This window comes from Papio anubis, chromosome 4, assembly GCF_008728515.1.
Source record: "Papio anubis isolate 15944 chromosome 4, Panubis1.0, whole genome shotgun sequence".
NCBI classification, from domain to species: domain Eukaryota; kingdom Metazoa; phylum Chordata; class Mammalia; order Primates; family Cercopithecidae; genus Papio; species Papio anubis.
The window spans coordinates 17904001-17974269 of NC_044979.1; the positions used below are offsets into that span (position 1 = coordinate 17904001).

Below are 70269 nucleotides of genomic sequence, written 5' to 3' on the forward strand. Positions count from 1 at the left end.
TTTTCATGTATTCCTTGGTTTGAGGACATGTCTCCTGTAAGGGAGAGGAAAGGGAGATGCTTCCTGTTTGAACTGCAGTGAATTCACGGTTCCTGTTTCACCACTCCAAACCTTATGGCAACTCACACACACACTCCTCTTTTCTGTTGCTGCCGAAGGTTCGGGTTTAGTCCACTTCAGTTCCACTCAAGCATTGAAAAGGTTCTCATGGAGTCTGGGGCGTGCCCAGTGAAAAAATGGGGACTTTTTAATTGTCCACAGACCTCTCTATACCTGCTTTGCAAAAATTACAATGGAGTAACTATTTTTAAAGCTTATTTTTCAATTCATAAAAAAAAAGATTTATTTTCAGTCAAATGGATGATGTCTCCCTCTTTTCCCCTATTCTCAATGTTCGCTGGAATCTTTTAGTATTTTTTAATTCTCCCCATACCCACTTCCTGATCCTTTGGTTCTCTTTCCTGCTCAGGTCCCTTCATTTGTACTTCGGAGTTTTTCTCATGTAAATTTGTATAACAGAAAATATTGTTCAGTTTGGATAGAAAGCATGGAGAATAAAAAAAGATAGCTGAAATTCAGATTGAAGAAATTTATTTCTGTGTAAAGTTATTTAAAAACTCTGTATTATATAAAAGGCAAAAAAAGTTCTATGTACTTGATGTGAATATGCGAATCCTGCTATAATAAAGATTGACTGCATGGAGAAGTCTTCATCAAGACTATTTTTCTAACACGATTACATTCAGTAACAAAAGTAGTCAGCAGTGTTAACAGTTTTTCTAGACAATGGAGAGACGGAGAAATGTACGTTTTGTTTCATACATAATGTTGGTTACTGTTTAGTGGGTAGAAGTTAAAGTAAGTTGTCAGGATTCATGCATGGTACTTTATAGATGCTATACAACTTGTAGTGGCAACAGTCTTGTCAGGTGTTGGTGATGACCCTTCAGTATTTCAGATGTTGTAACCTGATGTATCTTTAGTTCGAATGACTGCTCTCCTCCATGTGATTCAGTTGGAGTATGTGCTCTACTTTAGTAATGTTTAAAGTTTATCTGCAGAAACTCACCTTAGAATTGTATTTTTTCAAACTTTTGACACAGCTTACATTTTCTATAGCAACACAGCACATGCACGCTAACATTTACTTGAAACTATGCACTCACGTTTTCTACTTCATTTTTTTAATGCTGGTTACCTCAGTGAGTTGATTATGTGCATTTGATTTCATGACCCTCCCCCAAATAAAATTCACTGAAGTCTGAAAAACACCTAGAGTATCTTCAGACAAAATATATCAAATTACTGGGCAAAGTTTCCAGAAAAGAAGTAAACAGTTTTAAAACTCACCTGTGGCCAGGCGCGGTGGCTCACGCCTGTAATCCCAGCACTTTGGGAGGCCGAGACGGGCGGATCACAAGGTCAGGAGATCGAGACCATCCTGGCTAACACGGTGAAACCCCGTCTCTACTAAAAAATACAAAAAACTAGCCGGGCGCGGTGGTGGGCGCCTGTAGTCCCAGCTACTCGGGAGGCTGAGGCAGGAGAATGGCGGGAACCCGGGAGGCAGAGCTTGCAGTGAGCTGAGATCCGGTCACAGCACTCCAGCCTGGGCGACAGAGCGAGACTCTGTCTCAAAAAAAAAAAAAAAAAAAAAAAAAAAAATTAGACCAGGCACGGTGGCTCATGCCTGTAATCCCAGCACTTTGGGAGGCTGAGGCGGGTGGATAACCTGAGGTCAGGAGTTCGAGACCAGCCTGACCAACATGGAGAAACCCCGTCTCTACTAAAAATACAGAATTATCCGGGCATGGTGGCGCATGCCTGTAATTCCAGCTACTCAGGAGGCTGAGGCAGGAGAATCACTTGAACCCGGGAGGCGGAGGTTGTGGTGAGCCAACCGAAATCATGCCATTGCACTCCAGCCTGGGCAACAAGAGCAAAACTCCATCTCAAAAAAAAAAAAAAGAAAAAAAGAAGCCGGGCATGGTGGCCAGCACCTGTAATCCCAGCTACTCGGGAGGCTGAGGCAGGAGAATCGCTTGAACCTGGGAGGTGGAGGTTGCAGTGAGCCGAGATCACGCCGTTGCACTCCAGCCTGGGCAACAGAGCAAGACTCCATCTCAAAAAAAAAAAAAAGAAAAAAACCACTTCACCTGCAATCCTTATGTCTGAGAATAATATGAAGGAACAGAAAAGCCTCAAGTGGGTTTGTGCCTGAGAAATCTGGTTTCACCCCTCCTCCCAAACAATAAAATGCTATCAAGACTTAAAAGGTTAAGGCAGGAGGATTGCTTGAGCCCAGGAGTTTGAGGCAAGCCAGGGCAATATAACAAGATGCCCACGCTAAAAACAAAAATAAATGTCAAGACTTAATTCCCTATGAACTGCAGTTTTCTCATCTGAAAACTAATTCTATAATATAAACATCATAGAAATTCATTTTCTAAACCTTCATGCGTGATTACAACAGAGTAGTTGTGGCTTTAAGAACATATTATACCATATATATGAGGTTTTCCTTAAAATTTAGCCCAGAACTATGGACACTTTGGTTATTAAAAAGTTGTATTTTAAAGAACTCTACTACACTAGCTCTTCTGAAATTTTGTTTTATCAGGGGCTGTGACGATCGGACCTACTGTCTTTTAAGAGAGTTTTATAGTTCTCTTACACTCAAAATGTTAGGGCAAAAAGTGTTCTTAAAGAACACTGAGTTGGGTTCAGTGGCTCACACCTACAATCCCAGCACTTTGGGAGGCTAAAGTGGGAGGATCACTTGAGGCCAGGAGTTCCAGACCAGCCTGGCCAAAAAAAAATTTTAATTAGCTGGGCATGGTGGCACGCACCTGTGATCCCAGCTGAGGTGGAAGAAGACTGAGCCTGGGAGGTCAAGGCTGCAGTGAGTTGTGATAGCACCACTGCACTCCAGCCTGGGCGGCAGAGCAAGATCCTGTCTCAGAGGGAAAAAAAAAAAAAACTGGTCCAACTCCTCTCATATCAGTTGCTGAATATGCAGCACTGAACGATAAGACTCTGCTAGGCTTATGTAGCCAAGACCCGAGATCTGTAGCATGCATTTTATGTAGGTATATATTACATAGATATAATTTTGTATATTATATCTCGTTATAAGCCATCTCGTTACAATGGCTGTAACGAGATTTGGATAGAAATGAGTGTTGACTCCATGACAGTGAGTTCGTAGCCAGAAATGGATGTTGTGTTAGGCATGCTCCACTTGTCCCTACTGTTGTCATCACCAATCTGGGAAGACACTGCTAGTGTAAACCAAAGGCACCTGCTGAAGCAGGTCCACACACCACCTCAGGGAGCTCCCATTTCCCTGACACTGCACGGTGGTGTCCTGCCATTGCTCCTGGTGAAATGGTTGCAGCAGGTGACAGGGTCAACCTCTTCTATAAAATAGTTCTAGGGGCAATTGGAACCAAGATGACTTGTGTATCTTCCTGTAACATGCATGTAACAGCTGTTCCTTCTGTAACACCTCTCGTCTCAGGCGTTATTAGACAGCTAATTGTGGTCCTTTACATTAAAGCTTCCCTAGGAAACTAACAAAGTTACAAAGGTGAGTGCTAAATTTAACACTTGACCTCCGTTGCCATTTTAGGCCATACCCTAAAACTTACTTTGAATGTACTCGTAGCTGCCCATCAGGAAGAGGAACAGATACCGTAAATGTGTTTGTTTTGCTTCGGCAAATTTTTGACAGAGGGGAGGGGTGGCACTGCCTCTGCTGGAGTATGTTTACAATCTGGCCTATCTGGGAGTTTTTCTATAAAAATCAAACTGGGATTCCAGGGTCACTACACTTAGCTTAGGTCCGATGGTCTAGAAATAACAGCTGATTCCATGTAGAGGGTATTTCATTCAGGCCAGGCCTAGTTCTAAGAGCTTTACTTAACTCATTTAACCTTTTTAATCCATTCTACAAATTAGGACATTAAGGTACAGATCAAAGTTAATTTGCCCAAACTCACAGCAAGCAAATGGTAGAACTCCTAGTCAGATCCAGCAAGTCGGACTCCAACAGCCTGAGTTCTGGAAGCATTACGCCAGCTTTTCAAATGTCAGATTGAGACAACGTAGTAGGCTGTAAAATCAGTTAGGAGGTGGCCGGGCGCGGTGGCTCAAGCCTGTAATCCCAGCACTTTGGGAGGCTGAGATGGGAGGATCACGAGGTCAGGAGATCGAGACCATACTGGCTAATATGGTGAAACCCCGTCTCTACTAAAAAATACAAAAAACTAGCCGGGCGAAGTGGCGGGCGCCTGTAGTCCCAGCTACTCAGGAGGCTGAGGCAGGAGAATGGCGTAAACCCGGGAGGTGGAGCTTGCAGTGAGCTGAGATCAGGCCACTGCACCCCAGCCTGGGCGACAGAGCGAGACTCCGTCTCGGGGGGAAAAAAAAAAAAAAATCAGTTAGGAGGTCTCAACTGGCCATTCTTTCTTTAGTATGTAGAATAAAATGAAAATAGTGTGCCTAACAGATAAATACTGTTTTGTGAACTTTTGGTTTAATATGTGTGTACACAAGCCTATTTATATGCTAGGTAACATGAAATTAATTCTTAAACTGTGATCAAAAAGGCTGATCCCATGCTGTGTTGACTCAGATCATCTGACTCCGCCTAGAACAAGACGGCAGGATCTGAATCTCAGGTATGAGCTTGGCAAAGCACCTAACCCATCTATAGCTCAACGTCTTCACCTATAAAGTGGAAATAGTAACATGAGGATTTGATAAACTTAAGTGCTAACAACAGTGCCTGACCCATAGTAAATTCTCACTATTATTTCCTGTAACTGTATATTGCCATCAATCAAATGTACTTAAAATCCTTCTGGGACTCCCACGTATCTTCCCATATGCTACACAGCGGGTGGAGGTCCGTTCCTTTGAGAAGGCTTGGAACAATTCCCTGCATGGCCCACATGTGGAAAAGAAGATTCCAATATGGCCTCCTTATTCTTTAAACAGAAGAATGCTCTTTTTAGAGTTATCTTTTTTTTTTTTTTTTTTTTTGAGACGGAGTCTCGCTCTGTAGCCCAGGCTGGAGTGCAGTGGCCGGATCTCAGCTCACTGCAAGCTCCGCCTCCCGGGTTCACGCCATTCTCCGGCCTCAGCCTCCCGAGTAGCTGGGACTACAGGCGCCCGCCATCTCGCCCGGCTATTTTTTTTATTTCTTAGTAGAGACGGGGTTTCACTGTGTTCGCCAGGATGGTCTCGATCTCCTGACCTCGTGATCCGCCCATCTCGGCCTCCCAAAGTGCTGGGATTACAGGCTTGAGCCACCGCGCCCGGCCTTAGAGTTATCTTTTTAAGCCAAGCAACTGATTTCTAAGGAATGGGGCTAATGAGATTATCCTACTTGAGTTCACTGTTGTAGATTATATTCTTTCCAAAAAAAACTTTATTGATATTGGGGAGTGAGCACGTCATGAGGGGTGGGGTGGGGATGAGTGGAAGACAAGAAAAAATGAAACCTAAAAAGTACAAAGAGATCGGATCGTTTTCAAAGTAAAGACCTTAAACATGGCTTCATCAGCTCTGGCAGCTCACACACAGGTGAGTAAAGACAAAACCGGGGAAGTGTCCCCAGCACCCCTTGCAACAGGGACAGACTGCTGAAGCTGTCAGCAGGGGAGGGTGCAACTGTTCCACTTGCTTCAGCTTTTCCTGCCACGGTGCCTGCTCTGTGACATCCAAAGAGAACCAAAGTGGGACTGGAAACCCAGCTACTAGGAAAGCGTATCATACCACACCCCAGCTTAAAAAGCCTGCCAGAGGCTGCTTGCTGCATTCAACCCAAAATCTAAACCTGTGACCCCGATCTGCTCACGAGATCTCGTCCCATCCTCTCACCAGCTGGAGGTGCCCTGGACTTTGTTCCTTAAACACAGGAGTGACTGTGGTCCCATGCGAGACCGTGATTCCCGCTGTTCCTTTCTCCCAGAACACTCTTCACCCTCGTACAACTGACTCCTACTTGTTCCATTTTCAGCTCAAATGCCTTCCCTGACCAGTCAGAAGTTCAAGTTGCCTTCTTCACCCATCTCTAGCACCTCACCCAGTGCCATTTCCTCTACAGCACTTAGTAAATCTCACTTGGTTAGTGACTATCCATCTACCCTTTCTAAAATCTTAAGTTCTCTGAGAACAGAACCTTTTCTTCTTTAGTGCCAGATTCTCAATGCCTGGGTAGTCAAAAACCTAAACTGTAAAAAAGGGAGTCCACGCATGGTGGCTCACACCTGTAATCTCAGCACTTTGGGAAGCCAAGGCAGGAAGATCACTTGAGGCCTCGAGTTCAAGCAACATAGACTCTCTGTCAACACACACACACATTAGCCACGTGTGGTGGCACACACTTGTAGTCCCAGCTACTGGGGAAGCTGAGGCAGATCAGTTGGGCCCAGAGGTCTGAGGCTGCAGTGAGCTAGGATCGCACCACTCCACTCCAGCTGGGGCGACCGAGACAGACCCTGTCTCTACAAAATAGATAGATAGATACAGATTTAGATCTGTGGGTAGAGGAGAATTCTGTCCAGTCTCAGAGAGTCGGAAAGTGCTTTGCAGCAAATTTTAGAAAAAGCAAAAACTCCTGCTTCACCCTTGTCTCCCGTTCCTCTGGCCCTAAATACTCCTAGTTAGAAGTATGCCTTAAGAATTGCACAATGGCCCCTCAACACAACTGCCCAGTCCACAGGAGCTACTTCATAAATCGACTGCATTGACCTCTAACCTCTGTCCACTCAGAGCAAGAATCCACTGCAATGGACAAAGGACAAGAGTTTTCACAGGAACTGCTGACACACAGCAAAGACACCAGCTGAGGCGGCAGCGGCACAGCGCTGCAGATAAGGGTGAGCTCTGGAGTCCTCACCTTGCTGCCTACCAGCGTGTGATACTAAGCAAGTAACTTCATCTCTGAGCCTTGCAGTCTTTATCGAGAAATGGAGCTAATGCCTATCTATGTCAATGGGGTGCCCAAGAGGATCAGCTGAAAGGCACTAAACCACTTAGCACAGGAGGTGGAAAAAATAATAATCCATAATGGGTAGTTGCCATTATCAGAAAGATCCAGGCCAGGCGAGGTGGCTCACACTTGTAATCCCAGCACTTTGGGAGGCCAAGGCAGGTCAATCACCTGAGGTCAGGAGTTTGACACCAGCCTGACCAGTATGGTGAAACCCCATCTCTACTAAAAATACAAAAATTAGGTCGGGCACGGTGGCTCACACCTGTAGTCCCAGCACTTTGGGAGGCCAAGGCGGGCAGATCACTTGAGCTCAGGAGTTCAAGACCAGCCTGGCTAACTCGGTGAAACCCCATCTCTACTAAAAATACCAAAAAATTAGCCGGGCGTGGTGGCGGGCGCCTGTAGTCCCAGCTACTCAGGAGGCTGAGGCAGGAGAATGGAGTGAACCCAGGAGGTGGAGGCTGCAGTGAGCCGAGATCGCACCACTGAACTCCAGCGTGACAGAGTGAGACTTGTCCCCCGCCCCACTCCCACCAACCCACCTCCCCAAAAAGAAAGATCCATAACTCCATTCTCATTCTTGACCAAGCCACTTTAATTTTTAACTTTAAATATGAAGTCGATAATCCTCGAAATTCTCACCTGGCTCCTGCAGGAAAACAAAAGTAGAAAGTTTTAAGTACTTTTATATTCACTAATTCAAATCCATAATTCATTTATTCAATTATTCAAGTCTTTATTGAGCACTGATCATGTGACAGCCTTGTCGAGGAGAGAAGCAAAATCACCCTTCCTCGCTCAAGGGTTTACAGTTCAGTCATTAAAACAAACTTGTTGGCCAGGCACAGTGGCTCACGCCTGTAATCCCAACTCACTGGGAGGCTGAGGCAGGTGGATCACTTGAGTCCAGGAGTTTGAGATCAGCCTGGACAACATGGCAAAACCTCATCTCTACAAAATATGCACAAATTAGCCAAGAGTGGTAGTCCCAGCTACTGAGAAGGCTGAGGCGGGAGAATCACTTGAGCTCAGGAGGTTGAGGTTACAGTGAGCCATGATCACACCGCTGCACTCTAGCCTGGATGACAGAATGAGACCCCATCTCAAAATAAAATAAAAAAATTAAATAAAATAAATAAAATAAAAATAAAATAAATTTTAAAAATAAATATAAGTAAAATAAAAGCATGTTAAATAAGAACATCTTAACCCCTAGGGGCTTATGGGGAAAGGGAAGCTTCTTAGTACCTCCCTTTTTAAAGAAAAACTCTTGACTTCCTGACCTGGAAAAAGAAAAAGCCATAACCCTTTACTGTTTAAAGAGTTAATTTTCATATAGTTCTATATAGTAATATTCCCATATGCTGGATCTATTTAAATGTTGAGAGCAGGACACTGTAGTTTTGCAGCTACATACTGTAGGCTCCATCTGTCTTGTTCACCACTGTAGGCCTGTGCTTGGCACAGAATTGGTCTTAATATATCTTTGATCAGTGGATAGATAAATGAAACCCTAAAATTATAACCTAACTTAGGAAAAAAAATTTTTTTTTTTTTTTTTTTTTTTTTTTGAGACGGAGTCTCGCGCTGTCGCCCAGGCTGGAGTGCAGTGGCGCGATCTCGGCTCACTGCAAGCTCCGCCTCCCGGGTTCACGCCATTCTCCTGCCTCAGCCTCCTGAGTAGCTGGGACTACAGGCGCCCACCACCGCGCCCGGCTAATTTTTTGTATTTTTAGTAGAGACGGGGTTTCACTGTGGTCTCGATCTCCTGACCTTGTGATCCGCCCGCCTCGGCCTCCCAAAGTGCTGGGATTACAGGCGTGAGCCACCGCGCCCGGCAAAAAATTTTTTTTATTATACAATGGGCCAGGTGTGGTGGCACACGCCTGTAATCCCAGCACTTCGGGAGGCTGAGGCAAGAGAATCATCTGAGTCCAGGAGTTGGAGACCAGCCTGGGCAACATAGTGACACCCTGGTCTCTACGAAATAAAAAACGTAAATAAAATAAAACATACAATGAAAAGAAGAGACCAAAGCAAATGTGAAAACTTAAGACAGAAATCAGATACATGGCCAGGCACAGTGGCTCACACCTGTAATCCCAGCACTTTGGGAGTCTGAGGCGGGCAGATCACTTGAGGTCAGGAGTTCGAGACCAGCCTGGCCAACGTGGCAAAACCCCGTCTCTACTAAAAATACAAAAATTAGCTGGGTGTGGTGACATGTGCCTGTAATCCCAGCTAATCACTTGAACATGGAAGGCAGAGGTTGCAGTGAGCCAAGATCATGCCACTGCACTACAGCCTGGGCGACAGAGCAACTCTGTCTCCAAAAAAAAAAAAAGCAGATACAGGACTTGGTTAATTCAGCTTCATGCTGTTAGAATATGCAGTTTTTTCAAGTCCATCATAGGCATAAAGTAAAAACTAATGTTTATGAAAAAAGGTAAATATGACATAAAGAAATTTGGAGCACACCCACTTGTACAGAGTGAGTCTGAGTCTACATCTTCAGTCTTCATCATCAGGAGGGATACCTAGTTCTTCATCTGTCCACTGGAAAGGATCAGGATACGGAAAGTGACCCTGGTGACAAACCATTTAAAAGAAAGAAAAGTCAAGAATTTACATTCCATGCAACTAATTAAATTGTTAAATAAATCTTGGAAAGAAAAAAAAACCAATATGGCTCAGCCGCTGACCACAGGAACAAATTCTACTTCAATTATTCGATGGCCCACCTGTTCTTTAGTTTGTTCATTATATGGGCTCTGGCCTGAATTTTAAAAGCCTCCCCATTTGGAGGTACCAGCCTAAGCCAATGGTACGTGTTTGTGATGGAGGGAGGATGGGGAAAGTGGACTCAACAGGTTTCAAAGGTTCCTGACATCCTGGCAGTCCTGGCAAAATATGTTTCCACCTCTCCTAACATTACTGCTGTGAAATGGAGAAGCCTCAGGAGAAGCCTCAGGTGGGCTTCCTCATCTTCAATCCTGATCTAAGGGCTTATCTGGCTGCATCATCATCATCTCAGACCTAACAGCTATATACACTATACCCACTCTGGACAACTGACCGACAGTGAGGCAGGGGCACCTCAAATATTAAATGTGCTGCCAGTTCACAGACACCCAGGCAGCTCCTTACTGAAGGACAACGGCACAGAGAAGTTCTAAGAGAAATGGGATATGAAGCCACCTGATGCTTCTAAAACTTACATACTGCTTAAGATTTTTTTCCTATCCTGGAAACAAACCCAAATTTACTAAAATTCAAAGTATTCTGGATCAACAAGCACAGATTTCAATGTCTTAAAGGTGTAATTTCCTAAAGAACAATCTGCAAATGTGGTAAAACCTCAGTTGAGGCTAACAATATGTTAGAAAATCACTAAAACTAAATTCCCTTCTCAAGACAAATTCACTCATATCCATCCCACCCAAACCTGGCTGCCCTGCGCCTCTGGACAGACTAGAAGACACTCGTCACTTAACGGAATGTAAGTGTGAAACCTAACCTACCAATGAACCGCTAGTTCAGAAGCTAAAAGAATTCATTTCTGGCCGGGCACGGTGGCTCACCCCTGTGATCCCAACACTTTGGGAGGCCGAGGCAGGTGGATCACTTGAGGTCAGGAGTTTGAGAGCAGCCTGGCCAACATGGTGAAACCCTGTCTCTACTAATAACAAAAAAAAATTAGCCGGTGTGGTGGTACACACCTATAGTCCCAGCTACTCAAGGGACTGAGGTACCAGAGTCACTTGAACCCCGGAGGCAGAGGTTGCAGCGAGCCGAGATCGCGCCACTGCACTCCAGCCTGGTGACAGAGTTAAACTGTCTCAAAAAAAGTTAGCTTCTAGTCTCCCTAGGATGGCCACCTAACAGAAACCTTAAGAAACCGACCACCTAAATATACATCCTCGTGTAAAAAAAGGTGAGAAGATAACGTTTCATTAAATAACAGGATTCTCACATATACATATGGACAACGTGGTGGCAAAGGGCTATGTCCAGACAGAAAAATGGTCTACAACAGAAAAATACACCAGTTAAGCTATTAATACATCCTCCCTCCCCCTACCCAAAAAACGACAAGAGCGCTTCTCCTGCACTTACCAGCACGTCTTCTGAGTCATGCCAAAAGCGCCAGAGGATCCAGAACCACATGAGTCCACTGTATAACTCGCCCTGGAACACCTGGGATCTGGTCAGCTGGGGGAACTGTCTATACCGGGGCTCGATGTGCACACCCCCACCGGCACTGCAAGACAGAACAACAAGGCTGACAGCGTGCCCGTTCTCAAAGCATTACGTCATCCAGAACTCCTCCGAGTGACATCCTGGAACCAAAGCTAATGTTTCTCCTCGCCACTGAAATACACACACTTCACAATCCCTTGAAATACTCATTTTTTACTAAGCTTGCTTCATGTGTAGCAGCAAAAACTGACCAAAACTGACAAGAGGCTCATTTTGGTTTTCAATTAGTGAAGATTCATTATTTTGCACTAGAATTTGAATGTGTTGATTCTGGGGTGCCAGCTCCAAAGGTTTTAGTTAAGAGACTGTGAACTTGTCAGTAGGTCACTAACTTACTCAGAAAAATAAATTAATTTTGTTTAGCTATCTATCTGAGAGGCAAATTATGTCCTCTGCCTATTACAATCTTTATTAAAAGGCAACCATATGGGAAAGAGGACTCGCAAATCCTATTAAATATGCTAATGGCTCTGAACAAAGAACTTTAAACAGTAAGTCTGAAGACGTGTTTCTTTTTACTTCATTTAGACTTTTGACAAGTTGCAGCACAGAGTCCATAAGAGTTATAGTCAATGTATTCAGTTGGAGTATAAATACTATACGTTGCATCTAATTTAAATTATTTGCACCTACTGGGGCTATTCCTAAAACCTATTCAGCAGCCATACACACGCTAATACACAAAAGTGGATAAAAAAATTTTTAAAGAATTCCTATATAAAATATGTTTACCAATTTCATCTAGGTAGGAATCAGTTTATCAACCATATTCTCTTTTGTGCAGCACAGAAATTAATACCTGTACAAAAAGTGCATTAAAATGTCTTGTCTTCCTAATGCACATATTCGTGAATAGTAACATGGCAGTGGTTCTTGATACACGTTAGCTAGGACTGTTTGTTTTGTTTGTTTGAGAGAGTCTCACTCTGTCGCCCAGGCTGGAGTACAGTGGAACAATCTTGGCTCACTGCAACCTCCACCTCCCCGGTTCAAGCAATCCTCCTGCCTCAGCCTCCCACGTAGCTGGGACTACAGGTGTACGCCACCATGCCCAGCTAATTTTAGTATTTTTTTAGTAGAGACGGGGTTTTACCATGTTGGCCAGACTGGTCTCGAACTCCTGACCTCAGGTGATCCACCCACCTTGGCCTCCCGAAGTGCTGGGATTACAAGCGTGAGCCACGCTCCCGGCTGTTTTGTTTTTTTAAAGATAGGCTCTGTCGCCCAGGCTAGAGTGCAGTGGCGTGACCTTAGCTCAAGCGATCCTTCTGCTGACTGAGCACCTCCTGGGCTCAAGCAGTCCTCCTGCCTCAGCCTCCCTCCCAAGTAGCTGGGACTACATACAAGTGTACACCCCCAGACCTGGCTAACTTTTATATTTTCTGTAGAGACAGGGTTTCCCTATGTTGCCAGGCTAGTAGACTGTTTTTATCCTCTCCCACTCTAAAAGATAACTGGCAGTTATCGAGTGTTTACCATGTGCCAGATACCACACTAAGCATTTTATAAGTTTTAACTCACTTAATTTTCATAACCTTACAATACGGCCTGTAATTATTAATGATTTACCAATGAGGTGCTATGTGATAGCAACGCCCAAGCTCTTGCCCACGAACACACACCATTAACAATTTTCTCCTTTTATTAATCAAAGACATAACTTTTAACTAGAATTCCAACCAGCATAAAACCAACATTACACCACATTGAAATGATAAATTCCACTTTTTTTCTAAATAGTCATCCAAAATTTAACACTTTTGTTTGGAAGCCTCTATTTAGAGTATTGATAACTAGTTATGAATAAGGTGATGTTTATTTTTTGCAGATGTGTATATATATGTACTTTTTAAGTATCATGTTTAAAAAGGTCCTACCAAATATCGCCACTTTACAACTTGAATGACATAGCATACTGTTTCCATATGTCCTCATATACCAATATTATTTATTCAGGATCTGTGTATATAGATATTACATTATGTAAATAAACCATGCAGGATCATTCAATGTAGTGTAACATGAGCCTTTTTTTTTTTTTTGAGACAGAGTCGCGCTCTGCCTCCCAGTTCAACCAATTATCTATCCTGCGTCAGCCTCCCAAGTAGCTGGGATTACAGGCATGTGCCACTATGCCCAGCTAATTTTTGTATTTTTAATAGAGACAGGGATTCCTTATGTTGGCCAGGCTAATCTCGAACTCCTGACCTCAGGCCAACAAGATCCTTATTCTTTGATAGCTTTTTGATACAATCTAGGTATAAGTGCCTAGCAGTAAAACTGATTAAAACAAGATTTGAAGGCCGGGCCTGGTGGCTCATGCCTGAAATCCCAGCACTTTGGGATGCCAAGGCAGGTGGATCACCTGAGGTTAGGCGTTCAAGACCAGCCTGACCAACATGGAGAAACCCCATCTCTACTAAAAATACAAAATTAGCCGGGCGTGGTGGTACACGCCTGTAATCCCAGCTACTCGGGAGGCTGAAGCAGGAGAATCACCTGAACCTGGGAGGCGGAGATTGCAGTGAGCCGAGATCATGCCATTGCACTCCAGCCTGGGCAACAAGGGCAAAACTCAGTCTCAAAAAAAAAGACTTGAGTAATGCCGATGCCAGCATTATAGTTCAAACCCATCTTAGCAGCTCCCCACGCTTCGTTATTGCTAGAGTGACATGTTGTTTTAATTATAACCTGAAGTAGGGACTACAAGATGGAAACCTTCTGGAACAAAGATTTGAAAGACTGCAATTATACCACAGGAACAATGACAACAGTTGCCATGATTAAGGAATGTAAAGACTCAACACCAACTTCACGATGTTATGTTCCAAACCAGGTTGTGAACTGCACTGTGGCAAACTAGATACCCTGAACAACCCTCCAAATTAAACAACTACGCTTCTAGATGAGATTTTTAAGATTTTTACAAACATCACTGACCAGGCACAAAAGGAAGGAATCCACCAAGGGCAAAATCCAAGTAAAAACAAGGCCTGGAAGCTAAGCAATCACTGACGCTGCCTTCACCGGGAGCCCTTGAACCTCCCCCAGCATAGCTACATGAGGTGTGGGGACAAGAGACGCAGCCTGGAGCCCACCCAAGGTGGGAGGGCTAATGACGAGATCGCTGAATAAAGCTCAGGCCCCATATGGTAAAAGGGTGAAGAAGAAATAAACCTTCCATGGACAAGGGAACACGAATTTGTTCTCAGAAGCCAGTCCTCAGGTAGATTTGCACCCAAATTCACACTACCTGCGTTGGGCCTGTGTAGACCAAAAACCCCAAGCCAAGAATTTAATGTGAGCTTGAATTGGGGCAGCGCCCTCAAGAAACTAAGAGAAGCAAGATCTCAAAGAAGTTCCAGGGAAAACAAGTTCAAGATCAAAAACCATAAGGGAGTAAGACACTATGTGCAAGTCCTGTAAGAAGGAAAGAGAACAGAGAAGAAACAACATCCAAGGAAATAATGGCTGTTCCAACTTCGAATGTTTGAGTGTCAAGTTTAAAAACAAAAATGCACCGTAACTGTTAGTTACATTTTTATTTTTATTTTTTTGAGATGGGGTCTCACTCTGTCACCCAAACTGGAGTGCAGTGGCGCGATCTCGGCTCACTGCAACCTCCGCCTCCTGGGCTCAAGCAATTCTCCTGCCTCAGCCTCCCCAGTAGCTGGAATTACAGGCGCGCACCATCATGCCCAGCTGATTTTTGTGTTTTTAGTAGAGATGGGGTTTCACCGTGTTGGCCAGGCTGGTCTGGAACTCCTGACCTCAGGTGATCTGCCTGCCTCAGCCTCCCCAAAGTGCTGGGATTACAGGTGTGAGCCACCGCGCTTGGCCAAAGTTACATTTTTAAAATATAAATCAGACCACATTACTTTCCTGCTTTAAAACTCCAATGGCTCCCTGTGATTCTTAGAATAAAATCCCGAGTCCTCCAAAGCCCTCTCTAATCTGACCCCACACTTGTCCCTGTGACCTGGTCTCTCCCACTCTTCGCCTGCGCTCCACTCCAGCCTGGCCTCCTGCCAACCCTGCGGGCTCCGGCCTCTCCACCTGATGCCTCCTCTGCCCTCTTATGTCCACCGGGCTCTTCCCTTGAGGTCTCTGCATGGTTGACTTCTCATCCCTCAGGTCCCGCTTCAAATCACACTCCCAGGCATCCCCACGCCATCCCCAAATACAATATCCCTTCTCCTCCCACACCACGCACTCTCCACATTAATCCCCAGCTGTATTCCTCTCTTCGTAATCCTTGACAGCACCTAAAAAACGTCCTTCTTTTCTACTTGTGTCTCTCCTGTCCAGAAGGTGCGCTTCATTCTCTCTCATGTATTCTGCTATATCCTCAGCACCTACACAGGAGCGGGCATAGAGAAGACGCTCCATAAACACGTACGCACTTAATTATCACACCCTCTGAAATCAGCGTGTGCTACGAACAAGCCAATACCTCAGGGAGGAGCAGCATCCCCCCATCTCCTCACGCAGGACCAAGGGCCGTCGCTCGTGGCTCTCCATCACTCTCTTTGCCCAAGTCTCAGAGGACTTTGCCTTCTGCCCACCCGACACCTGCCTCAGCTCCAGATTCTTAATCCATGTGGGACTTCATGCAAGTCACTCCTTTCATTTCCTGGGCCTCAGTTCCTTAATAACAACAACAGTTAAAGAATACTTGTATGGTCCTTAGCAGGCACCAGCAATTGCTTTAAACACTTTAGTGAGGCCAGGCGCAGTGGCTCACGCCTGTATTCCCAACACTTTGGGAGGCCGAGGCTGGAGGATCACCTGAGCCCAGGAGTTACAGGCTGCAGTGAGCTGGGATCGCGCCACTGCACTCCAGCCTGCGCAACAGAGTTAGACTCCATCTCTTGAAACACACACACACGGGCCGGGCGCGGTGGCTCAAGCTTGTAATCCCAGCACTTTGGGAGGCCAAGACGGGCGGATCACGAGGTCGGGAGATCGAGACCATCCTGGCTAACACGGTGAAACCCCGTCTCTACTAAAAAATAAAAAAAAAATTAAAAAATAAAAAAAAAATAAAAAAAAAACTAGCCGGGCGAGGTGGCGGGCGCCTGTAGTCCCAGCTACTCCGGAGGCTGAGGCAGGAGAATGGCGTAAACCCGGGAGGCGGAGCTTGCAGTGAGCTGAGATCCGGCCACAGCACTCCAGCCTGGGCGACAGAGCCAGACTCCGTCTCAAAAAAAAAAAATAAATAAATAAATAAAATAAAAAAAATAAATAAAAAAATGAAACACACACACACACAAAACAAAACACGCTTCAGACAACAGTAACTCATTTAGTTCCTTGCAAATGGACGCTAAATGGGTGAGAAAACTGAGGCATTAAGAGAATAAGAAACTCTTCCAAGGTTCCGCTGCTGGAGTGTGGCAGAGGTGGGATTTGAACCCAGCCACTGTGGGGCCAGAATCCCGCTTGGAATCACGACCCCACACTGCCTCTTGGTAAAGCGTAGCTGATGATCTAAGGGATCTGGAATCATCCATTACTCTTTTCCAGCCCTGCTCTTATGGAATCTCCGCACACCACTAACTGGGCTTCGGCAGCTGCTCCCGGCCTCGACCCCCGGCCCTCAGCCCTCCGGTCAGCGTCTCCGGACACCTCGCGGGCGGCTCTGCCCGTCACTCTCCTAAACGCCGCAGCTGCCCCAGCGTGGGCTTCCGGCTTTCTTTCCTCTCACCCGACGGCGCTCTCTCTGGGCGGTCGCCTCCACTCCCTGCAGTCGGAGTGATTTTTCAGCATTAAAAAGCCGCCACGTGACGTCTCTGATAAAAGGCTGCCGAACCGACTCTACCCTAAATTCCGCAGCCAGGTACCAGGACCCTGGACCGCGCCCTTCCTAGGCCTCACCGCCGCCACCCTGCGCCTCGCTCCAGCAGCGTCCACAAACGCCGCGCAGGCTGCTTCCTCCGCCTGGACCGCCCGCGCCGGCGCCCATTCGCTCAGCCGGCTCCGCATTCACGCGTGCGTCTCCCGAGGGCAGGCAGCCCCTACGACCAGGACAGCCCCGCACACGGTGTCCCATCTGCCCAACGAAGTCTCTCCCTGTCTCCCTCCGCCCAGCGGGGTCCCTCTCCCCGAGCCGCGGCGTCAGGGGACGGGAGGACTACATGTCCCAGCATGCCTCGGGACGCGGCCTCTCCAGGCGCCCCAGTCAAGGTGAGAGCGTCCCAGGGACCCGCCCTGTCCGCTACAGGCCGGCGAGGCCCCCATCCCCTGCCGGACACTCACTGACGGACTCCACCATCTCCAGCAGTCCGTGCGCGGCCGCTTCTGAAAAGGCGGCCTCCAACGCGAGCGAAAGACGGCAACCGAGTCAGGGCGGACATGCTCGCCTGCGTCCGCCCCGCAGTCCCCAGCCGCCTCCCCCTCGCCTACTTCACTTCCCCGGCGCCCCGCCTTCCGTGACGTCACGGAGTCGCCCATCTCCAGGAGTGGGGGAGGCGGCAGTTGCTCCCGACTGGGCTCTTTAGCTGCTGCAGGAAGCGTCTCTCCTGAGAGCAAAGCCGACGCATAGCTTCTGGTTGCTGAGCTGCCCCTTGCCTCCTGAAACAGCTTGTTGGTTGCCCCTCTGATCCTGTAGGGCTCTCCCCCTGTTCTCCTGCCCCTCCTAAAACTGAGTGGTGTATAATTTTTTTTTTGAGACAAGGCCTTCCTCTGTCGCCCAGGCTGGAATGCAATGACACCATCTCGGCTCACTGCAACCTCTGCCTCCCAAGCTCAAGCGATTCTCTTGCCTCAGCTTCCCGAGTAGCTGGGATTACAGGCGCGCGCCACTGCGCCAGGATAATTTTTGTATTTTTAGTAGAGATGCGTTTTCACTATGTTTGCCAGGCTGGTCTCGAACTCCTGAGCTTAGGTGGTCTGCCCGCCTCGGCCTCCCAAAGTGCTGGGGTTACAGGCGTCAGCCACCGCTCCCGGCATGAACGGTGTATAAATTAGAGGAGAGCATCCGCTGTTTTCTGGATGAAAGTTGATTTTCCAGTCGACATGGAATAGTGTGGCTATTTTTGTCGAATTATTTGCATACTCATTTGTTTTCCAGATATTCGCTAAGAACTCTAAGGGCAAATATCCCTTTCTGCGTTTTGCAGACCGAATCGTGGCCCTCTTCTGGTTATCAGATGAACACCCTATTTGAACGGATGTATTTCAGAAAGTGAGGGAAGGGATGCCAAGCCCTACCACCAAGCACTCAGCTTCTAAATGCAAATAAGATTCCCATTCAAATTTTAACTAACTGTGAGGACAGACTCTAGGTGACCTCACATACAGCATCTAAGCCCAAATCAAGAAGCTACTCTGGAGTTAGAAGTAGAAAACAAAGAGATGAGGAAAAAAGGTTGTTCACAAAATTTTATGTTGACTTAATTCCCTACTCTGAAAGGTTCACTTGATTTCCCCCTCCCTATAGGTTTTGTTGAGACGGAGTCTCACTCTGTCGCCCAGGCTGGAGTTCAGTAGTGCGATCTGGGCTCACTGCGACCTCCGCCTCCCAGGTCCAAGCGATTCTCCTGCCTCAGCCTCCCGATTAGCTGGGGCTACAGGCACGCACCACCACGCCCGGCTGATTTTTGTATTTTTAGTAGAGACAGGGTTTCACCATGTTGGCCAGGCTGGTCTCAAACTCCTGACCTCAGGTAACCTGCCTGCCTCAACCTCCCAAAGTGCTGGATAACAGGCATAAGCCACTGCAGTGGCCCATGTGCCCCTTTTCTATTGCTGCTGTAACAGCTCCTAGGAACTGAGGCCCTGGGCCCCACACCCCCCAAGCTCACCTGGCATCAGATCCACCCCAGTGAAGCCTGGAGATGCAGCTGCCTTAGGAGAGACCCTGAGCCAGAGGACCCAGCCTACCTGCACCCAGATTTCTGACCCACAGAAACTGGGAGACAATAAATGCTGTTGTTTTAAGCCACTATATTTTGGGATGGTTCGTACACAGCAATAGATAATACAGGCCACAAATGGCTTGATTCGATCCACTGGCTTTAAGGCTGTGTTGGCATAGGCTGGGGGAGGAGACTGCTGTCTTTTTGTCCCTCTCCTGCCTCCACACTGTACCTGAATGGGCACTGGCACAAGGGGCTGTGTGACCAGCTGGTGTGCTCTCCCCCAGCCATCTGGAGCTATCCCAACCCCTCTCTGCCTGCCTTGAACGCCCCCTCAAGACCTGGGAAGGAAAAAATAACATCACCTCCCTAGAAAAAAACTGCACCAAAGGAATCTCTGTCCACCTAAACCATACTGCTCCCTGAAAGACAGGAATGAGGAACTTTATCCTGGAGAAGGAAAGAATGGAAGAAACTAGTCCTGTGGTCAGAGTAGGACTTTTGGGGAGCACAAGGGCTTGACTCCATTCGCTGCCTAGTGGTCTCTAAGACGAGCAATATAATCTATGAAGGTGCGGGGATAAAATGTGATTTTACCTAAAAAAAAAAAAAAAGAGAGATATTAAGCTTTACAAATATCCCCCCTCCAGGCTGACCCCCAGGCCCCTCCTAGTCTGCCAGCCGGCCACATCAGCTCAGCTCTGAGAAGAAAGCCCGTGGTTGGGCCTGGCGGAGAGGGGCAGGCAGTGGTCACTGCAGGTATGCCCCAGGCACTGCCATGGAGAAGAGGACATACTGGTTATATTAACTCTGTTCCTATTCACCAAAATTAATGCCTGCAAGTGGACAGGTGCAGACACTGTGGCAGAGAAACTGTAGTTCCAGACTAGAGTGTGAACCCGGGGCCATGTTAAGGAAGTAGCCAAGCTGTTCTGCTCATGTGCCCAGTATGTCAGCCACTTTCATCAGTTTTGTTTTACCTCATAATAAAAGTTAGCAAGGAGTTGGCAAAATCTATTAAAAATTACCAACAAGATAATTTGAAGTACAATGAAATCTGCCCTAAGTGTATATTTATGCTGGCAGGTAGCACCTGCAGGAAATTTATACATAAATTGTGTGTGTTTGTGTGTGTGTGCGCGCGCACGCACACACACACACACTAAGGAGCAATAGGACTTGATGGCATTTTCTAACCTAAATATCAAAGTCTGGGAACTACCAGCAGGACCCACCTGACCAGGGAGTACAGCGGGTCAAGAAAAGAGAAAAACAGGAAAACAAAATAAATTTATTCGTCCTCCTACACAGAACATTTTCCCTGAAGGAGAGTGTCCCTGGCACCTGGCCCAGCTTCCACAATGGAATGGATAGGCCCCTTCCCTCCTTTTACTCCCTAATTGGCCCAAAGCTTTTGAACAGACCCTCAAACCAAGCGGAGGAAGCCATGATGTGCCTTCTACCACTGGAGGGTCACATTTGAAATTGGTGTCCCAATTTTAAACATCCCAGCTGCCATAGGAGAGGCTCTTGGAAGTGGCCTCCAGCTCTTGACAAAGGCCCACACAGGCCACTGCCCCATCACGGAGGGCACACTGGGCCTGTGAGGAGGAAGGGCTTCGCTGCCTCCAGGATGTCCAGTTTGGGGTCCAGCGAGCGGCCAAGCCCCTCCAACACCATGATGGCAAATACAATGGAGGCAAAGTTGCTCTCAAGCTTTACCTGGAACAGAAAAACAGAACAGTTCATCTCGGAACCTACTGATACAGGGACGTGTGTCCTGGATAATCACCTTGCTATCCACTCTCAGCCCCCCTCAGACCTGCCCACGGGATGTTTACCATCTACCTGACATTCTGTTCTCTACCGCATCATCTCCCCAACCATCTCATCTACTCGCCCAGCCTCCCATCTACTGGACACACTAAGGAAAAATGTAGGGGTGCAGAATATACTTTTCTAGGTTTGTGTCCATTTGTGCGTATGAATGAATGACCAAATAAATCTTTCACACACATCCCAGACACTATACATTTAAATACAAGTCATTCTTCAAAACCTATGGTAACCTGTATGTATGTATGTATGTATGTATTTTATAGACAGGGTCTCACTGTCACCTAGGCTGGAGTGCACTGGCAAGATCACAGCTCACTGCAGCCTTAAGCCCCTGGACTTAAGGGATCCTTCTGCCTCAGCCTCCTGAGACTGGGACTCTTTTGTAAACAGAGGGTCTTGCAATGTTGACGAGGCTGATCTCGAACTCCTGGCCCCAAGGAATCCTCCCACCTTGGCCGCTCCAAGTGCTGAGATTAGAGGCAGGAGCCACGTCAGCTGGTCTACAATAGCCTTTTTAAGAGACAACACACAGGCTAAGCGCGGTGGCTCATGCCTGTGATCCCAGCACTTTGGGAGGCCAAGGTGAGTGGATCATGAGGTCAGGAGATCGACACCATCCTGGCTAACACAGTGAAACCCTGTCTCTACTAAAAATACAAAAAAATTAGCCGGGCATGGTGGCGGGCACCTGTGGTCCCAGCGACTCGGGAAGCTGAGGCAGGAGAATGGCGTGAACCCAGGAGGTGGAGCTTGCAGTGAGCCGAGATTGCACCACTGCACTCCAGTCTGGGCAAGAGAGTGAAACTGCATCTCAAAAAAATAAAAAACAAATAAGAGACAATACACAATTGACTGCTCAAACAGGGTACAGCTATCCCTTCAGAGCCAGATTAGTAGTAATAGCAATTGACATGGATTATTCAACTGTTCTTCAAAAGTATCATCATTATCCCCATTCTATAGAGAAAGCAGCTGTGGCTCAGAGAGGTTCAATGACTTGCTCAAGGCCACTGAGTGAGGAGGAATAGAGCCAGATTTAAACCTAGAAGAACAGGAATCTGCTTTTTAAGTGGACAGAAGGTCAGGAAATGGAAGGTTGAATCATGGGAAATATTCTTTGTTAGAAATTTAAAAGTATTTGTCTCCATTAAGGGCTGAAAGGTTGTCAGGGGTTGGGCTGATCCAGAAGCAGCAGCATGTGGAGCCCAGGAGCAGCTTGTGGAGTTCCAGCCTGGCGGACTGGCCACACAGGCTCTGGTCCGGCTGGGAACCCAGGGCTCCAACATCTCTGGGAATGCTTTCATTCTGAAGCTGGGTGGTGGGTTCTTGGTGTGGATTGGATTCCTTTACCTCTATGTTACTGTCAAATACTTTATTTTTAAAAATTAAGTGCTACCTGAATAGATATTTCTTCTAAGGAAGATATATTATATAAATGGCCAACTGGCATATGAAAAGATGTTCAACATCATGAATCAGTAGAGAAATGCAATCAAGGCCGGGCGCGGTGGCTCACGCCTGTAATCCCAGCACTTTGGGAGGCCAAGGCGGGTGGATCACAAGGTCAGGAGATCGAGACCATGGTGAAACCCCGTCTCTACTAAAAATAGAAAAAATTAGCCGGGCGCAGCGGCGGGCGCCTGTAGTCCCAGCTACTCGAGAGGCTGAGGCAGGAGAATGGCGTGAACCCGGGAGGCGGAGCTTGCAGTGAGCCGAGATTGCGCCACTGCACTCCAGCCTGGGCAACAGAGCAAGACTCCGTCTCAAAAAAAAAAAAAAAAAAGAGAAATGCAATCAAAACCACAATGAGACATCACCTCACACCCATTAGGATGGCCACGAAAAACAAAACAAAATGACAACTGTTGGTGAGGATGAGAGAAACGACCCCTTCTGTACTGTTGGTGGGCATATAAAATGGTACAGCTCCTATGGAAGTTCCTCAAAAACTAAAAACATACCATAGGATCCAGAAAACCCATTTTGGGGTATATGTTTAAAAATTGGAAAGCCAGAATACAATTTATAGACCTTACTGGCTACATTAAACATTTTTAAAACTTTTCTAAAATTTGAAAGTAGGATCTTGGAAAGGTATTTACACATTCATGTTCACTGCAGCGTTATTCACTACAACCGAGCAGTGGAAACAACCCAGTGAACATCAACAGAGTAACAGGCCGGGCGCGGGGGCTCACACCTGTCATCCCAGCACTTCGGGAGGCCGAGGCAGGCGCATCACCTGAGGTCAGGAGTTCGAGACCAGCCTGGCCAACATGGCAAAGCCCCATCTCTACTAAAAATACAAAAATTAGCTGGGCATGGTGGCGGGTGCCTGTAATCCCAGTTACTTGGGAGGCTGAGGCACGAGAATCGCTTGAACCCAGGAAGCAGAGGTTGCAGTGAGCCAAGATTGCACCACTGCACTCCAGCCTGGGCGAAAGAGTGAGACTCTGTCTCAAAAGGAAATCCTGTCACATGTTACAACATGGATGAAACCTGGGGACACTATACTGAGTAAAACAAGCCAATCACAAAAGGACAATATACTGTATAATTCCGCTTATATGAAATATCTAGAGTAGCCAAAATCATGGAAACATAAAACAGCATGGTGGTTCCCAGGGCTGGGTGGAGAGGGGAATGGGGAGCTAGTCAATTTGCACAATGCTATACTATGCATCTGGAGAGGGTTGGGGGGTAAATTTTCTGTGTTTTTCATCACAATGAAAAATTTGTAAATGTTTTCAAACTTAAGTGCCTAGTGAAGTGCTTAGAATGCAGTAGCTGCCCTAGACCCTCTGTCTGCTCTTCCATCCTAGGAACAGCAGCAACAAACACTCAAGGCCCCTCACCCACCATGCCCCAAACTATGTGGGGAGCAGATGTTCAGAGTGAGCCACGGAGGCAGGAGGACCCAGCAGCAGGCGGGGGCTCAGCCCATGTGGCCACAGGTGAGCTGCTCGGCCTCTCAGCTTTGGTGCCTGCCTCTTGGAACACTGAGGGGATAAACTGGATACTAATAGATGTCATATAGCTAAGGGCGGTACCACAGGGCAAGCAGAGGGGGCCACAGCACAGCCCTGTAAGTACAATCACCATGGCCTCTGCGGGCTGAGAACTGCTGGCACAGGTCAGCGCTGCTGGGCGAAGGGGCTGACGTGAGCCTTTCCGCCTGCTCCAGGCCCCGTGCTCTCAGCTCCCAAGAGTGCACATCCATTCCTGTTCCTCCCTGAGCCACTCGCTAGCAATGGTTGAGGCTCTCCCCTAAGACTAAGGCAACACTTAAGCTGTTTTTACGACGGAACTTTGCCAAAGTTTTAGAAAGCATAAAAAAGTTTTTCACCAAAAACTAAAAACAAACAAAAAACCCCACCAACAAAGCCAGCCCAAGCTCTGGAGTTAGAGAGACAGGGGTCCAGACTGTGGCTTCACCATGCACAGGACATGGATAGTTACTTAACCTCTGTCCTCCGTCTCCTGGTGGGGACAAAACCGTGGGGCTCCTACCCGCCTGTGGGACTGTCCTGAGATTGAGCTGAGGTGTGTGGAAAGCACCTGGCCTTTCCCAGATGGTGAGCTTCACACACACACCAGTGGCAGCCCTAACTGCTCCCATCACTCCTGGGGGCCCTAACTGCTCTCGTCAGTCCTGAGGGACCCTTCGGTCTGTATCTCAGTTGAGTCCCAAGCACATGGCTATTGCAGAGCACTGTGGGAGCAGCAGAGCCAGCACCTGGCCTGGGTCCTGGGTCCTATGACAAACCCTGGCTCTGCTGTGAGGTCGACCAGATGAGCTGCCCACCTGTCCTCCAGCATACCCACTGCAGGATGAAGGGGCCAGAGCAGACACAAAGCTCCTTTCTGGCTCTTACTTCTGTGTTATTATTCTTGCCAGCTGCTGCCATTTCCACGTAATGTTTCCTTCTTGGAATGTAGACCCTCAACAGATGCAATGGAAAGGGCCATCTTCCGACAAGGTCCTCCCTTCTCCACCTTCAACACTGCTTGCCCCTGGCCAGCAGCCTTAGTTTAAAGAGTGCCCGAGACTAGGCTCCATGACAAGGCAACAGAGCCAGGGCACAGGCTAAGATGAACCATGAGGCCGGCTCCCTCTAATAGACTGCAGCAGCCAGGCAGGGGCCACAACAGTCCCGCTAGGGTCTCTGAAAGCACCAGGATACGAGGCATGACCCTCTCGAGTGGACCCTGGACCCCAGGACTTCATTCCACCAGGAAAGAGCTAAGCATGATTTACATTAACACAAGCATCAAGAATGTGAACCAAGGAGGGAAAGACATGAAAAGCCAGAGGTAGAGGCTGTTTCTACATTTTAAAATACACTTTTCTACATTTAAATGTCACAGATACTTAGACTGCACCGACTTGACAGATACACAGACTAACTGTGCTACAAAGCACTTGTTGCAAATGGCTTGTTACTAAAAATGCCTTCAAAATATATAATAGGCCGGACGCAGTGGCTCATGCCTGTAATCCCAACACTTTGGGAGGCTGAGAAGGGTGGATCACCTGAGGTCAGGAGTTTGAGACCAGCCTGGCCAATATGGTGAAATCCAGTCTCTACTAAAAATACAAAAATTAGCCAGGCGCGGAGGTGCGTGCCTGTAATCCCAGCTACTCAGGAGACTGAGGCAAGAAACTCACTGGAACCCGGGAAGCAGAGGCTGCAGTCAGCCGAGATTGTGCCACTGCACTCGAGCCTGGGCAACAGAGTGAGACTGTGTCTCAAAAAAAAAAAAACAACATATAATAGAAGCACTTCCCACTACCCTGTGTCCTCCCCTCCCACCCTGCCCCGTCCCACCTTCCCCAGAGACCTCCTCTCTGACTGGCCCTCACCTTGTGAGTCATCAGCAACTTAAAGACACTGGAGAGAAGGCTGGACACATGAAGCTGGAAAAACAAAATAAAGGCTAATGCAGACCACAGAGCCTTCCAGAACCGATTCTTTCCCACCACCCACACACTCTCAGCCCCAGGATCCCACCCCACTCCCCCGCCAGGGAATACATACATCAGTGAGCGCAAAAGGGACCATCTGACAAACTTGGAAAGGACTCCTCCAGCACAAGCCCAACTCCCACCTCAAGACTCGGTCACAGAGGCCTTTGGAGGACAAGCTTTTGAGCCCCACCCATCCCATCCCTGAAGCAACCACAAAAATCACACCTGCCTATAATCCTAGCACTTTGGGAGGCCAAGGCGGGAGGATCACTTGAGGTCAGGAGTTCGAGACCAGCCTGGCCAACATGGTGAAACCCCATTTCTACTAAAAATATAAAAATTAGCCAGACGTGGTAGCGGATGCCTGTAGTCCCAGCTACTCAGGAGCCAGAGGCAGGAGAATTTCCTTGAACCTGGGAGGTGGAGGTTGCAGTGAGCCAAGATCGCACCACTACACTCCAACTTGGGTGACACAGCAAGACTCTGTCTCAAAAAAATTTAAAAAAATAATCACACCTGGATAGACTAGATCAGCAGGGCCAGCGTGCCAGTGGCCACTCCTTGTCTGACCCATTCCTATTAATGTGGCCATGAACTTGGGGATAAAACAGTCACATTTGCTAGAACTGTGTGTAAAATACAAAGCAGGCTCTGGCTTGGGTTTAAATAAGGGACATGAGCATTGGGCACATCATTTGGCTGCTTGGAGACCACAGTCCTCCCTCCCTGTGTGCTTGGCTGTCCCCAAATGAACAGTGACCCTGGATGAGGAAGGAGCTGCAGCCTCCTAAGTGGCACTGCACAAGGAGGCCCCCTTGAGCACCAGGAACTTCATCGGGCCTCCTCATGCCTGGAAGATGTGGGGTGGCTCTTTTTTTGCTTTAACACTCACACCCCTCATAAAGAGATCTCCCTTAGACCCAGGATCTGCTCTGCCCCAGGCCAGGTATGGACACCCCAGCCCCTGTTCCGCAAGTAACCTGCCCACCTTCTCCAGGGTGATGGTGTTCTTCCTGGCCTGGGTCACCAGCGTGGCCATCTCGGTTTTGAACCCCTCCACATCCCTGCACTCGCTGGCCCGGGCATGATGCAGGATCAGCTCAGCCACTCTCTGGCCCTGAAAGATGCAAAAGAAAAGGGACTTGGAGTGGAGCGAGCATAAACCTGGACGCGGTGCCCAAGCGTCTTTCTCATCTCAGCAGCTCCACCCTGACTTTTCTGGCATCTTGCTTTTGGCTCTTCCTCCTCAGGCTGTGACGTTTTCCCTTTGCCCAAACCCACAGGGAGGAATGCCCCCACTCCTGCTGCACTGCACCTCAGTGCTTAACCTTGGCCCAGGGGACACTTTCAAACCAACTTCAGGCCGCAGCTTTGGATTTGCCCTCTCGGAGGCGGGGACTGTCCTGCATTTTGCTGTTTTAATCCCAACATTTTGGGAGGCCGAGGCAGGTGGATCACCTGTGGTCAGGAGTTCAAGGCAGCCTGACCAACATGGTGAAACCCCATCTCTGCTAAAAATACAAAAATTAGCCGGGCGTGGTGGTAGACGCCTGTAATCCCAGCTACCTGGGAGGCTGAGGCAGGAGAATTACTTGAACCTGAGAGGTAGAGGTTGCAGTGAGCTGAGATTGTGCCACTGCATTCCAGCCCAGGTGACAGAGTGAGATTCCATCTCAAAAAACTAATTAATTAATTAATTTTTTTAAAAAAACAAAAAAAACACAGTTCTCTTTTTTCCAGCATTCTTCTTGCTGGAGAATTCCTTGCCAGCTGGCCAGAGCACCTCCTCACAGTCACCCTCAATGTAGTCCTTTCACTTGACTCTGCAGAGGCCTTGCCGAATGCCTTTTCTCTGAATAATCATTCTCAACCACTGCAGCCCCTCAGAATTACAAAATTCTGAGGAGGCTGCAAAAACTACTCATGTCCCCACATCGGACGTGCCAGCATGCTGTGCCCCACTTAGAGGCTGTGTTCTCTATGCTGTCGCATCTCACCAGCCTGCCACCTTGAAGCAGGTAGCACACACCAAGGGCAGCCATAATCTGGTCAAGAAGCCAGCGTTCCTGGTGACCAGCTGGATGTTTGCTGGAGAAGGACCAGAAATTACTAACACGAAACAGCACTTGTTTATTCCCATGGTCCCAAACCATTTGCCACTCAGAACTGGCCTGATTCGCACCCAACACCTGCTAACAGAAAGCCCCGTAAGGGCAGCCTAGCCTCCTGTCCTCCTGCCTCCCTCCACTCGTTTCCGGCAGGCTGGCAAGTGTGAGCATTGATAAGAATGACTGGGCTAATGAGACCTGTCCTGTGTCAAGACAGAGACATTCCGGCCGGGTGCAGTGGCTCACACCTGTAATCCCAGCACTTTGGGAAGCTGAGGCAGGCGGATCACCTGAGGTCAGGAGTTCGAGATCAGCCTGGCCAACATGGTGAAACCCCATCTCTACTAAAAATACAAAAAGTAGCCAGGCATAGTGGCATGTGCCTGTAATCCCTGCTACTCAGGAGGCATAGCAGGAGAATTGCTTGAATCCAGGAGGTGAAGGTTGCAGTGAGCCGAGATCACGCCACGGCACTCCAGCCTGGGTGACAGAGTGAGACTCTGTCTCAAAAAAAAAAAGACAGAGACAGAGGCATTCCCCAGAGTACAAAAAATTTGCCCTCCACCCAGCCTGTAGTCCTAGCTACTCAGGAGGCTGAGATGGGAGGATGGCTTGAGCCCAAGGCAGCCTGCACAATATAGCAAGACCCCATCTCCATTAATTTTTTGAAACTTTAAAATAAAAACAAGGTCTCTCTCTGTCACCCTGGCTGGAGAGCAGTGCAATCCTAGTTCACCACAGCCTTGAACTCCTGAGCTCAAGCGATTCTCTCACCTCAGCCTCCCAAGTAGCTGGGACACAGGTGCACACCACCAAGCCTGGCTTTTTCTTTTCCTTTTTTTTTGAAATGGAGTCTCACTCTTTCACCCAGGCTGGAGTGAAGTGGCCTGATCTCAGCTCACTGTAACCTCTGCCCCCTGGAGTTCAAGCGATTCTCCTACCTCAGCCTCCTAAGTAGCTGGGATTACAGGCGCACGCCACCATGCCCGGCTAATTTTGTATTTTTGTAGAGACCATGTTGGCCAGGCTGGACTCGAACTCCTGACCTCAAGTGATCCACCCGCCCTGGCCTCCCAAAGTGCTGAGATTACAGGCATGAGCCACTGTGCCTGGCCTATTTTCTTATTTTTTATAGAGACAGGGTCTCACTATGTTGCTCGGGCTGGCCTTGAACTCCTGGGCTCAAGCAATCCTCCCGCCTCAGGCTTCCAAAGTGCTAGGATTACAGGTCTGAGACACCATGCCTCACCAACTTTTTTAATTTAAAAAAATTCACCCCAACTTCTGTGGTCCCAGTGAGTCTCACCTGCCCCATCACCACAGCCATGAAAACTGCCCGGAAATTCCTCAGGTCGGAGGCCTGCAGCTCCGCCACAATGCCAGCATCCAGCAGCACCAGTCGCAGTGGGCACAGGGAAGATGGCACGGCCACCACCAGAGTGTCACAGACGTCCGCCTGCTGCAGCTGCGCCTCCCGACTCGAGGACAGGCTGTCGGCACCCTGGACCAGGATGTTTCCAGGGTGAAGGTCCGCATGCACAAAGTTATCCACAAATATCTGGAAGGAGATCACACTGCTCATGAGTGAGTCACCCCTAGAGCACCACCAAGCCACACAGAAAGAAAGTTGCTGGGTGACAATAAATTCCCAGCAATCTATCAGCCACAAAGAGGTGCACGTCCTAAAGACCTTTCTTTTTTTTTTTTTTTTTTTTTTTTTTGAGACGGAGTCTCGCTCTGTCGCCCAGGCTGGAGTGCAGTGGCCGGATCTCAGCTCACTGCAAGCTCCGCCTCCCGGGTTCACGCCATTCTCCGGCCTCAGCCTCCCGAGTAGCTGGGACTACAGGCGCCCGCCACCTCGCCCGGCTAGTTTTTTTTTTTGTATTTCTTAATAGAGACGGGGTTTCACCGTGTTAGCCAGGATGGTCTCGATCTCCTGACCTCGTGATCCGCCCGTCTCGGCCTCCCAAAGTGCTGGGATTACAGGCTTGAGCCACCGCGCCCGGCCAAGACCTTTCTTGTTTAGATGTCAACTCAGAATTTGTACAGGATGAGCTAAGTTAAAGTTTCAAAATAAAAATTATTTTCAAAGCATTTTAAAAAGATTATAAAGGGGCTGGTCTCAGTGGCTTTACACCTATAATCCCAGCACTTTGGGAGGCCAATGAAGGAGGGTCACTTGAGCCCAGGAGTTCAAGATTACTCAAGTTCAAGATCATAGTTCAAGAGCTATGATCATGCCACTGCACTCCAGCCTGGGTGACACAGCAGGACCCCGCCTTGTAAAAATAAATAAATAAGGCTGGGTGTGGTGGCTCACGCCTGTAATCCCAGCACTTTGGGAGACTGAGGTGGGTGGATCACTTGAGGTCAGGAGTTAAAGACCAGCCTGGCCAACAAGGTGAAACCTTGCCTCTACTAAAAATACAAAAATTAGCTGGGCGTGGTGGCACATGCCTGTAAATCCCAGCTACCAAGTAGAGGCAGGGCAGGAGAATGGTTTGAACCTGGGAGGCAGAGGTTGGAGTGAGCCGAGATCATGCCACTGCACTCCAGTCTGGGCAACAGAGCGAGACTCCGTCTCAAAAAATATATAATAAAAATAAATAAAATAAAAAGCCTAAGGCCAAACTGCATTTGAAATGCCTTATTTTTACTTTATGAGTTGAATCATTAATATTCTAACTAAAATAATTAGCTACTTATTAAAGACTTTCGGCCGGGCGCGGTGGCTCATGCCTGTAATCCCAGCACTTTGGGAGGCCGAGGCGGGTGGATCACGAGGTCAGGAGATTGAGACCATCCTGGCTAACATGGTGAAACCCCGTCTCTACTAAAAATACAAAAAAAAATTAGCCGGGCACGGTGGCGGGTGCCTGTGGTCCCAGCTACTCGGGAGGCTGAGGCAGGAGAATGTCATGAACCCGGGAGGCAGAGCTTGCAGTGAGCCAAGATCGCACCATTGCACTCCAGCCTAGGCGACTGAGCAAGATTCCATCTCAAAAAAAGAAAAAAAAAAAATAGATTTTCCCCAAACCTCTATGTTCTTAAAACTCATAGAATTGCATTTCTTTAAAAACAGCTCATAAATCAGACTTTCCCTCCATTACTTCAACCTGTCCACATCAGTGAGGTGTGAGAGCGAGTGCCACTAGCAGCCACATGCACACGGAGCCCTTCTGTGGAGGAGGACACAGTTCTCAGGACATACTGGCATGCAGAATTGGAGGAGCAGGAAGGACACAGCTTTGAACCTGCTAAACTGGACAGCAACCCCCAGGGATTGTGTTGGATTCAGGCATGGCTTGTGGAACAGGAATCAGCCTCCAATAATCAGTCATCTCAGAGGTCAGAGAAACCCCAGCAATCCTTCCACAGGAGATGAGAGGAGAGACCAAGGCAGGAGCTGAACAGCTGCTGGTGGATGGGCTCTCGGGACTGCTTCCAGCTGACACGGGGCCCCAAGCACCGTGGATCCCTCCTCCCTGTAGATCCAGGCCATAGACCCCATCCCTCATGGCGGCAGACCATGAAAGGACTGTCCTAATCCAGATTGTAGCTTTGGTAGGGATAAGGGAAGCTGCTACCCATGTGAAAATCCTGGGACTTAGGGGGCTGGAACCTGCACACCTGCAGGACATGGTCACCAAAGGCTGGGCTGACCCTCCAGCAAGGCTAGCGCCTCCTAAGTAGGTCACTAATCTTGGCCCTGGTATACTTTTTTTTTTTCTTTCTGAGACTGAGTCTCACTCTGTTGCCCAGGCTAGAGTATAATGGTCTGATCTCAGCTCATTGCAACCTCCACTTCTTGGGTTCAAGCGATTCTCCTGCCTCAGCCTCCCAAGTAGCTGGGACTACAGGCAGGCACCACCACACCTGGCTAATTTTTTGTAGTTTTAGTAGAGACGGGTTTCACCACGTTGGCCAGGCTGGTCTCAACTCCTGACCTCAAGTGATCTGCCCGCCTCAGCCTCCCAAAGTGCTGGGATTACAGGAGTGAGCCATCATGCCTGGCCTGGCCTGGCCTGGTATACTTTTAAATTTTCACTGAGCATAATTTAAGATCTATGCACTTTATAGAATGTTGCTGTAATTCAGTTTGTTTGTTTTTTTTTAAGTTTCTGAATCTTCTGGAACCTTGCCTTCAGCTCCATCCAAGGTCTCATGCCCTGATCCTGACCCCAAAACTGGAGCCCTCTCATCCTCTCTCCTCTCCTGGTGCTGCTTCATGCTGCTTCTCCCCTGGCTACATTCCTCTTGTGCCCCTTGGAGCCCTGTTCCTGTGGACAAAGTCCTCTTGCCACTAGGTTCTAACTGCAACTACTGAATTGAAACCTAGGTGTGCCTCAACAATCCTGCTTCTCCAGGAGCCAGAGGGGTGGGAGCTGCTGACTCCCCATCCCACAGGCCCTGGGATGGACTGGAGTTGGGGTTGGAGAGGAGTCACCTGAGCCTACCCCTGCAACGGCTCTCAGCCTTCTGCACGTGCGTGCGTGCTGTCAGCCTGCAGGACTCCACCTGTTCTGAGCGACCCTGCTGCAGGGACTCCAAATGTGCCTCCACCCACGGCTCCATCTCTGACTCCTCAATTCATTCTCCAGCTCTCACCACATGCCTGGGTCTTCGCTACCATGATTCCTTGCCTCTGAGACCTAGGTATTCTTCCTCCCTATCCACCTCGACCCTGTCGCCCATTCCTGTCATCCATCCCTTCAACCACTGTCCTCCGTCCCAACCACCAGAAAGACCAGACCCCCAACAATCTAAGATCTTCTTCCTTTGGTCCTGCATGGGGGCTGCTAACAATGCTGGGTCACAATTACTACCAATAAAGGCAGCCATAACTAGCGTGGCTTAGGACTCACTGTGGCTTCTTAGGAATTTCCACTCCTTTAACCATCATGCAGACCCTATGAGGAAGGCACTTCTTATCCTCTTTTGAAAGATAAGAAGCCTGAGGACAAAGGTTAAGTAACTTGCCCCAGACACTCCTCTCTGCCCCGAGCTAGTAAGCTGGAAGCTGAGATTTGAACTCAAAACAAATCCTGCTCTGGGCTCCCAGCTCCTAACCCCCAGGCTACACTGCAAATAGGCAAAATACCCCTCTGCCTCTCCCACACCAACATGGCTTGCCCCTCCTGACCACCATCCACATTTTCCAAGTAGCTCTTTCTAGTCCCAGGGCAGCAGTTTCAAACCTCTCTATTCTCTTTAAACCTCCTCTCCCACAACCCTCTGCATCCTACTCTCAGCAGAGAACAATGGCCCCTCTTAGTTCACAAGGAAATAGAAAGTTTCCCATGGAAGCACCATCAAATCCTGTCCCTGTGCCTGTAAGTTTCTCCATCCCTCCAGCCCAGGGTTTCTCAGTCTATTGCTGGGGGTGGGGACGGCCGTCCCTGCACTCTGGGGTGGTAAGCTCCTGGCTTCTTCCCAGCAGGTGCCAGTAGCACCCCCGACCCCCAACTATAACAACCAAGAATGTCTCCAGACATCACCAGGTGTCCCCTGGTAGACAAAACCACCCTGTTGTAAACACGGCTCTGGCCTTTGTGAAACAAAGAATGCCCTCCTGATGCAGCCAGGCCCTTCTTCAGCTGGGGGGCCTTCAGAATCCTCGCTGGTAGATACAGGAAAGACAAAACCTACCAAGAGTTCTTAGGAGGTGGAAACACTTGAACATGTTCAAATGTCCAAGAATCAAAATCTACCTTCTGGCTCCCCTGACTCTCGTCTCACCCTCCCGCTCCAACTCCATGAAGCGGACATGAGGTTGTGACATTAGGGCATTCCTCAGCATAAAAACCTCCTATGTCTTTTTATGGTTTTTTGTTTTTGTTTTTGTTTTTTTAGATGGAGCTCTGTCGCCAGGCTGGAGTGCAGTGCCGTGATCTCAGCTCACTGCAATCTCTGCCTCCTGGGTTCAAGCAATTCCCCTGCCTCAGTCTCCCGAGTAGCTGGGACTACCACCACCTCATGGTGGTAGTTTTTGTATTTTTGGTGCTAATTTTTTTTTTTTTTTTGTAGTGACAGGGTTTCGAAATGTTGCTCAGGCTGGTCTCAAACCCCTGGGCTCAAGCAATCTCCCCGCCTCAGCCTCCTGAAGTGCTGGGATTACAGGCATGAGCCACTGCGCCCAGCCAAAACTCTCCTATGTCCTAATCTGGGCACTGGGATGCTTTTTAAAAATTCACTAAGCATCATTTAAGATCTGAGTACCTTATATTTAAATATTATTGGAATTCAATTTTTTAAAGTTAAGGGCAAAAAGCTTCAAAATGAACTTATCTGCCCTTGGATTAAAGTCCAAACTCTTTCATATATTTACTAGACCCTTTGTGATCAGGCCCCTTTCACCTCCTCAGCCTCAGCAATCACTGCTCCTCCTTCAGACTCTCTTGCAAGCCATACTAAGTGCTTTCATCTCTCCAAGGGCATCATGCAGTAGCTCACCCAGGCCTCGGCAAAAGCTGTTCTCTCTGGACAACTCCCTGCCACCTGTCCTTATGCAGTGACACCTAGACCTTCACACTGCAGCCAAGATGGAGCCACTTCCTGAGTGAATCCCTGGGTTAGCATAAGCCCCTCCGAAATGACCCTTTGGCACCCTGCACCTATCCCTATAAATCAGTGACTTAGTCGTAGCCTGTCTTCCCAAGGAACAGTATGTCATGAGCATTGTAATTGTGTCTATTTTGCTCACTACTGTAATCCCAGCCCTTAATTCAGTGCTTGGCACCTAACAGGTGCTCAATAAACATGTGCTGAACAAATGAGCAAAGCAGCATTTAAAATATGATATTGTCTCAGCTGTTCGCTAAACTACAGGCAATGTTGGCAGAACTGGGTCATGGTCACCCTTCTGCCCACAGCACACAGAGCCTGAGCCACTGACGAAGTACTTAAGAGGCTGGGCACAGTGGCTCATGCCTGTAATCCCAACACTTTGGGAGGGAGGCCAAGGTGGGAGAATCACTTGGGCCCAGGAGTTCAAGACTCCCCTGGACAACATAGTGAGACCCTGCCCCTACAAAACAATTTTTAAAATTAGCCAGGGTTGGTGGCTCATGTTTGTAGTCCCAGCTACTCAGGAGGCTGAGGAGTGAGGAGGGAGGATCACCTGAGCCCAAGAGGTTGAGGCTGTAGTGCGTGGAGATTTTCCCACTGTACTCCAGCCTGGGCAACAGAATAAGACCCTATCTTAAAAAAGGAAAAAAAAAAAAAAGTGCTTCACAGACACCATGGACATATGGCCATTTATGGTAGCCTCCACTCTTTCTAGACCAGACTTTCTCAACCTGGCAGCTTGCTGCTTGGCTCTCCTTCCCACCCAGATAGCCAGAGTCCCAGCCCACTCCCCATCTGCAAGCTGACCACATGCTGGGCCTGAGCCCGCTCCAGCCATGAGCTCACCATCTTCAGGAGCATGTTGATCCCCAGCCGTGCGATCTTCCTCTTCAAGTCCACAGGAATTCCTGCCTGCTGATAACTGGACACAGGCACACTCTCCTTCAGACAGACCAGGGAGAGAACAGCTTAATCCCAGCCAGCCTGTGATGCCGGCTCCTCCTCCCACGTGGCACTACAGCACTGCCTTCTCACTGATTAGGAAGTAACCCAAAGAGTTCTTCCTTTCCTAGAACCCATCTGTCATTCAGCCATGTGCAGTGGCTCACACCTGTAATCCTAGCACCTTGGGAGGCCAACGTGGGTGGATCGCTTGGCCCAGGGATTCAAGACCAGCCCAGACAACATGGTAAAACCCCATCTCTACAAAAAATACAAAAATTAGCCATGGGTGGTGGTGCACAACTGTGGTCCCAGCTACTCAAGAGGCTGAGGTGGAAGAACCACCTCAGCTCGGAAAGTCACAGCTTCAGTGAGCTGAGACTGCGCCACTGCACTCTAGCCTGAGTGACAGGGACTCTGTCTCAAACAAAACAAAACAAAAATCTGTCATCCACACATTGGTTTGAACTTCTTTACATTCCCTCCTATAACAGCTATCAGAAGGATGACAAGTCACATAGGTTTACTGGAAAGGAAACTTATCAATCCTGCTACTGAAGATAAGAGATGTGATGTCCTGAAACAATAGGGGCGGGCATCAGAGAATTGGTTTCTGGGCAAGAATCAGCCAGTCGGGATCTGGGCAATATAAGGAGACCCCATCTCTACAAAAAAAAAAAAAAAAAAAGTAGCCAGGTGCGGTGGCTAACACCTATAATCCTAGCACTTTGGGAAACCAAGGCAGGAGGATCACTTGAACTCGGGAGTTTGAGACCAGCCTAGGCAACAGGGTGAAACCCAGGCTCTACAAAAAAATACAAAAATTAGTCAGACATGGTGGCTTGTGCCTATAGTCCCAGCTACTTGGGAGGCTGAGGTGGAAGGATCACTTGAGCCCAGGAGGTGGAGGCTGCAGTGAGCCGAGATCATGCCACTGTACCACAGCCTGGGCAAGAGAGCAAGACCTTGTCTCAAAAAAAAAAAAAAATTGTCAAAACAACCCATGGAGATAGATCTTGTTATCCCTAATTAACAAATGAAGGCATCAAAGCCCAGAGAAGTTAAGCAGCTTGCTCAAGTTCACACAGCTAGGAACACTGCGTGGTTCACGTCATGTTCATGAGATTCCCTGAATCTCACATCACCATCTGTAAAGAGGAGGCTGGGCTGGGTGCAGTGGCTCACGCCTGTAATCCCAGCACTTTGGGAGGCCGAGGCGGGCAGATCACTTGAGGTCAGGAGTTCAAGACCAGCCTGGCCAACGTGGCAAAACTCCATCTCTACTAAAAAATACAAAAATTAGCCAGGTGTGGTGGCACGCACCTGTAATCCCAGCTACTTGGGAGGCTGAGGCACGAGAATCACTTGAACCTGGGAGGCGGAGGTTGCAGTGAACTGAGATCATGCCACTGCACTCTAGCCTGGGCTTCAGAGTGAGACTCTGTCTCAAAAACAAAAAAAAAGAGAGAGAAGGCTGAACTAGAGTAGAGGATAGCTAGGGCAAGTGAGATGACACAAGGTTGTTCAGCACTTTCTCTGTGCCCAGCTCCTCGTTTTGCATTCAGTGTGTCATTTACTCCTGAGACAATCCTGTAAGGCAGGTCACTAGCTAATAAAACGGGAGAGTAGATTTTCAAATCTAGGAGGTCGGGCCACACCCAGTGCTCTCAGCTACCTCACTACAACACTGCCTCCCCTCCCCCGAGGCCAACACGTCCCAGCTCCTCACAATGTTACCACACAAATCCCATCCTCTCTCCAGACTGAAGCCTTTCTGTGGGCTGGAGACGACCCCACTGCAAGAGGCAAGCGAAAGGTATGGCCAGGCAAAGCCACCACTCTTACTTCATACGTTTCCACCAAGACTTCCCTGGTGACAAAGGGGCGCAGAGGGGTGGGGAACTTGACAGCTTTCACATTCTGGAAGTTGACCTGGAAGTGTTCTAGATTCTGAGCTTCATAACGCAGGTCGATCTACAGAGAAATGAACAGAAAGGAGGGCTAGTCTGGGCACAGTCACACTGACATCTGCAATGCCAAGGAGCCGGCAAGTCATGAGATCCACCCCACCTTCCCCACCAGCTTGCCCCACAGGACTTGTCCAGAAACTCAGGAGGCAAAATTCGTGGGCTACAGCCTGCCCCAACAATCCCAGATCTCTGTGTGAATTCCTGGAGGCTGCAGACAGCAGGTGCCCTAGTGGGCTTTGGGCTGTACTGCTTCTCCGCTACTCTCGCCCTTGCCACCCGTCTGCTTCACACCAGCCCACGGGTCCCTTCTCCGTCTCCCTGGGATCTGGCTTCTCTAGGCCCAGCCCCCAGCCCTCTCTTTCCATGAGGGCCAGCATGCTGTAGCCACTTCCACACAGGGCTCCCCGTCTCACAGCAGCTCTCCACCCACCGCATCAACATTGCCACCGCTACTCTCCCCAGCCACCACTCAACAGACCCAAAGGACCAGTTCCAGGTTTATCATCAACCTCTGTGGGCATCCAGGGCTGGTGCTGCTGCTGACCTGGCTCTTCGTGGTGGCTCTTTCTCTGGCACCTGCCCTTCACTCTCCCGGCATCCCTGCTGCCTCTCACTGTCCTGTCTTGGCCGGGTCTCCTGTACCCCCAGGAGCTGATGTCCTTTCTCCTGACTGAAGTCAGCGTGTGTGCCCCCTTGACATCCACCAAGCCCTCAGCCGGTGCCTCCTCTGACAGCACCTTGATCCCCAGGTCAGACCTCAATGCCAGCCTCCAGAGTGACATATCCAATGACACCTGGATGTGGCCCGGTGGGAGCCCAGAGACCCTGAAGCTCAACATCTAAATGGAATTTCCCTTCACCATCCCCACACATTCAGTCACCTTTGAGTCCCCAGATCACGCCTTCTCTCTTCCCGTCCGTGCACAGCAACGGCCCAGTGCCATCAAGTCTGCAGACCTCACCGCCCTTAGATCAGTCCCTCTCCCACAATGCCATTCCCAAGGCACATGCCCTCAGATCCCGTCACCTGAGCTCAAACAGAGGTGCCTTGGGTGTGCTCCTTGACCCATCCTTCCCCTCCGATCCATCACCTGCATGGTGAAGTCTGCACTCCTTAGAATGGCATCCAGGTGGGTCATGATTTAGCCCCTACTTCTCTGTCCAGGTCCATCTCTCATGGCACCTTCCCCTTCCTTTTACCACCCAAGACCTGGCCTCACCCAACTCCACAGAGTGCTCGACATCCCAGAGTGGCTAACACCCCCAGCTCTCCTCTGGCTTCTTTACTGCCTCTGATTGGAATGTTATTCCCCCACTTGGTCCAACTGCAAACACCAGTCACCTTTCAATACGCAGCTCAAGCCAAGGACAGCAACCACGTCCTCCTCCGAGCCCTGCTGAACCATGCTCAGGTTCAGCCAGGCTCAGGTTCATTGCTTCCAGGGCCTCCCTCAGATACCAGATGGCTCAGTCCGTGACTTAAAATTGCATAGTATTTGCATATAACCTATGCATATCCTCCCACATACTTTAAATCATCTCTAGATTATTTATAATACCTAACACAACCTAAACACTCTGTAAATCATTGTTAAACTGCATTGTTAAGGGAATAATGCAAGAAAAAAAAAGTCTGTACATGTTCAATACAGATGCAACTATCATATACCTAACTACATTTTTTATTGAATCCAGGGATACACAACCCATGGACAGAGGGCTAACTGTCTTTCTTTTTTTTTTTTTAGATGGAGGCTTGCTCTGTTGCCCAGCCTGGAGTGCAAAAGCATGATCTTGGCTCACTGCAACCTCCGCCTCCCGGGTTCAAGTGATTCTCCTGCCTCAGCCCCTCGAGTAGCTGGGATTACAGGTGTGTGCCACCATGCCCGGCTAATTTTTGTATTTTTAGTAGAGACAGTGTTTCACCATGTTGGCCAGGCTGGTCTTGAACTCCTGACTTCAAGTGATCCACCTGCCACTGCCTCCCAAAGTGCTAGGATTACAGGTGTAAGCCACTGTGCCTGGCCCTGACTGTCTTTCTTAAGGATAGGAAAGCTCACTTGTTTTCTTTGTTTACCAGCTTCTAACAGAGTTTGGTTTTTGTTTTTTTTTTAGATGGGGTCTCCCTCTGTCACCCAGGCTGGAGTGCAGTGGCGTGATCATGGTTCACTGCAAACTCTGCCTCCCAGATTCAAGCGATTCTCCCACCTCAGCCTCCTGAGTAGCTGGGCTACAGGCAAGCACCACCATGCCTGGCTAATTTTTTGTATTTTTAGTAGAGATGAGGTTTCACCATGTTGCCCAAACTGGTCTCAAACTCCTATCCTCAAGCAATCCAGCCACCTCAGCCTCCCAAAGTCCTGAGATTACATGCATGAGCCACCGCACCCAGCCCTAACAGAGATTTTAGTCACTATTACATAAACTTATAAATGAATGGAGAGACACTCACACACTATATCCAGACCCACAACTCTAAGGTTTCCAGCCTAGGAACGTGATGGGACTACTGACAGATGGAGAGAGGCTTAGTAGGAAGAGCTGATTTTTTAAGGCAAATGGGGTATAATTCAGAGACATGAGTTTGAAGTGATGGAACCACATGATGTCTGTCAGACTTCTGCAAGGGGAACTGAAACTCAGATGAGTGGGAAGATTGAGAGGAATTAATGCAGAGATGGTTGTTGGAATTGATGCCATTTTCTCTGTTTTAATTTGCTTTTATTATCAAATTACATTGCTCTGTAGCTATGAATGTTTGTGTCCCCCCAAAATTCCTGTGTTGAAATGCTAAGCCCTAAGGTGATGGTATTAGGAGATGAGGCCTTTAGGAGGTGATTAGGTCATGAGAGCAGAGCCTGCATGAATGGATTAGCACCTTTACACAAGGGACCCAAGACAGATCCCTTACCCCTTCCACCATGTGATGACACAGAAGGTGCCAATTATGAACCAGAAAGTGAGGCCTCACCAGACACCAAATCTGCCGATGCCTTGATCTAGAATTTTCAGCCTCCAGAACCTCAAGAAATACATTTCTGTTGTTTGTAAGCTACTTAGTTTATGGTATTCTGTCCGAACAGACTAAGAGACTTTCTGAACATTAGAATGAATCCCTAGGACTTAAAATCTTAAATCAGAGGCTCTAAACAAAGACTTGGCAGGTTGCTTCTGAAAACCTGCCAATTTCTGCACTACCCAACTAGGAGCCAACAGGTGCCTACGTGGAGCCCCAACTCTCAGTGTGTTTGCTAAGTCTGTATCCTTATACAAATGTCCCAAGGGCCCTGAGCATGAAGGAGGTCCTTGTTGACTCAGTTTGCCCTGGAATCAAAGCAGAACAAAGGCACAGTGTGTGACTTTGCTAATTATTTTCTCACTCTGGAGTCAGTGATTATGGCAGAAATAATGCTAGATGCTCTCCACCAGAATCATTTCCTTTTCCTCCCTGGCACAAAGGAAGATGGTGTTTCCCAAGCTCACAGTTAACACTGGGCCCATGCGGTTAAAGCTCTGATCAGTGAATGGGGAAGAAGCGATGTTTGCCACTTCCAGGCCTGGCCACAAAATCTCTTATGTGACCCTGCATGGCCTCTCCCTTCAATCCACGCTGACCCCAGATGACACATGTTGAAGGAGGCAGTGCCAAACTTGGGAAGAAATTGAGTCCCCTGAAACTAGGGAGTAGAGCTTCCTCTCTTGACCGGGCACGGTGGCTTAGGTCTGTTATCTCAGCACTTTGGAAGGCGGAGGAGGGAGAATGGCTTGAGCCCAGGAGTTCAAGATCAGCCTGGGCAACATAGCAAGACCCTGTCTCTATTTTTAAAACAATAAAATAAAGAGCTCCCTTTCTCTGCCTCAGTTCACCTGGATAGAACTTTGTTTTTTGTTTTTATTTTTGTTTTGTTTTTTTTGTTTGTTTTTTTTGTTTTTTTTTTTGAGACGGAGTCTCGCTCTGCCGCCCAGGCTGGAGTGCTGTGGCCGGATCTCAGCTCACTGCAAGCTCCGCCTCCCGGGTTCACGCCATTCTCCTGCCTCAGCCTCCCGAGTAGCTGGGACTACAGGCGCCCGCCACTGCGCCCGGCTAGTTTTTTGTATTTATTAGTAGAGACGGGGTTTTACCGTGTTAGCCAGGATTGTCTCGATCTCCTGACCTTGTGATCCGCCCGTCTCGGCCTCCCAAAGTGCTGGGATTACAGGCTTGAGCCACCGCGCCCGGCCTGTTTTTTGTTTTTATTTTTCTTTTGAGATGGAGTTTCGCTCTGTCGCCCAGGCTGGAGTGCAGTGGCGCGATCTCAGCTCCCTGCAACCTCCGTCTCAGGTTCAAGCAATTCTCATGCCTCAGTCTCCTGAGTAGCTGGGAATACAGGCATGTACCACCACGCCCAGCTAATTTTTGTATTTTTAGTAGAGACAGTGTTACACCATATTGGCCAGGTTGATCTCGAACTCCTGGCCTCAAGTGATCAACCCGCCTCAGCCTCCCAAAGCACTAGGATTACACACATGAGCCACCACTCTCGGCCAGAACTTTGATATAAGCAAAAACTTAACTCGTTGCATTAAGCCACTGAGATTTGGGTGTTCTCTGTTTTATCAGCTAGTGTTACCAGCTCTAACACATCACATGAGCTATGACATACCGGAAAATTATTCATTCAACATTTACTAAGCAGCAGCTAATGGCAAGAACTATGTTAGGTGCTAGTTACAGCTGAGGGGAGGAGAACTCACCTGTTGGACCATCAGCTTCTCAAATTCCTCCACAATCTCAGGCAAGCTAAGCCACTTGATGCCTGGCAAAAGTCCGAGGACTCGGCTGCCAATCTTCATCAGCAGCAGGTCCATATGCACCTGAGCGAGTAGGCCAGGGTGTAACACCTGTCGGAAAGAGGAACCGTGAGACTGGAGGAGAAATCCGCTGGACACATTTTACGCAGCCAGGGCTGGGTCCCACCATCCAAGGAAGAGCCTCATCAAAGGAAAGAGAATGTGGTCCTGACTTCCAAGCAGCTAGTTCACTCCAGACCCAGTTCATTTTCCTCTATCAGATTATTCACAGCGCCACTTCAAGCCAATAAATGAAACAGCTTGCATGAAATAAGCTCTCAGATATTGGTAAGGCAAATAGAAATAAACGTGGGGGCGATTTGCATGGTGGGTGTTTCTGATCTGGGAAAGCTCAGTGGAGAGGTGAGCTGTGAGCTCTCAGAGCACTTACTTTCACTGCCACGGGGATGAGGTGACCTGGCTCAAGTTGGTGGCCAGGGACCTGAGCCTGAGACACCCCTGCGTTTGATCCAACCAGGTCAGCTTTAGGGAGGAGCAGCCTTTCTAGAAACGACTGGTCTGCGAGATTTCCTGGAGGTTTCCGGCCATTTCCAAGGTATCCAAAGAGCTCTCTCAGGCCCCCGACTGCCCCAGCATCTGGGAAGGGCGGCAGACAGGAGGCCCTGCCAAGTCTCTGGACGCTGTCAGTCTCCAGGAAGGCAGTGTTGGCGTATGCTTTGTACACCTGGGCCACGCAGCCTGAGCCCACAGGTTCCCGGTTCTCAAAAGAGAGGATGCTCCCCCAGTCCTCCCCAAAAGCCTGCCGAAGGAAGCGCTCAGTGTGAGCCCACGGGTGGGGGGTCACTCGGACATGCAGCTTGGAAAACTGGGCACAGAAAGCCTCGGAAAACAGATCGCGCCGGGTGCTGGCCCACTGGCCCAGTTTGATGTAGGTTGGGCCTGAGGTCTCGGTGGCTTTCAGAAGCAGGTGGAGCCAGAGGGTGGAGACGCTGGGAGCCAGGTAGGTGAAGGGGTAGAGGAGAAGGAGAGGGAAGAATTTCACCAACAGAGCGCCGGCGCGAAGCCAGAGGCGGAGATGCAGGAAGACGCCGCCCAGAGGTCCCGCTCGGGGGAGGCTCTCAGCGAGCCCCGCGCCGGCCGCTGCGCTGCAGCGGACCCTTTGCCGACCCAGGACGTCAGTGGCCCCCTCACCCACGTCCCCGCACACGGAGACGACCTTGGGCAAAGTACCCAGCAGAAGCCAGCAGAGCCTGGCATCGCGAGGACACTCGGAGGGCCTCAGGAGGCTGAGTCCCTGTCTGAGCTCGAAGCACCTCAGGTGCGACAGGCAAACCCTGACGGAGACGCGCCAGGGCGCCACCATCCTCCCGAGGCCCGCGGCCCAAGCAGCCCGCCCTCCACTTCAGGGGCGCCCGCTCAGGCGAGGCTGCGGTGAAGCCGAAGCCCAGCCCTGCACCCGCGGGCGGAGCTGCCCATCCGAGCCGGCTCCGCGCCCCGTTCCCGCCCGCACCTCGCAGGGCCTCAGGCCGGAGGCCCGCGCCCCGCCTGACACCCGCCGGCCGCGCCGAGCCGCACGGAAGGGGCTGTCAGACCGCACCAACTGCGGAACGGGAGGAGCCAGGACCCACGCGAAGCCAGGCCCCCGGCGCGCGCGACCTGAGCGACGGGGCCGCGCGGGCGGAGGCAGGGGCCGGGCAGCCGCAGGGTCACCGCTCGTCCAGGGGCCAGTGCGAGATAGCTGGGGAGGCGGGCACCAGCCCACAGCGCGGGCGCGGCGGGGGCCGGGAGGGCGGGGCGCAGCGTTGGGGGCGGAGCGTGGAGGGCAGGAGGCGCGTCGGGGGCGGAGCCTCGGGGGCGGGCGGGGGTGCAGGCGAAGGGAACCCAGGCACCGAGGGCTGTGGTGGAGGGGAGGGGCGCGGGAGATGAGTGGGACGGGTTCGGCCACTGGGTTGAAAGCGCCATTGCAAAATTACAACAGATAATGAAAGAGATCTGACCTAACCAACTCCATCTTCCTTCTAACCTCCAAGCTGTCCTTGTTCATTCCTGGGCGTAGGCTGAACTAACTTTGGGAGGAACTTAGTTTATACTTTATAGTTTAAAACAAAGATGATAACAGCCCTTTCTTAAAACAAACCTCCTTCTTGCCTGGGGAATAGACTGTCTTTGTAGGACTAACAAATTAACCACAAGATTAAAAAGTATGGTTTAGGAGTCCGGCAGCTGGAGGCTGCAAGATTCTGACCCTCCCTAAACTGCTCATAAGATCAGCGCTCAAGATATTTTGCAGACCCTGCCCTTGATGGATCAACTGACACCTCCCAGATCGACAAACCGGGTCATCTGATCTTGGGCCCCCACTCGGGAACTAACTTAGCGCAAGAGGACAGCTTCAATACCCTAATATTTCATCTCTGACCCAACCAGTCAGCACTCTCCACTCATTGGCCTTCCCCCACCCACCAAGTTGTCCTTAAAAACTCTGCTCCCCGAATGCTCGGGGAGACTGACTTGAGTAAGAATAAAACTCCCGTCTCCTGTGCAGCCGGATCTGTGTGAATTACTCCTTCTCTATTGCAATTCCCCTGTCTTGATAAATCGGCTCTGTCTAGGCAGCGGGCAAGGTGAACCCGCTGGGCTGTTACAGGGTGGCCTGGGGGGGCAGAGGGCTGGGTGCTGGGCGGTGAGGGTCGCGGGGAGCAGAGGGTCGGTGACAGAGGCCTGGGCAGCCAGGGTCTTCCGGGAGAGCCCCGGACCCGCCCCTTAAAGAGGACGGCGACCCCAGGCCGAGACCACCCTGCGCTTGAGTCCTGGGTCCCGGGTAACAAAACGCAAAGGCACCCTCTATGTCCCCCTCCGCACGTCTGTCTCCCCACTGACTTCTTCGTATCTTTCATTATTCCAAAGAGCGTGGCTGAAAAGTATGAAGGCACGTTCTGAACACAGGTCGCCTTTTCAGCGAGGGTTTGGGGAGCGGTGTTGGATGGGGGAATTGGATGCTGTGTCCTCGGCTGCATTAATTCAGCAATTGTGTTGGACCTTGGGGAAAGGCTCCGGAAAGCCCGTATTCATTTATTCAACAATACTCATTGAGCCCAGTAAATATTTATTGAGCCCAATCTCATATTTGTCGAGCCTCAATAATATGTACTGATCAAGCTAGATAATGTGCTGGACCCTGGGAAAGTGGACACAAATATCTTGCCTGTACTGGCTGAATAGGTAATGATGGGGACCCAACATGGGAACACATAAATGTGCAATTTCAATTTTTTTAAAAAACACCCTCGATAAGAAATCAAAATGTGCAATTTCAAAGTGTGGCAAAGCCATGCAAGAAATGACAGGGCGCCGTGGCTCACGCCTGTAATCCCAGCACTTTGGGAGGCCGAGGCAGGGGGATCACTTGAGGTCAGGCATTCAAGACCAGCCTGGCCAACGTGGTAAAACCCCATCTCTACTAAAAATACAAAAATCAGCTGGGTGTGGTGGTGCACGCCTGTAGTCCCAGCTTACTCAGCAGGCTGAGGCAGGAGAATGGCTTGAATCCAGGAGGCGGAGGTTACAGTGAGCCGGGATCGCACCACTGCACTCCAGCCTGGGCGACAGAGGGCGACTCTGAAAAAAAAAAAAAGAAATAAAAAAATTACCGGGGGCACACATAGCATGTGGCTACCCTGGAGAGGAAGGGAAGGCCAGATAAGGCCTTAGAGCAGGGGGTCAAATAAAGCCCTAAACATAGGAGGGAGTTTGGTGTGAGGTTTGGGAGGCGGGGATGTTGTGTAACCTTGAAGTCGGGTGGCCTTGTGACCAAGGGGAGAGGGGTGGAGCTTGGAAATCAGCCCACAGAGACCTCCAAGGGTCCCATGTTACTGCTTCTAAACCATCTTCTCTGTCCTTTGAGATTTTTGCAGCTGCCTGCCTTGAGGGACCACAGTCACCTCTACGTATAGACAGGCTTTATCCCCATGTGAGTGAGAGGCTTCCACAGAAATCTGCCCAAGGGTCAGTCTGTGGGCATCATAAGGGGAAGGGGCACTAAGGAAAGAGAAGCAAGGGGCCGGGCGCTGTGGCTCACGCCTGTAATCCCAGCACTTTGGGAGGCGGAGGCGGGCGGATCACGAGGTCTGGACATGGAGACCATCCTGGCTAACACGGTGAAACCCCGTCTCTACTAAAAACACACAAAATTAGCCGGGCGTGGTGGCAGGCGCCTGTAGTCCTAGCTACTCAGGAGGCTGAGACAGGAGAATGGCGTGAACCCGGGAGGCGGAGCTTGCAGTGAGCTGAGATCCGGCCACTGCGCTCCAGCCTGGGCCGCGACACTCCGTCTCAAAAAAAAAAAAAAGAGAAAGAGAGAGAAGCAAAAACAGGCCTATGTCCCCGGTTCCCACGGCTGGAAGTGTGACAGCCATTCCTTAAGGAGGTCCCAAACTGTGGGACCTAGGCTGTTGCTACAAACAGGAATGGGGGGATGACCAATGGCTCCTCTTGCCTTGATAACTAACAATCCGCTCCCCAGAGGTCAAACTTACCACCACTAGTTTGTAATAGAACCAGTCATTAATTGACCCCTTCCCTAACTTTCTCCTGATTTATTTACCCACTATTTAGGACAAAAAAAAAAAAAAAAAAGATGTATAGAATATTCTTGTGTGCCTCTGATTCACCAAGGAGTTAATTGAGGACTTAATTTGAAACCAGGGGCCCTAGGTTCTAGCCCCTTTATTAGGAGGTAACAATATGATTCTAATACTGCTCTCTTCAAAGCACGAAAACAACAATAATAGCAACAAAACAATATGATTCCAGGTATGTCTCTCTGGACCTTTGTTTCTTCTTAAGCAAAACGTTGGGGGGAATTTAATGAAAGCTATCCAAATTCAACTAAAAGCTCCAGGCTGGGCTCAGTGGCTCAGGGGCTGGGCGCCATGGCTCAGGCTGAGTGCAGTGGCTCACACCTGTAATCCCAGCACTTTGGGAGGCCAAGGCAGGTGGATCACCTGAGGTCAGGAGTTCAGGACCAGCCTGACCAACAGGGAGAAACCCCGTCTCCACTAAAAATACAAAATTAGCTGGGCATGGTGACGTATGCCTGTAATCCCAGCTACTCAGGAGGCTGAGGCAGGAGAATTGCTTGAACCCAGGAGGCGGAGGTTGCAGCGAGCTGAGATCGTGCCATTGCACTCCAGTCTGGGTAACAAGAGAGAAACTCTATCCCCCTCCCCCCCAAAAAAAAAGCTCTACAAGTCCTCCAGATGTGCATTTATGATTCTGGGAATTAGTACATTTTTTGTTTGTTTGTTTTTTGGGGTATTTTTTGTTTTTTTTTTTTTTTTTTTTTTTTTGAGATGGAGTCTTGCTCTGTCACCCAGGCTGGAGTGCCGTGGCGCGATCTTGGCTCACTGCAAGCTCCACCTACCAGGTTCATGCCATTCTCCTGCCTCAGCCTCCTGAGCAGCTGGGACACAGGCGCCCGCCACCATGCCTGGCTAATTTTTTGTATTTTTAGTACAGAGGGGGTTTCACCATGTTAGCCAGGATGGTCCCGATCAATTCTGGGAATTAGTACATTTAACAGTAGTTAAGAACGGCAAATTATGGAGCTAAATAGGTATGGCCTCAATCCCTAGTTACTTAACCTCTCTGAGCCTCTGTTCCCCATCTGTAACCACTGGAGGCTGTGGTAAGGAGTAAGCCAGCTGTCTGTGATGTGCTTAGCACCATGATTCAATAAACGGTAGCAAATGTTGTCATTTATATTGTTGGGGGATGCAGAGGACTAGAGAGACAAATATGGGTAAATATAGGAGGATATTTATTTTAAGGTGAGCACTAGCTCAGTGGATTCACATTTAAAAAGCTGAGCCCCAAACAAAGACAGAGTTTAGCTTATACAGGCTAGTATACAAGAACAAAACAAAGGCAGTAAATTATAAAGTGACAAGTCACGTAATTTATGGCATAACTATTGACTTGGCATAACTTATGGCCTTGTATAGCTAGTGGCCTTCCAGCTGCGTTGAAAGAAAAACAGGAACTTATAAATCTTATAAATATATAAATATAAGCTTATAAATATAAGCATTGGCAAACATAGTCATAACTAATAGTTCAGTACAGGAGGGACAGTAAAGGAATTTTTTTTTTTTTCTTTTAACCTTGCTCGGTGTGCCTCGAGCTTATTTTTGCAGGCTAGGTCACAACAACCTGTCTATAGCCTTGTTTGCAGTAGAGGAAAACTTGTGTTTCTCACTTAACCCTTACTTTTCTTGGAGTAAATAAATGCAGTATTTATTTTTCCTTAAATTTCTGCCTCAGTCTCCCCCTTTGATGCTTTTTATAAACAAGATTTTAATAGAAAGCATCCCTATTGTTTGATTTTTTTATGAAAGAGCAGGTCTTCTTTTTTAGGCACAGGCTGATATTCACAGAGCCATTAGCTGAGTGGTAGTTTGCCTAGTTACGATTGCTTTTTATAGTTGATTGGATGCTTTAATAAGGAGGGGTAAGAGGCAAGAGAGTATTAACCAAATTCCTGGTAGGGCTAGAACTACTCCTATTAAGGTTTTGAATCCACTGAAGGAGGAAAACCAACTTCCAAAGAGAGAATTAGAAGTCCACCCCTTCCAAGTTTGGACTGGAACATGGGCTGATTTTTTTTATTTTTGCAGTTATTTTTTTTTTTTTTTTTGAGACGGAGTCTCGCTCTGTCGCCCAGACTGGAGTGCAGTGGCCGGATCTCAGCTCACTGCAGGCTCCGCCTCCTGGGTTTACACCATTCTCCTGCCTCAGCCTCCCGAGTAGCTGGGACTACAGGCGCCCGCCACCTTGCCCGGCTAGTTTTTTGTATGTTTTAGTAGAGACGGGGTTTCACCATGTTAGCCAGGATGGTCTCGATCTCCCGACCTCGTGATCCACCCGTCTCGGCCTCCCAAAGTGCTGGGATTACAGGCTTGAGCCACCGCGCCCGGCCTGCAGTTATTTTCATAATAGCTTTCCCATAGTTATTAATTTTTAGGCAGTAATTAGTTAAACTTTTTATATACTTCTCCTTCCTGGGCTAGGAGGTAGTTTAAAGCTAATCTATTTTGGTAGATGGTATTTTTTATTTTCATGGCTTGCTGGGCAGTAAATCCAGTGCATTTGCTGTTTCATTAGTGTTGATTTTAAGTACTGCCTGCAACCTTATGATGCAGCTAAGCATGTAAATTGGGATGCAGTATCCCCATGACCCATCTTGTGCCTAGCTGGCCCATAGTATTGAATTATTCTTTCGGGGGGCCAATCTGTGTCTTTTTAATGTTATATTTTTATATCTTTTTTTATGTGGTTTTTTTTTTTTAATTTTTATTATAGACTGGATACCCTAAAGTTTTTCCTTGTTGCAGTGGGAGTAAGAAGAAAGATGGCCTAATTGTTCCGAGTACACAAGCCCCTGTCCATTTGGCTGGCAACTGTCGGTAGGCCCATGGCCCACAGATCCAGTAGAGACCAGAAGGTGCTTGCCAGGTATTTGGAGCTTTAGGCTGATACTAGGTGTGGTTTAGAGAAGAGAAATGAATGAATGGATTTGGATGAGGGGATTTGGAGTTATCTTTGCCCCGCCACAAAGTTTTCCTTAGTGTTTCATTATAATATTGCTGTCCTAAGCAGGTTAGTTCTCCTACCAGGTCTGTAAAAGCCTTTCCCCAGTGAGTGACACAGTATCTTTCGATAATAAAAGTTTTTAGGAGCCAGATGCTTGAACTTATGGGCGTCAGTTCGGGGTCAGAGTAAAATTATTTTGTGGCATTAACTTTTTTGCTTCCTAAGGCCATTGGTCTCCCATATTAGTTCCTCTACAAACATAACATGAGGAAATGCCTAGGCTGCCAGCAATGTTTTCAGCCAGCTGAGCAGACAAGTTTTTGGCTAAAGGACGAGGCTCTGGTAACTTTTGGTCTACATGCTTATAGAATGATTTAAAGACTCAGAACTGGTGCTGGGCCGGACGGGTCCGGGTTTCTGTGTTGATAACATGTTTGCTGGGTATGTGTGTATAGACACATGTGGGGTAACCTGCAGACATATAGGTAGGTCTGGCCTTAGAATGGTGAAATTCACAGGATTACAGGTTTTTGTTTTACAATCTGGTTTTACCAGCATTTCGGTTAGGATAATTGGCCTTTGTTGTGTGCTAGGGCGTCATGATATGCAATACCGACAATCTTTTTCTGGGGTCCCAGGGGGACAAGGTGACATGCATACATATTTGTCGTCATTTTTATAGTATCTTTTTAAAGGTAGGTTACCACAGATGGGTGAGTCTAGGTATGCTACCTGACAAGCATCAAAATATAGAGAAATAGGCCCTAGGTAAAAGGGAGAGACCTTGGTTTGGTTTAAGAGGGGACCACCCTTTGACGCTGCATGGATTTCAAACCATTTACCAGGTGAAAACTTGGGGTCATAACATACACAGATTGGTTATTTCCTGGGTCACAAATTGATTAGGTGGTCTGATTATAAGTACAAGTTCCTAAGCGAGTCCCTGTATGCTCATAATAAGTATGGTACAATAGAGTTTTAGTTATACTGTTTCCTGACCAGGTAGTATGTGTACAGTGGGGACACCCTTCTATAGGTGCTTCTTCTACCATGGTTAAGACAGCAAAACAATGTACAGAATATTTATATTCAGGAAGGACAAAAGAGGTCTTTACCTAGGGGAGGAGATTGAGCAGAGCGACAGAACAATAGGAAAATAGTTAGTATTACAAGGAAAGCTATTAGTTCTAAGATTTCTAACCACATTTACTTGCTTGATAAGTCCTCAAGCTTTGGCCGTGCATAGACTAGTCAGCTTCTGGAGTGACCAGAGCAGAGCGGTCATCTTTAGCAGCAGTGTGGTCTCATCTCAGGATCAGCCGGGTTAGATGATCTGGGTCCTGCTGACTGGTCCACTTGTCCTGAGCTGCTGGTTTTAGCCAACTGTGGTGGATCCAAGGTACAACACCTGCAACTTTAACAGCAGTGGGAGTGGACAAGATTACAGTATACAGCCCATGCCATTTGGGTCCTAGAGAAGTTGGATTCCACTTTTTAACCCAAACAGAGTCTCCAGGTTTAAAGGGGTGTACTGGGTCTGCCAGCCTTATAGGCATTCTTTCTCGTACCCAGCCATGGACCTCTTGCACGGCTATTTCTAACGCCTGCATTTGCTTTCTTAAAGTTAATATCCGTAGTTCTCGAAGATTACCTTTTATTTGACTTGTGACTGGGGGAGGCCGACTGAACAAAATTTCATAGGGTAAATACCCAGTTTGTTTGATAGGGGTGCACCTGACTCGGAGGAGGACCATAGGCAAGACCTGATCCCGTCTTAGATGAGTTTCTTGGCAATATTTCTTCAGTAGCTGCTTGAGTGTCCGGTTCATGCATTTTGCTTTTCCTGAACTTTGTGGCCGATAGGCTGTGGGTAACTTCCATTTTATTTTTAACAGTCTTACTAAATCTTGCATTATTTCAGCTACAAACGCCAGCCCATTATCTGATCCTAAAGTTAGAGGCAGTCCAAACCTGGAGATAATGTCTTTTTTTTTCTGAGACGGAGTCTCGCTCTGTCGCCCGGACTGGAGTACAGTGGCGCGATCTGACCTCTCTGAAAGCTCCGCCTCTCAGGTTCACGCCATTCTCTTGTCTCAGCCTCCCGAGTAGCTGGGACTACAAGCACCTGCCAACACGCCTGGCTAATTTTTTTGTATTTTTAGTAGAGACAGGGTTTCACCGTGTTAGCTAGGATGGTCTCAATCTCCAGACCTTGTGATCCGCCCGTCTCAGCCTCCCAAAGTGCTGGGATTACAGGCGTCAGTACTTTAGTCACTTCTCGTGGTTTTTCTGTCCTGGTGGGGAAAGCCTCAACCCATCCTAGAAAGGTGCAAATAAGCACTAGCATATACCGATAACCTCCAGCATGGGGCAGTTCGGTAAAGTCTATAAGTAAGTTTTTACAAGGCATGGCTCCTATTTCCTGAATTCCTGGGGGCTGTGTGGACACAGGTTAAACATTGTTTACAGATGGCTCGAGTGATGGCACATAGAAATGACCTTTTAATAACATTTTTAGTGCCGTTTTTTTCATATGAGTTCCTTGATGAATTTGTTTCACAAACTTATGAGCTAACATCTCCAGAATGACTGACTTTCCACTGAAGAATTTTCACCACCCTCCTTTAATATATTTTCCAGCTTCCTGGGCAAACCAGGCTCTTTCTTTTGGAGTATAACGTGGGTCCTCTTGGAAAGGAGGTTCTGGGAGGAGAGGCATAGCTAAGGTTTTCTCTTTAAAATGCGGCATAATCATTGCTGCCTGCTTTGCCCCTCTGCCTTGCCTTTCTGTTTCCTTTGGCTTCTGGCGTCCCTGCCTTTTGGTGCCCTCTGCAGTGCATTACAGTTACTTTTTCTGGAGCCCATGCAGCCTCTAAGAGCTGTAGAATTTTTTCCTTGTACTTTATTTCTTTGCCTCCAGCTGTTAAAAGTCCTCTCTTTTTGTACATGGCTCCATGTGCATGCAATGTAGTAAAAGCATATTTAGAATCAGTGTGAATATTGACTTTTTTTTTTTTTTTTGAGATGGAGTTTCACTCTTATCGCCCAGGCTGGAGTGCAGTGGCGCGATCTCGGCTCACTGCAACCTCCACCTCCTAGGTTCAAGCGATTCCCCTGCCTCAGCCTCTCAAGTAGCTGGGATTGCAGGCATCTGCCACCATGCCCAGCTCATTTTTTGTATTTTTAGTAGAGACGAGTTTTCGCCATGTTGGCCAGGCTGGTCTCGAACTCCTGACCTCGTGATCCACCCACCTCGGCCTCCCAAAGTGCTGGGATTACAGGTGTGAGCCACTGCGCCCTGCCAACATTGACCTTTTTGTCTTTTGCTAGCAACAGTGCTCTTGTCAGGGTTATTAATTCTGCCTTTTGAGCTAATGTTCCAGTAGGCAGAGACTGAGCTTCTACTACTGAGTCTAACGTTACCACTGCATACCTGGCATGTCGAACTGCTTCTAGCACAAAACTGCTTCCATCCATGAAGTACTCAACATCTGGGTCTCTGAGGGGTTGGTCCATAAGATCTTTTCAACTAGAGAATACCTCATCTACTGTTTTGACTTAGTCATGGAGGGGAGCTCCTGGTTCAACTGGGAGCAGAGTAGCTGGGTTTAAGCTGTTCACTGTTTCTAAATAATGTACGCGTTGTCACATGAAGCCCTTGGTACTGAGTCATCCTCAGGTTTGACAACCAATGGTGTCTTCTTTGATCTGTCAAAGTTAATTTAATTGAGTGCAGCACCCAGATGGTTAGCTGCTGTCCCAGAGTCAATTTACTAGCCTCTTGTACTAACAAGATGGTGGCAGCTAATGCTTTAAAGCAAAGAGGCCATCCTAGCACCACAGAGTCCAGTTGTTTGGATAACTATGCCACTGGGCGATGCCATGATCCTATAAGTTGAGTCAGAACCCCTATAGCCATTCCCTTTTGTTCATGAACATACAGAAAGAAAGGCTAGGTTATGTCTGGTAGTCCCAAGGCTGGGGACCGAGTTAAAGCTTCCTTGATCTGTTTGAATGCTATTTCCTGATTAGTTTCCCAAAGGAAGGGCTCTTTTTTCCCCACTTTGTGGCTTCATATAACGGCTTAGACATCAGTGAAAAATTTGGAATCCAGATGCAGCAGAATTCTGCTGCCCCTAAAAATTCTCTTATTTGACATCAGGTGGTCGGGGTTGGAAGCGCACACATGGCTTGCTTCTGCTCATTGCCAAGCCGGCGTTCCCCATGGCTCACTATGAAACCTAGATATTTAACCTCTGCATGGCAAATTTGGGCTTTTTTTTTTTTTTTCTGAGATGGAGTCTCACTCTGTCACCCAGGCTGGAGTACTGTGGCGTGATCTCAGCTCACTGCAACTTCCGCATTCTGAGTTCAGGCAATTCTCCTCCCTCAGCCTCCTCAGTAGCTGGGATTACAGGTGCCCGCCACCGCACCTGGCTAATTTTTTGTATGTTTAGTAGAGATGGGGGTTTCACCATGTTGGCCAGGCTGGTCTTGAACTCCTGACTTCGTGATCCACCCACCTCGGCCTCCCAAAGTGCGGGGATTACAGGCGTGAGCCACCGCGCCCGGCCAAATTTGAGCTTTCTTTTTAGGTACGTTTCATAGGAGATGGTTGCTTTTCATAGGAGACGGAGGAGGTCTCGTGTTCCCTGATAACAGTCCTCTCGGATTGGGGCCGCCAAAAGAAGGTCGTCTACTCACTGTAACAAGGCGCAGTTATCATTGGCAGGGTATAGGCCTTGAGGTCTGAGGCCAATGCTTCCCCAAAGATTGTGGGAGAGTTTTTAAACCCTTGTGGGAGCCTAGTCCAGGTGAGCTGTGTAGCTTCTTTGTACCGTTGAAATGCAAAGATAGGCTGACTCACTGGTACCACGCCATCAGTATCCTTTTCATGCAAGAAAGCATCCTTTAAGTCTAAGACTGTAAATCAGGTAACACTTGCTGAAATCAGTTCCATTAAACTGTATGGGTTGGATACCGCTGGATGGATGGTTACCGTGGCCCAGTTTACGACACATAAGTCCTGCATTGGTCTATATTCATCAGACCCCGGTCCTGGCAGTGGCTTTCGTACTGACAAAAGTAGAGCATTCCCGGGCGACTGGCATTGGACTAAAATCCCATGTTTATAGAACCACTCTAAGTGTTTACAGATGCCCCATACAGCCTTTTGGGTAACTGGGTACTGACGAACCTGAACAGGAGCTGCTCCTGGTTTTAATTCTACTACTACTGGTGCATGATTTACAGCTAACCCAGGTGGGTTGTCCTTAGCCCATACTCCAGGAATTTCTTTAACTAACTGAAATAGTAATTTTTCTTCCTCTTGTGTATGAGGTTGCAATGGTGCCTGCAATTTCTTTTTATAAAGTCTCAGCCTGCAGGACGGAAAGGGTTAACACCAGGGCCTCTGGGTGAGTCAGATTTAAAGTCATACTTCCCAGTGGGCCAAAGTAATCTGTGTTTGCAGTTTTTGGAGTAGGTCTCACCCTAATAAGGGAACTGGACATTTTGGGAGGTATAGGAATTTATGCTGGACTTCTCATCCTCCTACAACACACCTCCTTGGCCGGCAGAATAGCCTCCTCTCTGAGACTCCAGTAGCCCCTACAATAGTTATATAGTTTTAGTGGCCCTATGGGTTGAGTTACTTCAGAGTGTTCAGCCCCAGTATCTACCATAAAGTCCATCAATTGGCTTCCAACTTTTAATGTGACCATAGGCTCCTGAAGGCCCAATGAGAAGGAGTGTGGTCTGTCCTAGTCCTCATATCTTTCAGCCCCTGCCAGCCCGATCAGATCAGTATCTGGGTCCGCTATGGTGTGGCAGCCCCTGGCTGGTGGCCTCTTTGTCTCACGGCCTTGGTCATTTCTCTCATTGCCTTATGGACATTTATTCTTCCAGTGTCCTTTCTTTTTGCATTGTGCATATTGATACTTCTCTAACCTTGGTCAGCTCTCAAATCCTTGTCTTGGCCTCTTCCACATCCACGTCCACATCCTCATCCTCTCACATTGCTAGTCTCTCTCTCCATGAGGGCTGCTGCTAACAGATCGGCTTTCTTTTTAAGTCTCCGATCTGCTTCCTTCTTTGCCTCCTGGTCATGATTAACATACACTTTGGTGGCTACTTCTTTTTTTTTTTTTTTTTTTTTTTGTTGAGACAGAGTCTCACTCTGTCACCTAGGCTGGAGTGCAGTGGTGCGATCTTGGCTCACTGCAAGCTCTGCCTCCGGGGTTCACGCTCTTCTCCTGCCTCAGCCTCCCAAGTAGCTGGGACTACAGGTGCCCGCCACCACACCCGGTTGATTTTTTTGTATTTTTATTAGAGACAGGGTTTCACCATGTTAACCAGGATGGTCTCGATCTCCTGACCTCGTGATTCGCCTGCCTCAGCCTCCCAAAGTGCTGGGATTACAGGTGTGAGCCTTTGGTGGCTACTTCTATAAGCTGGGTGGCATTCATGCCTGCGAAACCTTCTAGTTTCTGAAGCTTTTGCTTTATGTCACCCTGGGCCTGTCCTACAAATGATGTATTTACCATACACTGATTTTCAACAGCCTCAGGGTCAAATGGGGTGGAAAGCCCATATATCTCAGAGTCTTTCATAAAACTGGCTAGGGCTCCCATCACTTCCCTGAAGCACCCCTGAGATCTTTTCTTACTGACTGCCTTTTTTCCACCATCCCTTAGCCCTTTCAGAAGTGTCTTTCGGTACCTCTGCAAACACTGAAACTGGGTCGCATCTTCTGGGTCCCAGCTGGGATCTTGGTCTGGGAACTGGCCCTGAGCGTATGCCTGAGTATTCACTGTGTCTACTGGTGCGTGGGCTTCTAGCCAGTGGAGAGCTGCCCGGGTTACTTTCCTGCGGTCCTCAGCGTTAAACAGCGTGAGAAGAAGCTGCCTGCAGTCTGGCCAGGTTGGATCGTGTGTCAGAAAGATGGACTGCATCAGATCTATAAGAGCTTGGGGCTTCTCTGTATAGGAGGGAGTGTGGTGTTTCCAGTTTAAGAGATTAGTGGTTGAAAAGGGCTGATAGATGAAAGTCTGCTGCCCTCCTTGGACTTGGCCTTGGTCATCATAATAAATGGGTCCTCCCGTCTCTCTGAGAGGCATTTGCAAGCTCGAGCACGGCCAGATCTGAGACGCCCTGCTTGACTATCTTGATTCCTTCCCTGGCCTCTCAAGGCTCTGATTCTTCCCTTTGGGGTGAAACTTGGGGTGTGCTAGCTCCAGAATTTGGTTCCTGGGGGGCTGTTGACCTCAGTAAAGGTGGGTAGGCTGGGACATATGGAGGAGGAATCTCTATTCCCTCTGATGGCTCCTGCAGAACTGGCCTTTCTTACTCCCTCTGGGACTTCTCCTTTAACTCTGTATCTGCTGGCGAAGTTGCTCTTACTTTCACTTCTGGCTCAGCTTGGGCCACAGGTGTTTTGTAATGAGCTGCTAAACAGGGCCGGATCCAGGCTGGTCTTATTTGTACTATATTTAACCATGAGTTAATGTAAGGAAATTGATCTTGATGCCCAGCCTGTCCTCCGACCCCTGTCACCACCCTAAATACACGGCCAATTATTTCCCTGTCTATAATTCCTTCGGTCAGCCATCCAACTCCAAAACAAGGCCATTCTAATTCACAGAGAGTTCTCAACCTTTGGGGGGTCAGCATAACTCCATAATCCCCTGCAAAACCTTTCTTAGAGTTTTGTAACCTGCACTCCAATGGAATGGGTTTTGATGACTTTCCTCCTATATCCTCCCTTTACGATGCAGCATACTCATTCTTCCTTTTGCCTCAGACCAACCAGACCTTCTCCTATTACGGGAGTTTTCAGACACCACCTGCCTTTGGAGAGGTTCTTATTCCCACCACAACTCTGAGCTGTGGGGCAGCTCCTGTTAGCCACATGTAGTTCGCCACTAGTCCAGATTGGCCCCACACTTCGCTTGGAGCACACAGTTCACGCTAAGAGATCTGTGACTCCCCACGTCACTCCCCACATTTGTTTCTCCCAGAACCGTCTCTCACACACTTTCACACACCTCCCTGCTCCCAGTTCCTGTGTTCCTAATTGGGGTGGTGAGCCACTCTCGCCGCCTCCAGTTTCCTTTTCCTAACCAACTTAGCGAGCCACTCTCACGTCCTGTGTCGGTTGGGGCTTGAGTTTCATCCGAATTGGTGAGCCATTCTTGCCACCCCTAACCTCTGTGGGTCAGACTACCAGTTACACCCTGTGAAGTGATCAGGCGCCCCTTCCGTCCTTATGGGACGGGTCCTGCCTTGGGCCCCAATACCTTACCGCAGTTTCTGAAGCATGCTGTTTCTGGAATTGTCCTGTAGCCCCTCTCAGGTTCCGTTGCGCTGCTGGGTAGGGGTGCCGGGTCACAGGAGAGCTAATTTCCCCTCCAGGCTGAAGTTATCCTGGTGGTGCCTGGGGTCACAGGTCTCCCCTGGCCCATGGCTCCAGCCCCATAGGCAAAGGAGACAGTAGATCTGCCGCCTCCACTCCTCCTGGCTGGCTCACCAAGAAAGGTTGCGGAATGCAGAGGACTAGAGAGACAAGTATGGGTGAATATAGGAGGATATTTATTTTAAGCTGTGCACCAGCTCAGTGGATTCACATCCAAAAAGCTGAGCCCCAAACAAAGACAGAGTTTAGCTTATATCAGCTAGTATACAAGAGCAAAACAAAGGGAGTAAATTATTCAGTGACAAGCTCATGTAATTTATGGCATAACTATTGACTTGGAATAACTTGTGGCCTTGTACAGCTAGTTGGCCTTGCAGCTGCATCAAAAGAAAAACAGGAACTTACAAATTTTACTAAATAAACTGGCTGGGTGCAGTGGCTCACGCCTGTAATCCTAACACTTTGGGAGGCTGAGGTGAGCGGATCACGAGGTCAGGAGATCGAGACCATCCTGACTAACACAGTGAAACCCTGTCTTTTCTGAAAATACAAAAAAATTAGCTGGGCATGGTGGCGGGTGCCTGTAGTCCCAGCTACTCAAGAGGCTGAGGCAGGAGAAAGGTGTGAACCCGGGAGGCGGAGCTTGCAGTGAGCCAAGATTGCACCACTGCACTCCAGCCTGAATGACAGAGTGAGTCTCTGTCTCAAAAAAAAAAAAAAAAATTTTACCAAATATAAGCATTGGCAAACGTAGTCATAACTAATAGTTCAGTACAGGATAGACAGCAACGGATTTTTTTTTCTTTTGATGTTGCTCGGGGGTGTCTGGAGTTCATTTTTGCAGGCTAGGTCACCACAACCTGTCTATAGCCTTGCTTGCAGTAGAGGAAAACTTATGTTTCTCACTTAACCCTTACTTTTCTTGGAGTGAATAAATGCAGTATTTATTTTTGCTTGAATTTCTGCCTTGATATTATCTAGATAAAGATTGTCCTGTTTCTCTGACTACTTCATAAGACAGGCAAATTTTCACAAATTTAAAGGATACATTGTGGAAGGTCTGACTTAAAATAAGGCCCTTATGGGCATCCTAGAAATTTATCTAGAATGGTGGCCCTCAAACTTTAGCATCCATCAGAATTAGTTGGAGTGCTGGCCCCACCCCATTGCTGATTTTTGTAGGTCTGGGGTGAGGCCCAAGAATGTGCATTTCTAACAGTTACTATGTGATGCTGATGCTGTTGGTTTGGGGAAAACATTTTGAGAACCATTGACCTTTTAGATAGTCGTAGTGGTGAATATGGTGGTGGTGGTGATGGTAGTGACAGTGGTGGTGGTGAAGATGGTGGTGGTGGTGAAGGTAATGTTGGTGGATGGTAACAGTGATGGTGGTGATGGTGGTGACAATGGTGATGGTGGTGGTATTGATGCTGGCGACGCACGCGGTGGCTGGCGCTGGCGGTGGTGGCGGCGACGGCGGCAGTGGTGGGGGATGGCGATGGCGGCGGCGATTTGCAGAACCGCCACGCACACTGATTACCGGCAACGACAGTGGCATCACCGATTTGGCGGCGCCGATTTATGATTAACAGCAGTGGCGGCGACAGCGGCGGCAGGATGGCGGCGGACAACGGCGACGGCGGCGGTACTGATTTCTCGCCTGGCAATGTAATGCCGGTATTATGTCATGGCGGCGACGATAACGGTGGCGGCATGGCGATTGTTGGCGGTGGTGATCGTGACGACGCGACGTTAAATCGGCGGCGACAGCGACGGCAACGGCACTGATTACCGGCAACGACGGCGGCAATTACTGATGCCTGGCGGCACTGATTTGGCGGATTAACATGGCGGCGACGGCGGCAGCGATTTATGATGGCGGCGACGCGATTTGCGGCGATGAGCGACGACTGGCGGTGACGGCAACGGCGATTTACACTGATACCGTTTGATTTGGCGCATGGCGATGGCGACACCAGTGGTATGGCGGCGACTGGTGCGGCATATGATTATGACGGCGGCGATTGGTGCGATGGTGACAGTGACGATCAGCGGCGACGGCAACGGCGGACGCCACTGACATCACTGATTTGCGGCGGCGATTTAAGATTAACAGCGGCGGCGCGGCGATTGAAAGCGGCGGCGGGTGATTTATGACGACGGCGACTGGCGATTTGGCGACTGCTGACGACGGTGCGGCGACCGGCAATTCCATGATTTAAGCACTGATTACTGGAGAAAGTGGCATCATCGACGCTGGCGGTGCCGATTTATGATTAACAGCGGCGGCGGCGGCGACGAAAGCGGCGGCGATTTGGCGGATTTGGCGGTGATTGCGATTTATGGCGATCATGACGACAGCGGCGATCTTTAACGCAGTGACGGCACCGATTATCATAACGATGGCGGCACTGGTTGATCGCCGGGCGGCGGTGATGCATGATGCGCTGGCAGTGGCGGTGACATGTGGTGGTGATTTATACGGTGGCGACAGCGACGGTGGCGACAGCGACGACAGTGGCATTGCAATGCAGGATGGCATTGATATTGGTAATGATGGTGGTATTGTTGATGTTGGTCGTGGTGATGGTGATAATAGTGGTAGCGGTGGTGAAAGTGGTGGTGATGGTGATGGTGGTGACAGTGATGGTGGTGACAGTGATGACAGTGGTGACGGTAATGGTGATGGCATTGATATTGGTAATGATGGTGGTATTGTTGATGTTGGTGGTGGTGATGGTGATAACAGTGGTAGCGGTGGTGACAGTGGTGGTGGTGATAGTGATGATGGTGACAGTGATGGTGGTGACAGTGGCAATGGTAGGTGGCATTGATATTGGTAGTGGTGGTCACAATGGTGCTGGTGATGGTGTTGGTGGTGACTGGTGGTGGTGGTGGTGCCAAAAGTGGTGGTGATCATAATGACATAATGGTGGTGGTAATGGTGACAGTGATGGTGGCGACCTACAATCTCTGCAGCAATAGGCCCACCATAACCATCACCACCATCATTACCACCACTGTTACCATCCACCACCATCACCACCACTAAATGACAGGTGGTGGTGGTGGTAGTGGTAAAAGTGTAGCATTGTAAAGAGCTAGAGTCAGCTCCCACACAGGTGAAGTTGAGATTATTACTGAGGCCCATGTCAGTTAGGAGAATTATGTCATGCATATGAAGGCACTATGGGCAGTAAAAAAAAAAACAGTTCTATCACATACGAACCCTAAATCAAAGTTTATCAGGGCAACCATTGAAAATCATAGATGCTGGCTTGGAGTCAACCTGCTGCTCACGTGGGTAACTTTATGCAATCCATTTCAGGATTAGTAACAGGAGGGATGGATATATTTAGAATGTTTAATGAATTAAGAGACTGAATATGCAAAGAGACAATGACCAGATATAACTATGCATTTGGATGTCTAGTGTCATATATGGTCATTGACCCTTTGCATATTCAGAGGCCGTGACCCGCAACCTCTGCAGCAACCGGGGCAGGAAGCCAAGCCAACCTTCTATGGCAAAGGCCCAGAACGTCAGGACTTGCTCAATGAATGCCTTCTGCCCTAATTTTCACCGACACTTCCAACTCAGGACCACTCCAAGAAAGCCAAACATCCTCTCCAAACCCATCACATAAGATGCTGCTGCCTGCACCTCCCCCCTGCCAACATCTTCCAGTTAGAGCCCACCTGAAATCTTTCCTTTTTTCCTATAGAAGACTTTCCCACTAGCATTTGTTTATTTTATTTTTATTTTTTTTTTTTTTGAGACGGAGTCTCGCTGTGTCGCCCAGGCTGGAGTGCAGTGGCGCGATCTCGGCTCACTGCAAGCTCCGCCTCCTGGGTTCACGCCATTCTCCCGCCTCAGCCTCCGAGTAGCTGGGACTACAGGCGCCCGCCACCTCGCCCGGCTATTTTTTTGTATTTTTAGTAGAGACGGGGTTTCACCATGTTAGCCAGGATGGTCTCGATCTCCTGACCTCGTGATCCACCCGCCTCGGCCTCCCAAAGTGCTGGGATTACAGGCTTGAGCCACCGCGCCCGGCCCCCACTAGCATTTGAGTCTCCAGTTATATTTGACTCCCTGCCAAATGCAAGCGATGGTGGCTGACTGTCTGGCCTTGGAAAGCACTAAATAAATAGCCTCTGCCTTCCTCATTTGGATGGCGGCTTTCGTTGATTCCCATTGAATCTTCTCAACAGTGGAAAGCCAGCTAATTTTTAGGTTTCCAGGTGTATGAAATGCTTCTGCGGGTGTTGTTAACTCTATTCCCACTAGGTGGCACCATTCACTCGGGAAGAGTAACACACGCTTCCTGGAGGTTCCCAGACCCAGGCGGGAGGCAAGGGAAGGGGAACTCGGCAAAGGCGCATCTGGCTGTGCTTCTCTTTCCACGTGAACCACATGACCAGGTTTAGCAGCTCGCACGTAACATTGCTACCCAGCAGATGTGATGCAGGGCAAGTACTCGTTCAAGGGGAAGAGGGTGGAGGTGGGGAATGGGGCTGGCTCTGGGCTTCCCGGCGTCTGCATTTTAGGTATTGGGGACAGGACGATTCTTCGTTGTGTGTGGAGAGGGAGGCGGTCCTGTGCTTTGGAGAATGTTTAGCAGTATGTCTGGCCTCTACCCACTTGATACCAGAAACACTCCCTGTCTTAGTCTGTTTGAGCTGCTATATAACAAAATACCATGAACTGTGTGGCTTAGAAACAGCAAATATTTATTTCTCACAGTCCTGGAGGCTGAGAAGTCCAGGATCCAGGTGCAGCATGGTTGGGTTCTGGGGAGGGCCCGCTTCTGGACTGCAGACTGCTGCCTTCTCACTGTGTCCGTGGTAGAAAGAGTGGGAGAGGATGAGAGCGTTCTCTGAGCCTCTTTGATGAGGGCACTAAACCCATTCATGAGGGCTGCACTCACCTCCCATAACTTTGGGGGTTAGGATTTCAACATCTGAATTTTGGAGGCGGATGTTCAGACCATAGCACTTCCCTATCCCAATTATGACAATAAAATGTCTTCAAACATTGCCAAATGTCAGCCAGGCATGGTGGCCCACACCTGTATTCTCAGCACATTGGGAGACCAAAGTGGGAGGACTGATTGAGCACAGGAGTTTCAGACCAGCTGGGGCAATATAGCAAGACTCTGTCTCTACAAAAAAAAAAAAAAAAAAAAAAAACACCTGGGCATGGCAATGGGGCACACCTGTAGTCCTACCTACTCAGGAGGCTTAGGTGGGGGAATGGCTTGAGCCGAGGTGTTCGGGGTTGCAGTGAGCTATGATTGTGCCACTGCACTCCTGCCTGGGGGACAGAGTAAGACCTTGTCTCTTAAAAAAAAAAAAAAAAGAAAGAAAGAAAGAAAGAAAGAAAAATTACCAAAAGAAGCAAAGAAGCAAAGTTGTCCCTGCTCGGGAATCACTGGTCTTAGGTCCTTGTGGACAGTTCTCTGCAGAGACCCTTTCAGTACCCCCTGACCTCCTTACCCCTCTTCCCACCGCACACCCACACTTTCTTTAAAACTGAATACAAAAGAAAGGAACGCCCTGCACTTACCTGCTGCAGCTTCAACTTCTTTGTTCCCCCCTGAGCAGGCTCTAAACTAGTGTGTCTTTGGTGGGGACTTGAGCCACCTCCACCAAAAACACCTGGGCGGCTGGGCACAGTGGCTCACACACCTGTAATCCTAGAACGCTGGGAGGCCAGACAGAGCAGGAAGATCTCTCAAAACTAGGAGTTCAAGATCAGCCTGGGCAACAAAGTGAAACAACATAGGAGACTCTGTCTCTACAAGCAAACACACACCTGGAGTGCTTGTAAAACTGCACATTCCTGGGCTGCATCCCAGACCCCTTGCATCAGGATCACTCAGGGAAGGCCAGAATCTGTCCTTTTTCTTCTTCTTTTTTTCTTGTAAACCCAATGGGATTATCAGGCAGATAAAAAGTGTGAGAAAGGCCAGGTGTGGTGGCTCATGCCTGTAATCCCAGCACTTTGGGAGGCTGAGACGAGTGGATCACCTAAGGTCAGGAGTTCGAGACCAGCCTGGCCAACGTGGTGAAATCCCATCTCTACTAAAACTATACAAAATTACCCAGGCGTAGTGGCGGGCACCTGTAGTCCCAGCTACTCAGGAGGCTGAGGCAAGGGAATTGCTTGAATTGGGGAGGTGGAGGTTGTAGTGAGCTGAGATCGCACCATTGCTCTCCAGCCTGGGCAATAAGAGGGAAACCCTGTTTCAAAAAAACAAAAAGGATGAGGAGCACTGGCCCTCCCCCCAGGTCCTGCTTGGTGTCTCTGACCTGAAATTCCTTCCTAAGAGAGTCAGGCCCTGGCATGTGGATTTTGGCCCTGGGCCACCCATATCTACTCCCCAAGCTGGCAGAGGAGAAAAAAATCAGAAATAATACTGAAAGAAGCAGGGAAAGGAGGAGGCAGTTGTGTGCGTGTAGCCCTGTGGCAATGACCCATCCCTTCCTGGTGAGACCACAGCCTTCTCGCTTTCTCTTTCTCACTCTTCAGTTGAATTGTCTCCATTACTCCTTTTTTTTTTTTTTTTTTTTTTGGAGACGGAGTCTCGCGCTGTGTCACCCAGGCTGGAGTGCAGTGGCGCGATCTCGGCTCACTGCAAGCTCCGCTTCCCAGGTTCACGCCATTCTCCTGCCTCAGCCTCCGAGTAGCTGGGACTACAGGCGCCCGCCACCACGCCCGGCTAGTTTTTTGTATTTTTAGTAGAGACGGGGTTTCACCATGTTAGCCAGGATGGTCTCGATCTCCTGACCTCGTGATCCACCCGCCTCGGCCTCCCAAAGTGCTGGGATTACAGGCTTGAGCCACCGCGCCCGGCCCATTACTCCTTATCACGAGAATCTCTCCTCCTCTAGTTCCTGCCTTCTGGTTTTCTAGGTGGCTTGCTCCAGACACCTTTCTCCCGGTGCCATGGAACTGGCGCTACTGCTACCCACGTGCAGTGCATGTGCTAACCCTGTGTGGCCCAGGCAAGTCCCCTCCTCTCCTGCCTGGAGGGCTTGAGTTGCTCATCTCTGAGGCCACTTCCTGTTCTGACAAGCTATGCCCCCACCATGCTGTGTGCAACTCTGTTGCCCCTGGGCCCTGTTAACTTCTTTATTTTATTTTATTTTTGAGACGGAGTCTCGCTCTGTCACCCAGGCTGGCGTGCAGTGGTGCGATCTTGGCTCACTGCAACCTCCGCCTCCTGAATTCAAGCGATTCTCCTGTCTCAGTCTCCTGAGTAGCTGGGATTACAGACACACGCCACCATACCCAGCTAATTTTTGTATTTTTGGTAGAGATGGGGTTTCGCCATGTTGGCCAGGCTGGTCTCGAACTCCTGATCTCAGGTGATCTGCTCTCCTCAGTCTCCCAAAGTGCTGGGATTACAGGAGCGAGCCACCATGCCCCACCAAGCCCTGTTAACTTCTCTGTTCTAAAGCTTGTCCTGGCCACAAAGCCAAGATGGTGCCGTCCTGGGCTCAGACTGCCTGGGCTCATCTCAGCCCCAGTACTCCCTGGCAGTAGCCTTGGGCAAGGCAGCCAACCCCTTTTTGGTTGCTGCTTCATCTCTAGAAGAGGCTAATATTAGAACCTACCTACTAGGTAATCTCCGTAATGCATTAACACTGCCCAGCACATATTCAGGAAAACATAGAGTGAGAAAGAACAGACCACTGCTCTTGCGCTTTTTTGCCTACATGAGAAGGCTGGGGCTGGGAGGGACCAGACAGCCCCTGTGATCTCCCCAGGAATCTGACACCAGGAATCTGACACCCAGAGAGGGAAGTTGACTCACCCAAACTCACACTCCTAGCAAGAGCAGTGGTATATCACCTGGCTTGCCTTTAGCCAATCTTTTGTATTTTGATTTGAGTTAATCTGAGAGACGTAGGAAGGGGACGGATATTAGAGCTTTCAGAATATGTTCTCTCAAGCAAGGTGTGGCCTCTGAGAGGCAGTGCAGTGCTGTACAGTCATTTGGAGGTCTGAAGGCTGACCTTGGGCCTGGGGTGGATCTTGGTGGAGAGAGGGTGATCTGGCAATGAGGAATGAGGACGTGGAGGTAATGCCTAGCTCATAACCTGGTGTGATTAAAATATTTTCTTCTTGGCCGGGCGCAGTGGCTCACACCTGTAATCCCAGCACTTTGGGAGCCCGAGGCGGGTGGATCACGAGGTCAGGAGTTCGAGACCATCCTGGCTAACATGGTGAAACCCCGTCTCTACTAAAAATACAAAAATTAGTTGGGCACGGTGGCGCATGCTTGTAGTCCCAGTTACTCGGGAGGCTGAGGCAGGAGAATTGCTTGAACCCAGGAGGCGGAGGTTGCAGTGAGCCAAATCATGCCACTGCACTCCAGCCTGGGCAACAGAGCAAGACTACATCTCAAAAAAAAAAACCAAAAAAAAAACCAACAAAACCTGAGGTCAGGAGATCAAGACCAGCCTGGCCAACATGGTGAAACCTCATATCTACTAAAAATACAAAAATTAGCTGGGCGTGGTGGTATACACCTGTAATCCCAGCTACTAGGGAGGCTGAAGCAGGAGAATTGCTTGAACCTGGAAGGCAGAGGTTGCAGTGAGCTGAGATCACACCATTGCACTCCAGCCTGGGTGACAGAGTGAGACTCTGTCTCAAAAAAAAATAATAAAATAAAATATTTTCTCTTTTCTTGTTGTTTTTGTTTGTTTTTTGAGACAGGTGAGACAGAGTCCTGTTCTGTTGCCCAGGCTGGAGTGCAGTGGTGAGATCATGGCTCACTATAGCCTCAACCTCCCAGGTGTGTGCCACCACAGCCAGCTAATTTTTTGTTTTTTGTAGAAATGGGGATCTCACTATGTTGCCCATGCTGGTCTTGTGCCCCTGGCCTCAAGTGATCATGCTGCCTCGGCCTCCTAAAGTGCTGAGATGACAGGCATGAGCCACTATGTCCGGCATGATTAAAATCTTTAATGAGGGCTGGGCGCGGTGGCTCACACCTGTAATCCCAGCACTTTGGGAGGCCAAGGCAGGTGGATCACGAGGTCAGGAGATCAAGACCATCCTGGCCAACATGGTGAAACCCTCTCTCTACTAAAAATACAAAAATTAGCTGGGCATGGTGGCACGTGCCTATAATCCCAGCTACTCGGGAGGCTGAGGCAGGAGAATCCCTTGAACCAGGGAGTCAGAGGTTGCAGTGAGCCGAGATCACGCCACTGCACTCCAGCCTGGTGAGAGAGTGAGACTCTGTTTTAAAAAAAAAAAAAAAAAAAAAAATTTAATGAAGAGTATTACCTCACTCCTTCTCCTGACTCTGAAGAGATTGCCTCATTGGGCTAGAAAATAGGCAGGGAAGGCTCTCAGAAGCAAGAGGTAAGGTGCCTTGCATCCCGTGCACAGAAGTCCATGCAACAGAGTTGGATTCACTGGCCTAAATGTCCTCCTGTATTCTGAAATCACAGTGACCACAAAGAGCTACAACAGCTTAAACACAGAAAGCCATGCCTCTAACTCCAAATCACCACATTCTTGTTCCTTTTTTTTACTGTTCAAATACATCGTCCAAAAGGAGCAGAAAGAATATAAGTATAGAGGGGACTTGGCGTGGCAGGCTTCATATTTGAGCCATTGCTTAGTGTTGAATGACCTGGAAAGTTCACACCTTTGTTCTTTGCTTTTTGTCATAAACATGCCAGTCTTTATGAAGTTACAAACACTTTAATTCTTTGTGTGAAAAAAAAGACAGTCCAAAATAAATTAGGGTCATGAAATGAAACAGAAATGGTTCTTATCTCAAAACGGTATGTTGAGATGCTATCTGCCAATGCAGAGATTCTCCCAGATTCCCCATGGTAAGCCGGGAAAGGTCAGCTATCCGTGGTAAAAACAAAGACCATCTGCCCCACAGCACCCCTAGTGGGCCTCAACAGCTGCTCATCTTAGAGTCCCAGCGAAAGCGGTAGGTGTGAGAGCATCCTGGGAGGACAGAGGGCACAGAGGCATCTCCGCCAAAGACCAGCCCTTCGCAGCCAGGGAGGATGAAAGAGCCCTGGGGCTTCAGTCTGGGCTCTGCACACTCCTGGGTGGCCTTCGCTCCCCCCATCCCTCCCACTCCCATCCCACACCTCCTGGATTGCATCTGATTGGGACCAATAACAAACCAAGCCTGGTTTTGAGGTTTGGGTAGGATGCTTGGCTTGGTTTTGTTTCCTCAGAGAGAGGCAGCCAGCAGGGACTGCAAGGAACTGGCACCCAGCTGTGTCTAGGTGGGAGAATGGGCCGAGGATGGGGTTAGAGACAGAATGAGAGAGCAGGAGGGAGGTGGCCTTCTGTGGAGGAAAGGCATCAGGTGCCAGCAAGAGACTAGAAGGGGAAGCCTGACATCTGTCAGCCCTGACTTAGAGCCTCTCTAAGATGGCTTGGTGGGCTCTGAGCCTGCAGGGCTTTGGTCTATGGATGGGAGGGATGCCAAGGCTGTGTACTTTTCCCAGCCCTTAAGATAAGTTCCTTCCTTGCTCTACCTCATCCAAACTTGTCTAAGCACAGACATGTGATTCTTCTCCCCACACCAGCTCTCCAGATGATCAATCAATAAACCTCTTGTCCATCAATCATCTACTGTGTGTATAGCTTTTTTATTTTCTTTTTAAATATAATTCAATTATCATCTTTTTTTTTTTTTTTTTTTTTTTTTTTTTTTTGAGACAAGGTCTTGCTCTGTCACCCAGGCCGGAGTGCAGTGGCGCAATCTCTGCTCACTGCAACATCTGCCTCCCAGGTTCAAGTGATTTGCATGCCTCAGCCTCCTGAGTAGCTGACATTATAGGCGTGCGCCACCACGCCTGGCTAATTTTTTGGTATCTTTAGTAGAGACAGTTTCATCATGTTGCCAGGCTGGTCTTGAACTTATGGGCTGAAGTGATTCACTTGCCTCAGTCTCCCAAAGTGCTGAGACTGAGATTACAAGCATGAGCCACTGAACCCAGCCTAATTATTTCCAGTTTTTTTCCTACAGATGGATTCTGACTATGTTGCCCAGGCTGGAGTGCAGTGGCTATCCACAGGTGCGATCCCCCTACAGATTAGCACGCGAGTTTTGACCTGTTCCATTTCTGACCTGGGCCGATTAACCCCTCCTTAGGCAACCTGGCGATCCCTTGCTCCCAGGAGGTCACCATATTGATGCTGAATTTAATGCAGACACTGGATTGGCGAAGTGCACCACAACCCAGGACTCCCGGGCTCAAGTAATCCTCCCGCCCCAGCCTCCCATGTGTATACCTTTCACCTATGCACCTATGCGGTCAGCCAAGATCACACCACTCACTCCAGCCTGGGCAACAAGAGCAAGGCTCCGTCTCAAAAGAAAAAAAAAAAAGAAAGAAACCACGGGAAATGGGAAGTACCGAGGGATATGACAAGGCTAGCCCCACCCATCAAGGCAGGGGACAGAGCCTGAGAAAGAGCCTTCAGACACTCTCTCAAATGTTTTCATTTCCACTGAGATTCCTTTTGGATGTAAATGTTGACAGAGCATCATTTTTGTCCCAGGCACTTTGACCAGTCATGGCATTAGGTCCACCCTGCAACTCTGAACAAGGAAGCGTCACTCCTGCCATTTCATGGATGGGAAAACCAAGCCCCAACGGGTTATGTGCTTTATCTGAGGTCCTACAGACCCAGACCTGTCTGGCTCAACCTATGTTCTTTTTGTTACCCCATGAAGCCCGTGAGCATCAGCTCTGCCCAGAGCCAGCTCCTCTGGAGGGAGAGTTCTGGATCAAGATCCAATCCATGTCCTCACTGTGGCTCCCTCCTCTGGAAGGTACAGGCAGTGCAGTTCCTTGGGGCATCCCTGACTCAACCCATCCCCTTGAGATCTGGCTCCCCTGCTTGGGTCACTGTGATCCATTCCTTCTTGGCCTCTTGGCTGGCAGGATCTTTCTTCT

General features: G+C 48.8%; 3 protein-coding genes across 9 annotated transcripts in view; 1 reads left to right on the plus strand and 2 right to left on the minus strand.

The window, feature by feature from the left end:
* BRAF (B-Raf proto-oncogene, serine/threonine kinase) overlaps positions 1 to 703 on the plus strand; it is a 203937-nt gene extending 203234 nt beyond the window's left edge. For both annotated transcript variants that reach the window (XM_021936348.2, XM_031665081.1), the window contains one exon: positions 1 to 703. This exon is cut by the window's left edge and continues 6466 nt beyond it. The gene's annotated coding sequence lies outside the window, so the exon portion shown is untranslated.
* A 6874-nt stretch (positions 704 to 7577) lies between these two features.
* On the minus strand, positions 7578 to 17685 carry NDUFB2 (NADH:ubiquinone oxidoreductase subunit B2). Of its 3 annotated transcripts, none has more exons than XM_003896684.3 (4): positions 17522 to 17685; positions 11120 to 11264; positions 9486 to 9589; positions 7578 to 7652 (listed from the first exon to the last, which is right to left on the minus strand). In XM_003896684.3, exons 1-3 carry the CDS (start codon positions 17617 to 17619, stop codon positions 9515 to 9517), a joined length of 318 nt encoding a protein of 105 aa, XP_003896733.1. In that variant the 5' UTR covers positions 17620 to 17685; the 3' UTR covers positions 7578 to 7652; positions 9486 to 9514. The 3 variants fall into 3 exon arrangements, with proteins under 3 accessions (XP_003896733.1, XP_021792037.1, XP_009202244.1); XM_021936345.2 differs by lacking the exon at positions 17522 to 17685 and adding an exon at positions 17085 to 17374; XM_009203980.4 differs by lacking the exon at positions 17522 to 17685 and adding an exon at positions 15717 to 16040.
* A 2710-nt stretch (positions 17686 to 20395) lies between these two features.
* Positions 20396 to 44053, minus strand: ADCK2 (aarF domain containing kinase 2). Of its 4 annotated transcripts, XM_003896683.4 has the most exons (8): positions 42739 to 44053; positions 42252 to 42398; positions 37393 to 37521; positions 35452 to 35547; positions 29345 to 29596; positions 26919 to 27047; positions 25826 to 25879; positions 20396 to 20844 (listed from the first exon to the last, which is right to left on the minus strand). In XM_003896683.4, exons 1-8 carry the CDS (start codon positions 43669 to 43671, stop codon positions 20704 to 20706), a joined length of 1881 nt encoding a protein of 626 aa, XP_003896732.2. In that variant the 5' UTR covers positions 43672 to 44053; the 3' UTR covers positions 20396 to 20703. The 4 variants fall into 4 exon arrangements, with proteins under 4 accessions (XP_003896732.2, XP_009202242.2, XP_021792036.2 ...); XM_009203978.3 differs by lacking the exon at positions 37393 to 37521 and having other exon boundaries at positions 42739 to 43811; XM_021936344.2 differs by lacking the exon at positions 35452 to 35547 and having other exon boundaries at positions 42739 to 43811.
* Positions 44054 to 70269: the final 26216 nt, after the last annotated feature.

Bases quoted from the DNA above. Each gene is read 5' to 3' on its own strand.
- ADCK2 (XM_003896683.4), bottom strand. From the start codon at position 43,671: ATGGTGGCGCCCTGGCGCGTCTCCGTCAGGGTTTGCCTGTCGCACCTG. The intron at 25,880-26,918 runs GTGGGCAGGTTA...TTGTTTTTCCAG, and splicing joins ACACCATCACCCTGGAGAAG to CTTCATGTGTCCAGCCTTCT. The intron at 20,845-25,825 runs GTGAGGGCCAGT...TTTCTGTTCCAG, and splicing joins AGTTGCTGATGACTCACAAG to GTAAAGCTTGAGAGCAACTT.
- NDUFB2 (XM_021936345.2), bottom strand. From the start codon at position 17,248: ATGCGGAGCCGGCTGAGCGAATGGGCGCCGGCGCGGGCGGTCCAGGCG. The intron at 11,265-17,084 runs GTAGAGTCGGTT...TCTGTCTTGCAG, and splicing joins ACCTGGCTGCGGAATTTAGG to TGCCGGTGGGGGTGTGCACA. The intron at 9,590-11,119 runs GTAAGTGCAGGA...GTTTGTCACCAG, and splicing joins ATGACTCAGAAGACGTGCTG to GGTCACTTTCCGTATCCTGA.